Here is a 60,948-nt window from a genome sequence, read left to right as displayed (position 1 = left end):
ATATTTTGACCCCATTTTGAGAAAAATAGTTTTGTTATACATATGGAGTTTCATTAAAAATTGTTAAAGAATGTTGCATACATGTGGTTATTGAAAGTTACATATGAAGAAACTCGAAAAACTGTGTTTCTCAACATCTACTAATTGAATTAACATACAAAAGGTCCTCCTGCCGGATTCGAGCTGCCGGATTCGAGCTATGTCATTTGAAAATCGAAGTAATCTATCAGATTTTGATTTTGTCCCAAACCATTATACTCATAGGCAAACGGTGTTTTCTAGGTCAAAACATCATTTTCGCGTTCGTATTTTTAAATTTCAGGTTAAAAACAGATAAAAAGTCACGCTATGGTCTCTTCAGGGTTATAATCTCAGCAGGTAAATAATGAACTGTATATATATATATAAGTTATCTAACATACTCTATATTTGTTATCTTTTGCTAGGGACATCTTATTTAATTGTTGTACTTGAAGTAAATACCGAAGGACGCACAATTATATAAAACAATTTTACCAAGGGACAATTTCAAAACGTTTAAATAGTGAAAGACACGATCTACAAACACTAGGTAGAATACATGATAAAAATATAGCTACATATATAAAAACATAGCTACATATACAAAAACATAACTAAATATATAAAAAAAAAACATATGATAACAAAAAACCTCAAGTTCTTGCAATATGAACTCCCACATAAAACCGAGATTGACATCAGGTACTCCGGAAGGGTAAGCATGTGCTGCTTTGATAGCTGCACTAAGTGTCAAATTCGGTGGTTTGTCAATCCGGTAAGACGTGAAATGTAACGGAAGATATATTGTCTCATTTGTGAGGTAGAAACTTTATATCGGTCAATCGAATGGCGATGACTTTTGTAGTGATGCGATCAGAGTGTACTCCTGCCTTAGAGGCTTATTTGACATTATCTTCGCTCTACAAAGAGAGTTCTTCGGCTAATAACCAGCACGACAGAAACGGATCAACAGTGAAATCTACTACATAGATTGGAGGAGATTTGGGTACAATTGTAGAGTGCCAATAAGAAAAGGGGTATTTTACAATTGAAAATTCAAACACGTTTTTCATTAAGTTTCGATTTAAAACATCCTATAAAGTCATGTGAAGTTAATATTTGCAAGTGCATGAGTTTTTTCTTACCATCTGTGTTATTATGTATGTAGTTATGTTTTATCACAGCTGCTTTGTTGTGTAGTTACATCGATCCCATTCCAACTTTATACTCGATACCAACACTTCATTAAAAGCCGTTCAAATCACGTTTGTTTCATCCTAAAGCAAGTGTTCTACTTCTGATATTTCTAAATTATCTACCTTTACTTTTACTACTAGTAAAAATTAATTATTAATTATTGATTAATGGTGTTAACTATTTTTGGAGTATCAAGTTTCGTTTGAGGTATTAGACCATATTCACTTTCTTACAGTATTTACATATACATGTACATTTCACAACTGGTGCGTTTTGCTTGAATTTGTAATAAAATATCAGATTTTTAATGTGCGCAACATATTCCTCTCAGAAAAGCTCTTTCATCAAGGGTGCCGACTTCACAAGCTTCTAAAAATATTCTCAAGTATTTTTTACCGTTACAAAAGTTTGATACATAAATATGATAGCACGTGCAGGTTCTTCGGTTAAAAATGGAGTTGCTCACCTTGATTTATTTTTACAGAAATATATTCTATGAAGCACATTCCTTTAAAAAAATCCGATGGATTTATTATCTGCCCTTAATAGATTTATTCGTAAAGTATACGATTTTCTAATCATTGTCTATTTTATGGACCTTGTTTTCACAAATACACGATATTCAACCCCTAATTGCAACCCTACGTAAAATCTTTGTCATTTTTTAGTATTTTAGTCTTACCTATTTAGTACATGTACTTGACGTTACTACTATAAATCCAGTCCATTGGAATAGTAGTGATCGATAATTTCTCTTGCTGGTAATTTTGATGGAATTATCATTCTTTAATATGTTCTGTACTAGCTTCTGGTAATTGTGAGCATTCTTTAATTGGATATCTCATTTTTTTTCAATATGTTGTATATTGAGAGATTCCTTTAAGGAGATCTAGTATTGGATATATTACTGGGTGAATTTTACGTTGTGTGTATCTGTTGTTGCAGATTATTTTTATCTTACCTTAAAGGGGGGAGGGGTGATTAAGGCCTTATAAAACTAGTTTAAACCCACCGCTGACATGCGTCTGTCCTAAGTCATGAGATCGTGGTCATTGAATATGTGTTATCGTGTTGTTTTGCCTTTTAGTTTATTTGGAAAAAGTGTCGTCGTTATGTTACCATGGATTTATTACTTTTGTTGTCACCGCATTTCACAACTTACGTAAAGGTGTGTTTACACTTATTTAAGACTTTTTGGTTTGTTTGTTGGGGTTTAACGTCCGAGCAGCAATATTTCAGCTATATTCAGACGATGAACATGAAATTTGTGATAAAATGAACATGAAATGATGATGAAATGAAAAAGGGATGGGACACCAGGACAATGGGGTCGACAAATTTTGATTGCCACTGGAAATAGGGAGAGGTGGGTAGGGTCGGGCAATTTAGCCTCCTGTAGCGGAGCCCTATGGTTCCTACTCCGGGAGAATACCACAGTAGGGTTCTTTAACGTGCGAGGAAGGTGGCATCTTTCCCAACACGGTGCACCACTATGGTTTGCGATCAGGTTTTCCGTATTATAGCCTGACAACCCCAGCATGTAACACGCCAGGGGTACCCCATTCCACCACCTGGGGCACACATCCCAGTTGCTCTGTGGGCAGAGCGCCCTGGCCCCTGGCTAGGGTTCTGAGCACTATCTAGTCACCTTTTACGACAAGCTTAGCGCTGCTGCAGGCCTACTCTTTTAACACCCGGACCTGCACGGGGCAAGACTTTTTGGAAATCTCTGTAAATATTTACTATTTTCATAAAGGTTATACGATGGTGCATTTGTTGCGTTTTACCATATCTGTTCCCTTTTCTATTGCATGAGTTAAGATAAAGGAATGGAGTAGAAGAAGGTGTATATGTTCTCTCAGTAACTTCATTTACATGGTTCAAGTGTATGTTATTCTAGAAATAAGGGTTATTAAGATATTCAAGTCCCTGGACGTGACTTTCTATGAGCAACTCGGCGGATGTCTCTAGAAAAGCAGAGGACGCTTACCCTACCGGTACACCTGATTCATGTTCACTCACGCACTTAATATTCTGCCGCGTAATCTGATATGGGCCGCCTTCAAACGAATTATATCCAGATAATATACTCATATTCTTTAGATGTTCATGTTAAAAAGACGGTAAGGTCAATGTCATATTTGTCCACTTATTGATTTAAAAGCCTCGCGCACTCCTTTAGGGATAAAGATCGCTCGTGATGTCATGTGATGAATAAATGTTCCGGTTACTGCAATCTTTCCGTTTTTATACCGTGCTATTGCAGTTGGTTATATGGAATTCCCCTCTTTTGACTATTTCCTGGAGTTTGCCTATCAGTTCGTTCGGTAATCACCTTCTATTTACATGCATATCCTATTTAGTCCCGACACATCGACACTTTATTGTCGATATTGGGTATTTGTTGCCGCCTTATCCTGCTATGGCGATCTCGGGATAGGACGTATTATGTGTATGTATCTGTATAGAAATGTGTTTGTTAAGTTAAGAATTATCAGTCCCATATACTTACGGGATAATAAGTGCATATATTTTTTTTGTTCTTATCATATCGCCTTGGAACGATCCACAGGTAGGTTACATAGTCGATCGACGGAGCCAATTGAGTAACGTTGTACACGCACCTGCTCTTTCTGGTAATGTAAAATTTATGTCTTACACTAAATGAAGTAATTGGATTATGTCTAGATAAAAGGAAAATAAAGTGTAAAATAAAACAGGGGTATATTGCAGTTCAATCTGATATGTCTTAAAGTATACATTGAATTAAAAAATCATGTAATTACAAAATGCTATCTGACAGTTACGTACCTATACAGGTTATCACGAGAACTGATGTTTTCATATTTCACTAATTAGCTGCAATTGCAATTGCAAACAGTTTGAAAGCAAATATTCTAAAACGAAGATTTTTCAACAAAACCTTATGTTTTAATTTGATTGCAATATATGCCCTTTTGTTCTGCTGATTAAACTTTCACTCCTTCTACTTGTCGAAGGTTTGCAATTTGAAAAATCTCTTGTTTGGGAACTTCAGTCACTGTTTTTATTATCGTTTCTTTCGATTTCATTTCCAATAATTTGCACACTTTTGTTTGATTCAGACAAAAATGCTTTTAAATTTTGCCAACATCTTTTAAGAGAATACATGTCTTCAATAGAACTCTAGATCTATTTGATTTTTTTTTTAAATAATGATTTATTCTCTACAAAACGCAAAACGAAACATTCCCTTTCAGCGTCTTTTATCTTTCTTAGATTATTGAAAGATTGGCTTTGAACGTTTGCTCATGATGAAGGCTTGTACTTTAGTGAAACAAAAACAATATAAGGAGAACAGGAAAAGAAATGAACATTTAAAAGAAGTATATGTGATAACATAAACAAGTTGTTCTAGCTTATGTTGCTAATTATATTTATGTTAAGTCCATCAATAAGGTGATAGTTTAATTTGTAAGTTCAGGAAAAAGTAAACAGAAGCAATGTGATACGGTGGGACGAAGATAAACGTTCAAATCAATTAATTAAATATAGAGAGTCTGTTCAGCTGCTCTTATTAAGGTTATGATTAGATATAATCACTTTTCTGTACCGCAACGACTAATTTTAGAGATAGAGAATAAGTGTTGAAATATTGTTGACAAATTCCAAGAGGAAATGACAGTTGCTGGACTCCTACTGAATGAGAAATGATCCTCATTATTGTATATGTACACAGATCTAGGTTATCTGTGAAGAGATAAACATACTACGGTTGTACATATTAAATGTTTTCAATCATGTAGCAGGAAATATTTGCATTTCAGGTCAGTGTTATTTTTTATTATTTGCAAATTACCCATCATTTTTATTAATGAATCTATATATATATATATCACAATACTAAATAAGTAAATGATGATACTGATTAACATACCGGTATACATTCAATAAAGATAAGTTCTCGACAAAATACAATAACAATTTGTTATGTAATTATTTTTGAAGCATTCGCTGACGTTATGGAACATTTTTATGTTTTAGGGTTTAATAGCTTCATATTAAAAAGCATCAAAGCAATATAACCGTGAACTTGTTGTTACAATCAAGATCTATTTACTTCATTGATACGGTCGCTCTACTTTGTGTTAGTCCCTTTGCCTTGGCCTGTTACATAGCTGTGTAAACTGGTTCCGATGCCTTGGCCTGTAACATGGCTGGGTAATCTGGTCTCGATGCCTTGGCCTGTAACATAGCTGGGTAATCTGGTCAGTTTAATAACTCCAAATATTAAGAAAATAGAAAGAAATAATCAATTCATTTTTATTCAAGAGAGTATTAGTATCTACACACAAGATGTTTACTTTTAAGGTAGATAGTGTGATTGAAATACATAATATTTGTATTTGATAGGCTTCTTTTAGTGTTAAAACAAAAAAATGCAGATATTACATAATAAGTATCAATTATCAACGAAATTATGCAGAGAAAACACCCCTAACAACAGAACTAAATGTAAGCGGAGACATTTATTTCTGTTCAGATATTTTACTGACCTTCGTTATCTAACTTCTATTACCAAAATGTATAAGAAGTTCATATTTTCATACTCAGTCCCATTGTTGTTTATGCTCATTTCCATTGTTGTCTATACTCAGTCCCACTGTTGTCTATACTCAGTCCCATTGTTGTTTATACTCAGTCCGATTGTTATTTATACTCAGTTCCATCGTTGTTTATACTCAGTTCCATTGTTGTCTACACTCAGTCCCACTGTTGCCTATACTCAGTCCAATTGTTGTCAATACTCAGTCTGATTGTTGTTTATACTCAGTCCGATTGTTGTTTATACTCAGTCCCATTGTTGTTTATACTCAGTTCCATTGTTGTCTATACTCAGTCCCACTGTTGTCTATACTCAGTCCGATTGTTGTTTATACTCAGTCCCATTGTTGTTTATACTCAGTCCAATTGTTGGTTATACTCAGTCCCACTATTGTCTATACTCAGTCCCATTGTTGTCTATACTCAGTCCCACTGTTGTTGATACTCAGTTCCATTGTTGTTTATTTTTAGAACTATGATCTTAACAGTATAAAGCAAAAAAACCCTCTGTGATCGAAGTATTTTTTTTCTTTCGAAGTGTGAAAATAAGAAAACAAAATAATGATACATGGACAAGTATTATTTACTTTTTAAAGAATATGTATTTGAATGACTGCTGGTAAAGTAATTGAATACATGAAGTTGTCAAAAGAGTTTGTGTCATACTATTAAAATATTTGAAAAAAATGCATAAAATATGCGTTCTATTGGCGCATTTTTACTTGCTTAAACATGTTCGATAAGTTATTATTTGAAGTGTGCCTTGAAGTTGAGTATAAATATCTTTAGACGAATTTAATCATTTTGTATTTGAATTAAGAAAACAAACATGTTTATCTGTATTTTATGTGTATACGCTTTATATATACAACAACTACCGATCTATACAAATATATTTGATGCTAACTACTTTTAAAAAGTGTCTCGAATTTAAACAAAATTTATTTGTCTTCGAAGAAAAGGCACATTATGAATTTATTTATTGAATATATCAATTAAAAAATATGCACACATTGTTGATTAAATATATCATGTCAGAGTAGACTGAATTGGACCATGTAGTGAACTTTGTTCTTGTTTATAATATCGGGTGGTTATCTGTCTTGGTTTCAGTAAATTTCTCCTTTAAAAATCAGGATCAATATATTATTCATATTTCTTTTTCCCCCATAAAAATGACGTTATATAAGAATATCAAAAATAGAATAAATATAGATTTTTTAACATTTTTATATTTTTTTTAAAATGTTTCAACAAGTAAATCATTTTTATACATCACATTATTACAATAAATAATATTTATTTCAGTTCATGACAGAATGAATTTCTGTCACACCTGCGTTATGAGTTTCAGTGTTTCACGTTGAATTAAAATTGATGTACAACTTAGAGACACCTTTGTGTGTCAGTAGAAAGATTTTGTTATGTATTTTTTTGTCGATATCATACGCATGCGTACATGAATTATATTTGTGATGCTTAAGGGTGTTTTATATAAATATATAGATAATCAAGACTTTGCTTGATGTTTTCGCAGTCTTCTTTATTTCAAGATCGATGTTAAAATGGTCAGATTTTCCTCTTATGTCTGCTATCTAAGCATACTCAGTGGTTGTTGTAAACTTATTTCCAATGTAGACGTTATTTGTACGCAATTTAACGTTTATTTCTCTACAAACATAGTTTTGGTGGTTTAATTCTCTTTTGTGGTAAATTGTATTCGATTTTCATACGCGTTATCACGTTCGGGCTTTACGTTCTTGTGATTATCGTCATGTTTCAAAACTTTTCAAGGTTTATTAGACAGAGCATCATAGGTTCAATACGTTGCTTTAAAATTAAAATATATTTCATTAATCATCTCTTAAGTCAAAGTAAGGTCGCATTCGTTGCTTCAGATTTTTCTTTTTGTATTTTGTTTTTGTTTGTTTGTTTGTTTGTTTGTTTGTTTTTTGGAAACTATGTTAAAAGTTATAATTACGATAATCCCATTTAAACGTTTCCAACTTATACATGTACCACGAAGACGTGTTTGCAAGCAAAGGTTGAGTTAATCTAAAAACCAAAAGTCTGCATCTAACATGTATAATCATATTTGCGTATGCTAATTGCGTACCAGACATTACACAGGATAAAGGAATCAGTTCTAACCGATCTCTAACTCGTGCCATACTTTAAATTTTAACACTACTTCTTACTCTGTCTATCATTAATAAATAAATCATTGCTACATATACTGGGACTAATTCTATTTCCAATTCGTCTGGTTCTCAGTCTTTTATAAAATATGAATCTCTAGTTCTTCAAGAATAACCTACATAATTGTATATAACCCCGACTAAACTATGCCAAAACAAAGAATCCAGTAAAATATGGTACTCGAAATGTTATATATTACTCGTGTGTGATATGTGTTCAAACATGCCTAACACCTTGCTGACCTAGTTATATTTAAAACATTTCTGAATAGACTAAAATTAGGGCGGTATTTTTCACCATGTTTCGTTTTCAGATAACATTATCTAATATCAAGAGATAGTATAGTACACAATAATAAGACTTGTGACATTCAAGGAAGTTTTTATTGTTTTATTTATAAATGACATAACGACAACTTCGGATAAAAATTGCTTGAACATCATGAAAAAGACATCAAGCGAAGAACATAGAAAAGAACGAATCCACTTTTAAAAGTCTTTGATAACTCAAGTGTTCCGGGAGGGTGAGCAGAGCAGAGCAGATGGAAAACCTATCATGCTCATCGTTGGAGGTCCTATCCAGTTAAATGGTAAAAAAGTAATGACAGATGTAGGTCATTTGCCAAATTACATTTTTATCGGCAGCCCAGGTCATGATGACCATTGAATGTTTTGAGCTTTTAAGTTATGGTTATATTACAATGTCCAAGTAGCCGTATTTGAGCCGCTGAGACCTGTCTCTCAGTTTTTTAAAATTTTTATTGGGAACGATTGGGAAAAAGACCGCTTCGTTGATTGAAAGGTGATATAACCTGGCAAATTGTGTTTTTCTCTCCTAACCCACTTCTTCCATACGTCGGTCCCATAATATCGAGAAAAAATCCACAGGTAGAGTAGTTTCAATCACACTTCTAAATAGATAGTTTGTTTAGATTATATTGGTTTGCAACATTCTGGAACTTCTGTACATGTATACATATAACGATGCAATATTTAATACTGTTGAACTTATATAATAATCAGACTGCCTTACCTTCCTGACTAACATTAAATACCTAATCAAATCAATCACCCACAATGAGTAATCAGTTAAAAGCAATTAAATATGAAATTTAATCATTAAAATCCAGAAGCCGAGAAGGAAGCAAGTATAAGATATAGGAACATCCAGTGCGTCAGCTATCAAAGTTTCCTACCCTCATGTTTTTCGTAGACGACAAGACATGACACGAATTAATAAATTGTTAGAAAACATCAACGCTTACCCTGCAATTGTGGATTCTACTCGAAGGTTTTTGTTGTTTTAATGTCACCTATATGCTTTACGTGTGTGTGTTTTAATCTTTACTTTATTATGTTTCCATTTTCTATTTTAATCATAAATGAATTCAAATATATAAGATTTTGTTCAAACCCATAAGAAAAAGATAAAAAAGAATACGAAAACTTCCAGTTTCTCTCGTTTGATATATCTTAAGTGGAGAATCTACAAAGGATTTTAGTGAGATATGTACTTTTTTAAACATTTGTTGAAGTGATTTTACTGCAAAAGAAGTTATTGTTTATGAGCTTTTGTTGTCAAATTGTGAGTTCAAACTTCCAATGACATGAACATTTGTAATTGTTATAGACACAGATGAGCATACATAATGAACGAAATTAAACTTAATTAAACCAAATTATATAACCACCAACTAAATTTATATCTTTATCTAGCAACTACAAAAATTGCTGCCAAGCAAGTAATGCAATAATTATTGATTGTTTGCTCCTCGCTTGGTGCTGACCTTATTTTTGCTTCTAATACATAAATACCTATGACATCTATTGCTATGTAAATTTATTTAATTTGTTTAGACTTACTTTGTTCTGAAATCCATGTAAGTAAAAAAGTAATTTAAGTTAATTTAACAGAAAAGGGTTTAACTTCTTTCAGGAAATATTATTTACTTTGAATTCGGTTGTCGACCTGAAAAATCTCCGTTACATGAAATTTCAATTCGCGATGACAATTCGGTATTACTAAGTCTTTCCCATCAGTATTGCTTACGTCAACAAACAATTCAATCATTCGGATTTGACTACACAACGAACTTCAACTTGTATCTTGTTACAAAAAATGTATTCTGGTATTTTCGCCAGGTCTTACAATGTGAAAACCATATATCACAAGTATTTTTAATGTGAATTTTGTACAACCTAACAGTCTCTCTGAAATAAAAATATATATATTGTCCTAAACTGCAATAACCTTAAAACGAGAAAATAGACACTTCATGCAGAGAACCTGAGCCTCTAGCCGCCTAGCTGGTCGAGTGGTCTAGGGCGCTGGACTTGGTGCAGGCGGTGTTGCCATAGATGTCACAGCGGTACGAGTTCGAGTCCCGCGGAGGGAACGACCAAAAATTTGCATCGCAAATTTGACAGTTCTAACATCGTCGGGAATTTTTCAGACCCTTCTATAAGTTTACGTTATCTTCCTTGTATCAATTTGATCCGATGGAGCAGTGTAGCGAATAGAGTCGTCACATTCTGAGACGTTTATATATATATATATATAAAAGAATTCCCTACGATGTTAGAAATTTTTTGGCCATTCCCTCCGCGGGACTCGAACTCGTACCACTGTGACATCTATGGCAACACCGCCTGCACAAAGTCCAGCGCCCTAGACCCCTTGGCCAGCTAGGCTATATAAAAATATAGCTATCGCTGGCCAGATCAAGAAGTTTCTATTTTTAGAAATCTGAATAATTGGCTAAACTGAAACATATCTGGTATTTAAGAGTAATCAAGGGAACCAAGGTTATAGCCGTAATCAAAAGGATGCAGTTCAGGGACAAAGACCAGACATGGAAAACAGACATACACAACAAAGAACATAAAGTAACTAAAATCATACATACAAAGTAACAAAAGCAAATGAGCAACTCAGACTCCACTAAAAACTGAGAGCATGGACCAGGTGTACCGGTAGGGTAAGGGAAAGGAAAACCAAGACCCGTTGAATAAATCAGTTTTCATGGTGCAGATGGATACAACATAACGATCCACGATTTCATGATGACGACCATAAAACTTCTGTAGTGATGACTTCAATATTGTGGCAACATAACCCTGTTCCAGAAGCCTATTTGTTAGAGTTCTAGCGCGATACAAAAAGTCTGCGTAGTTTCGGCAAGATCTGGCATAACGTATGAGTTGTAATATGCAGGTGCTGAAGGGATATTGCCACAGATGAAAGGAAAGTTGACAATTTTGAATAAAATATCATCATAAGGGTCATATTTTACAGAATATTCAAATAAACAACTGAATATCAAGTCAAAAACACTTAAAGGGATTAATATTAACGAGTTAAGATGATTTGTTTATTCTATTGATGTTGCAGAAGAGTAACTTGGCTTTTATTTTACCCAAATAACAAAAAACGGTGGCAATTGTCAGCTATTTGCCCATACGAAAACTTCTACTTTGCAAAAACCTTTAATTCAATTTTCGTACAAAAATGATATCATATGGACCATTCATGTCGAAAACCAGAAACACAATTTTAGAAAAATTCACCGTGTAGTTTTTTAATGTTCAAATTATCTTGAGGTACAGCATTGGAAAATTTCTTATCAGTGAAACTAATGACTAAACTCATGTAAGTATTCAATATAATGGTTACCACATACATGTATCAAATTATGATGTCTTATAATAAATAAAAAGCCTTGCTGAGAGCAGAGAATATTGTCACACAAATACATTTTCTGCCTCATGGGACAAGTTTATATTTTGGACAGTTATATGCTGGATAAAGTCATATGCTGACGCAGCTGCAAAATGAAAGCCTCATAAGAAATTATTGAATTGTAATTTTTTACTCTTAAAAGTTAACGAGTTATAAAAATGGCTCGGTTATTGGTTAACCATACTGTCCCATTCATGATAGCTAGTTTATATTTCATATTTCAATTTGAAAATTGCATCTAAAGGAATCTTTGTATGCAATAGATGGCGTTATTTCAAACATTTTCCCACCTTATGAAAGATATGCTTCTGAATGTATGCATTTGAAACATTTAATCAATACTTCAATTTCCTAGTTTACAAATTGAAAAGTTACTGGAGGCTGACATCTTTGTTCTAGATGTTGAACCCCCTACTTGGAGTAATATTAATTTCCCTTTCACACCAGTATCACTTTGAAGCTTGACTATCAGGAGTCATTCAAATGTTCTAGTGACTGAAGACCTATCCATTTGGATTACCTCGCTGACTATGTTTTGGGTTTTAAACAAAAGATAGGTATAAAAAATATCTTCAATTGTTGTTTTCAACCTCAAGAACTATTAAAACGAACTGCCTTATCTATTTGATCTAATGCAATCGATTGTAGGCTTTGACTTCAGTAGTATTTCTCTACATTAAGACTTTAGAAAATTATCATAATATATTTTGAGAAGGTATAGAAATCTAATATTGTAAAGGCAAAAACTCCTTTTAGTAGTCCTATAAAAAGCCGACATACAAATCCGACCGATTTTAGTATTTTCGAGCTTTTTCCAACGGATATGACACGTCAATGTTTTCATAAAATCTTTTTTCTTGTTGTTATATGGGTTTTACAACTACTCTTTTGATATGATGGAAATCTTTTTTTCTGCAATTGACGTAAAAGTGTTCTTTAGGTAAAAAATGTACATCTTAACATTCTACTACCACTTGATTGCTTGCAAAAATGCATTTAAACTGAGTAATGGATTTCATTTAATTCATCTTACCTTTAAATGTATAAATTTTACAGATAACCTGATTTTTTTCATATTTATCTGTATTTTCTGGGTCCTGAAAAATGCCCAACGATGTTAGAACTGTCACATTTGCAAAGCAAATTTTTGGTCGTTCCCTGCGCGGGACACGAACTCGTATCGCTGCGACATCTATGGCAACACCGCCTACACAAAGTCCAGCGCCCTAGAGCACTCGGCCAACTAGGCTATATAAAAATATAGCTTTCGCTGGCCGGGTCATTCCTGCTCGTAGGATAAATCTAGAGCTGTAACTTAGTACACGATGTATGGTAGTACGGGCAGCTCTAGGTGTTGTTATGTAGGATAGAGGGTCAAATTAACGATATATGTCACCACAAATAAATAGTATACAAACGTCTCAGAATGTGACGACTCTATTCGCTGCACTGCTCCATCATATCAAATTCATACAGGGAAGATAACGTAAGCATATAAGGGTCTGCTGAAAAATTCCCAACAATGTTAGAACTGTCAAATTTACGAAGCAAATCTTTGGTCGTTCCCTCCGCGGTACTCGAACTCATACCGCTGTGACATCTTTGGCAACACCGCATGCACCGTTATCTTAGATAGCTTTTGGTCATGTAATATGCTTGATTAGTATGTAATCGACAAATTAGTATATTGAATACTTAAAAGTGCTAAAAATCTTGTTTCTTATCAAAAACTATTGAGAGAAAAATGCCGGCAAATGAAACACTGCCTTCATTAGTGAATTTTTGTTTTTATTTGAAGTAAAAATTTTCGCGTCTGCACAAATAAATTTAAAAACATTAGACGTTGTTAATTACGTTCTTGAAAGACGGAGAGCACATTTTGTCTTTTAAAAAAACATTTTGAAATACATGAAGACGTTTTACTAATTTACTTCCACATGCTCTGTAGATATATTTTTTTTAATCGCGTAAAAACTCCTGACAGATAAATGTTCGCTTCTTTTGATTTATCTCCCATTACTAGTGTGTGTATTTTTGTAAAGTCTGGAGAATCTTGTAAGAAATATGCAATAAGAAAAAAAACAAACTACTCATAATTCACCAACATGGCTTCAGAAAGGGAAGATCTTGTGTTACCCAGCTAATAGATGTAATAGAGAAGTGGACAACTGACCTAGACAACCAAAAATTCATTGAATGTATTGATATTGACTTCCAGAAAGCCTTTGATACAGTGCTGCACAAAAGACTAATCCACAAACTCCAAGGATACGGAATAGACGGTTGCGTACTAAATCGGATTAAAGATTTCCTCAATAATAGAAAACAAAGAGTTGTGGTAAAACTCAAACTGGTCCAGTGTCACCAGTGGAATTCCGCAAGGCAGTGTTCTTGATCCTATACTCTCATAATATATATAAGTGACCTCCCTTTCCTGATGCTATTGAAAATCTGGTCAAACTATTTGCAGATGACACAAAAGTCTATGCCACAGTAAATAGTTAAGAAGAAAATATTAGTCAACAAAGGGACTTAGACGCTCTAATGCAATGGTCAGATGATTCGTTACTAAAATTTACTAAAACCAAATGCAAACTTTTGCACATAGTTCAAGAAACAGGTGCTAAATATACCATGAATAATGAGATCATAACAGAGACAAACAAAGAAAAAGATCTCGGAATCACCATAGATAACAAACTAGATTTTCAAGAACATATACATATCCAGGTCAGAAAGGCAAATCAGAAACTAGGACTTTTAAATATTTAGACAAAGAAATGTTCCTTGTATTATACAAAAGTATAGTACGTCCACATCTGGAGTATGGTAGTTCTGTTTGGTCATTTAAAAAAAAAGGAAGCAATCCTAATCGAAAATGTGCAAAGATGGGCAACCAGACTCTTAAAAGACATCCAACACATGAGCTATGGTGAAAGGCTGAACTATCTAGGATTACCATCACTACAGTACAGAAGGGCAAGATCAGAGTCAGTTGAGACACATAAGATTATTAATGGTATCGATAGAGTTGAATGTGACAATATTTTTCCTATCAGAGAGTCGAATACGCGAGGTCATAAATATAAGATATTTAAAAAACACTTCAAAACAAAGAAAAGGAAGCTAGCTTAGTTCTACGCAAAGAGTTGTGGACATGTGGAATTAACTGCGTAAATCATGTGTGGAAGCCAGAAACATAAACATTTTTAAGAGTTCCCTAAATATTCATTGGAAAAGCAATCCAATATTTCTACCTGACATTTTTGGGCCGGAAGCAGGTATTGATACAAATATTATTAAAAAGGATCAGAGAGGCGACGCCTAAGAAGATCTAAAAGACAGGGCAGACAAAGTAAAATTTAGTAGTATGTGAGTTTTCTGACAATGAGTTTATTCAGTTAAAAAACAATGTTTAAAGAGTTTCTTATTGGTTAACTGTTGTTGAATATTGTCATTTTTATCTAATGTATTGTTTGTGCTATGTATTTAGTAGATATGGAGGAATTATTCTCCCATCATTTGTAGTATTTCTTATTTTTGAAAACACATTTTATCATGTACACACCATACTCGGAATTTCGTTACAGTTTACAGTTTTGATGAAATTTATCATTCTTTAATTGTGTTGTCTTTTATTAGTTATTGTAAAAAGCAATTGACATAACGCTACAGTTTTATTCTTATTTGTCGCTGAATAGCCTACTTACTGTTTATTTTCATTTATTTCAATATTAATTAAAGCGTACAATAAACATGAAAGGTTTTTAGTTAAGTGACCCTTGAGTGTAAGTTTTTAAGATCCAGGAAAATGGGAAAAAATCAGAAATTTACATATCAAAGCCCACTGATCTGACAATACACTTTCACTCCAAGATTATTTCTTCATTTAAAAAGACCATTATTTGACCTCTGCATCAAAAAAGTTAGAAAAATATGAGGTTTTTGACTGACTAATCTGCCCTTGAAATGTTCATTTTAGTGCATTCCATTGAAATTATAACTCAATTTACAAAAATGATATTGTGGCATTTTCCTTGATTTTTGTGGTGCAAATAGTCAAATTAATCTTTCAAAATGGATGGTTTTTTTCATACCATGTTTCACCCGCTACGTGATTCTTACATAGACACTTAATTAATTTCATGAAGTTGTAACAGACGTTTATTCCAATTTGACATACTCCTTCCACATAATTCTATAATGTTTGGTCAGCAGACCAACACAAAAAAGTAAAGCGTTAAACACTTCACCGGTTTTCAAGTACAATAATCATGGTTTGTGTGACATTTTCTTTGCACAAAATAAACTTGGGTACATAGTCTAAACTGTAAGATAAACACAAACAGTTAGTTTTCCATTATGAAAACATATAGATTGCAAACAAGGAAATGAGCGAGTGAGCCTTCCCTTTCTTCGGCTGTGTGCCCCCTTTGTCGTCATATTTACCCATGCTAACGTTTTTTTTCATTTTGGACGTAGTTTAACATTGTTTTTTTCATTTTGAAATTGAAAAAAAATATTAAAAAATAGGAGAAGGTAGAACTAGACATTCAGTTGCTTTCTACGTCAAACACCAACGATTAATATTATTTGAATCTGGCTACAAGCGCCTCCTAGAATATTTTGAAGCGGCTGTCTTGTGGTAAGAATATCATTTTTACTATGTTGTACCCCTTATTAATATACTAGTAAAACGTGTCATTACTTTTTCCATGCGGTTTATACGAATTAGGATTGACATTAACTATTTATTACAATATCAACCAATAGTATTAGTTTTTCTCGGGTACAGATGTTTTCCAAACTTTCAATAAGGATGTACATAAAATAAGATTGACAGCATTTTCATTTCTGGTAACGTGAATCACTAAAAAAAGCATCTGAAAACCAAATGTATGTACCAACAATTCGATAAGAAAAAATAGTACATCTGTGTTTAAATCGACGCCTCGTTAATGAATCTTAAAAACGCTCTATAGCAGGTTTTACTAAATTAAATTTAGATTTTAATATTGTCATTATAACAATGAATAACAATAATGGTATAGCAAGACAAATCTTGGAGCATTAAACACCTTTATTTTAATAAAATTCATTCACAAAGTGTGTTCCGTTTTTTTTAAGTAATAAATGCGTTTAGAAATCTTTGTAAACCATCTAAAACTGACTTATTCACCGCAATGTTGTCTGTTCTTAGCATTATGAAATACCCAGTATTGTAAGGGATAAAGATAAACTCGGCGGGTGTTTCTAGAAAAGCAGAGGACGCTTACCCTACCGGTGCACCTGGTCCATGCTCCCAGTTTTTAGTGGAGTCCGAGTTGCTCATTTACTTTTGTTACTTTGTATGTATGATTTTAGTTACTTTATGTTCTTTGTTGTGTGTGTCTGTTTTCCATGTCTGGTCTTTGTCCCTGGATTACATTCTTTTGATTACCGCTATAACCTTGGTTCCCTTGATTACTCTTGACAAAGTTCAAAGAACAGAATTAATGCGATACATCACACCAAAATATTCTTCTGCGACTCCTTAAAAATAATTTTAGTGCTTGTTTAAAAGTCGGTTGCTTTTAATGTACAATATGTTTTTTATTACAATGGTCATGCGTACTTAAATGAATTTATATTTTCTGTTTATTCCATAGTTTGCTTTTTGTGATATTACTAAACCTGCCATCGAAAAAAAGTTTCAAATATATCTTATTGTACAGTAATTGAATAATGCAACATGTCAAAAAGTAATAAATGGAACCAAGATTCTAGCGGAAATCAAGAGAATGTAATCCAGGGACAAAGACCAGAAAGAGAAAACAGATACACACAACAAAGAACATAAAATAACCAAAATAATACGTATAAAGAAACAAAAGTAAATGAGCACTTTGGATTCCAATAATAACTTGAAGCATGGACCAGGTGTACCCGTGGAGCAGGCGTCCTCTGCTTGCTATTCTAAAAACACCCGCCGAATGTAGAGTAACTTTTACTTGCAGTCTTTATTTACAGTTGCATTTACTACAACTTTTGTAGTATAAAAAGCAGCTAGTATAATAGTACTTCTTTAATCCTTAAGGTATTGTTACATTATTAAATAAAAGCACTTTGAGGAATAAAAACAACATTTATTTATTAGATATCGACTTTACATGCTTTGGAATTACTAAAATGTTGATAATACAATTATGTCATATTTCAAAGTGAAGTTATTTTTCAAATAATTGGTAACGTTGGGTTACAACAAATGTAGCATGTAATTTTAAAATGATTAACATATTAGTTTTATGTCCGTGTAAAATAAAAAAATCCTCATCGTTCCAATACACTTTTTATAAATGTACTGCAAAAAGCATGCTTGTTTTTATCCCAAGCATTAATACAAATGAACCATTTGAGTAAGTGCATTTAAATCTCTCAACAAAATACTTTTGTCTCACTGATATTTTAACAATTACGTTCCATATAACATTAAGTTGCTACTTAAACGATAATTATATTCTATTGAAGCCAGGACAAAATACGTCAACTAACTTGTCAATAAATGGGATAGTCATATATCGTCTTTTTAATGTTTAACATTCAATTTTCAATGTTTGTTTCATACATTGTAAAAAGGCGGCATTTGTAGTAAGATGGTAAATTGAGTTTCGTAGCCTGTTATAAGCACGTGAACAAAAAGAAACCTTGAGCAAAATTAGAAAAAAAAAGAACAAAACATAATCATAGTAATACCAATGTTTTTGCCCCGTTCCTGTATCTGTTACAGCCTTATTGTAATAAAATTCTGACCTTTTCAATTTTAAATGTGTAAATATGAATGAAAATCGAAAAATAATTATAACATCATTCAGATGTACCGATTTTATTAGAAAGCAAATGAACGATGTTTAAATTTTAGTTATACTTTTTTAAAAAAGATAAATATGGTGTTGACGTCAATTTAACACTTTATAATTACAGAAATATTGTGTAATGCAATAATGATACAAAAGAGAACAACAGGACCAATACTATAACTCTTGGTATTATAAATAACAATAAAATCATGAGGTATATTCATGGAGAGTGTACTCTTATGGGAATTGTCACGGATTAAGGAGGTGATGAGTTTGGCCCTATCCGTTCAGTTCATTTTCAAGTAACCTATGGTTTTTGATTTTTCAGTATTTTAATGTTTTATCGAAGTAATGTTTCTATGTGTATTTTTTGTCTTAAATTTACCTTTTTCGTACCTTTATATGTAAATAGCATTTTGTCTTAATTTTATTACTTTATGAAGAGACTTTGATCTTGCTTTTAATATTTTCATGTTGTTAAAATGTTCTTGCCGTGATATGGCCCTGAAAGGCATTAAAACACAACAATCAATCAATCAATCGCATTTCTAAAGAAACATATACATTTTCACCAGTTTATGCAAAGAGTGGTCATTCCAAATTTCCTGTTCTGGTTTTGCTCGGCATTTCTACTATCAGCAGATTTCTTGTGGCTTTAATTGTTTGCGCCCCGTGCAGGTCCGGGTGTTAAAAGAATAGGCCTGCAGCAGCGCTAAGCTTGTCGTAAAAGGCGACTAAATAGTGCTCAGAACTCTAGACGGGGGCTAGGGCGCTCTGCCCACAGAGCAACTGGGATGTGTGTCCCAGGTGGTGGAATGGGGTAACCCTGGCGTGTTACATGCTGGGGTTGTCAGGCTATAATACGGAAAACCTGACTGCAAACCATAGTGGTGCACCGTGTTGGGAAAGATGCCACGATCCTCGCACGTTAAAGAACCCTACTCCCGGAGTAAGAACCATAGGGCTCCGCCACAGGAGGCTAAATTGCCCGACCCTTCCCACCTCTCCCTATTTCCAGTGGCCATCAAAATTTGTCGACCCCATTGCCCTTGTGCCCCATCCCTTTTTCATTTCATCATCATTTCATGTTCGTTTTATCATCAATTTCATGTTCATCGTCTGAATATAGCTGAAATATTGCTGCTCGGACGTTAAACCCCAACAAACAAACAAACATTTAACTGTTTGCATTCATTCAATGTCCCTGAACGCCTAAATGTTATCCAGTTTACTTCACAATTAAGATTTAAAAAAGTCAAAATTAATTAAATATCTCTAGCTCATTATTGAAGGTGTTAAGCATCCTATTGATGTTACGGTTTTCGGGCTGCGCTATTAATTCTGTTATTTTGTAGTACAGCCTTGTACGAGGTATGGATGTGCGTTGTGTAATATTGAGATTAGTTCAAGATAATTGAAGTTGACGCCCATTCGACGCTAGTTTCTCTATAAATTGTGACTGCCATCGGGATCACTAGTACAATACGAGGATCTGTTGCGCAGAGATTGGAGTTGTTCATGACCTGACTGACCAATATAAAGTGCCTCTTTTGAAAACGATCGGTGACCTACAACTGTCATAGATGTCCTTCTTGTTTTTGGACTTGACCTTCAACGAGAGAAGCGCCCCGTGCAGGCCCGGGTGTCAAAAGAATAGGCCTACAGCAGCGCTAAGCTTGTCGTAAAAGGCAACTAAATAGTGCCCAGAAACCTAGCCGAGGGCTAGGCGCTCTGCCCACAGAGCAACTGGGATGTGTTCCCCAGGTGGTGGAATTGGGTACCCCAAGCGTGTTACATGCTGGGGTTGTCAGGCTATATTACGGAAAACCTGACCGCAAACCATAGTGGTGCACCGTGTTGGGAAAGATGCCACATTCCTCGCCCGTTAAAGAACCCAGCTGTGGTATTCGATAGAAGTAGGAACCTTTGCGCTCCGCCACAGGAGGCTAAATTGCCCGACCCTACCCATCCCTCTCTTTTCTCTTGTAGCAATCAAAATTTGTCGACCCTATTGTCCTTGTGTCCCATCCCTGTTTTCATTTCGTCTTCATCATCTCATGTTCATGTTGCCATCCATTTCATGTTCATCGCGTGAATATAGTGAAATATTGCTGCTCGAGCGTTAAACCCCAACAATCAATCAATCAACGAGAAGCATGAATAGTGTCGTTCAGGAAGCAGGAACTGCTAACCTTTTTGGAGCACATGCCTTCCCCGCAGATTTTAGTAGGGATTTCGCTATTCGATTTTGTGTGTGAAAGATTAGGTTCTTTTTAGTCGTACGTTTTGATCTTTGCGTATAGTAATTTTGGTGATCCCGGTTTTGTTTTGTCCAAGAATTTTCACGTTTGTATTTTCGGTGTTACTACTTCTTTTCTAACAGTTACGCTTAAGTTCGTATGGAAATCTTATATGTTCTATCTGATTTATGTATTATATTGTAATCTTGACTTCAGTCAGTAGTTAATACTGTTCAATGCGTATCATCAAAATTCCAATATACGTCCAAAACTATCCATGGTGATTAAATTAAATTCAAGGCTTTCTCGGTCAGTTCATCAAACTACAACTTGTACAACATTAGGACTTGTGCTATTTGATTCTATTTAATCATGTAGCTTACCAGTGTATTGATGTATTAATAAATGAATTGTTGTGATTGCCAACTTTCATTATTGTGGTGACATATAACAATGATCGACGATCTGGTACATATCTTATCAAAAATGTGAAACACTGGAGAAAATTGCGAAGTCAGATTTTAGAATCACAAAGTAACTAAAGTTTGCAAATCTAAGGCCGAATATTTTAATAACATTTTTTACTTATCAGTTATTTATAGATGCGGTAATAAGAATGTTAGTTTACCTGAATACAGATGATATCAACACCAACAATATCACCCCTTATCATTTAAGGTTTAGGTGTTTCCTGTTAAAACTGTAAAAGTGCACAAATAAATCTCCTGCTTCAAAGTATTATATGTCACAAAATTGTGAAATGTCTGATTTTATTACTTCTACTACAACAATTTGTGGATGTTTTTATTCATAAGTGCATGAATTTTAATAGTAAACAATTAAATATGTAAGGTTAGGTTTATAATGCAAGTGTTTTACTGCCATACGTTTTACTTTCCGCCTATGACATTGAAATGGTACTTACATTACCTATATGTAGAGTACACAAACACCAACATTACAACATCATAACTTCACGCGCACACGCTGACACAGACAACAACAAATTAAAAATAAAAAAACGTTTTAAATAACGCCCACACCAACACCCTTACTATCTATCAACTCCCTAGTCGTATCATGCTTTTTAACGTTACTGTGTATATACAGCCTATATATGTACTTATTTTGCATACAATATACCTGTCAAATATCCCTTTCATTTAATGTCTTCGAACATTTTGAAGAAACCTGATACTATTATGGTGGCCTATCGTGACATCGTCACGGTCTTTATTTAATATAAAATTATATAAGTCTGACGTAGAATGCATTTCATTTGATGAAATCAATTGTAATTATAATTTTATGTAATATTTATATCAATTTTTCCTCAATAAAACGTTTTTGTATCGCGGATAATGTTAAGTGGATTTACTTTTTTTTATTTTGAAGGCTAAAACAAAGCTTTTAAGATTGAGGAAATTTCGATATCGACCATTTAACCTTACACCTCCATCTCGGTAAGGTTTGTTTAAATGGAAAAGCTTTACTAGCATTGTTCTTTGATCAATCGTCAACTCACAGGAACCGTTCCTTTCTATGTAACTTGTAAATATAAACTTAGTAAATATTATTTGATTAATACAGAGACAAAATTGTGAAATGGATTTATTTTATTTTCAGGTTTTCACACAAAGTGGCTGTATATACTTGTTCTAAGTATAGAGTATTACTACTCTAACAATAATATGGTTTAATATATCAACTTTAGAGTGGAAAAAAATGAAGAGTCTTAATTCATGTTTTGGAATAATTGTCTTTATTGTATCTGTGCTATACGTATCAGAATCGAGGCATGAAAATAGGGAAAAAATGACAGAATTAAAGATTTCGTTTTTAGCTTCAGTTTCAATTGGACAAGGAATGGGAAAGTTTTATGGCGGAGCTTATTATCGGGCTATAGATGACATTAAGAAGAATTTAAACATATTACCAAATTTTACGATTAACACAATGTTCCATGATACTGCTAATGACTATTTGAAAGCTTTACACGGGATGACGGACTTATATGTGAATGATACTATTGGTTTTATAGGACCAGAAGGGACGTGTTCCCATGCTGCTATCACCGCCGCTTCCTGGAATCTCCCAATGATTGCTTATGTAAGTTTGTATCTTTTCGTTTAATTATTTAGTTTTGTTGGTCTAATTATATATGCTGCTAAGAGGATAGCATCTGATGCTGATGTCTCAGATACGTGCATAGCTATTAATATAGAATATAAAACTGACCTTTCAATTCATAGTAGACATTTTCATGATTTTATCTGTATTTAATTGTGGTCCCTTTACGATCAGATTAGAGTGAAATTACATGTACCGCTAATGATATCTTTGTTTTGACCCATTCTGGTTTTCCAGCGTTTGAAGAGTTTAATTGTTCATTAACACTATATGTGCAGGTCAATAAAGCAGCTAACTGTATGTGTTTAAACCCTATCCGAATAAATCTTAATTAATCTCAAATTCGCTTTCTGTGATACTCTTATATTCGAAAAGTATTAATCAACCATCAAAAACTTTATTTCAAATTTTTTTGTTTCTCCAAAATAACTTAAATATTCAAGACGTATCTTTTGAATTGTAACAAATGTTAACTCATTTCGACATAAAATATACACAGCTTTAATGATTTTTAACCGAAAAACTAAAAAAAAATACATGAACCCATTATATATTAAAGCTCTAAAAATTAAAACTGTAACGCCAACTAAACGAAAAGAATAAAAATTCTCTAGGTCAGGTTTTTTAAAAATCTATTTGGAGCTTTGTCAGTTACATGTATCTAATATTTCCGGTTTAAAGTGTTACAGGTGTGATAGCTGCCATATTTGTGAATCCAAAATTAATGTTTCATTTTGTTTCCTTCCTGTTGTAATGTTACATAGATCACTGATATACTTGACCGATAATCTTTAACATTGAATGAAAATACTTGGATAAAACTGCATGAATAATAAATATACCAACCACACGTGTTTCCTTGTCAATAATAGTGTAAACCACTACGGTTGGCGTAAATAGTTTTTGGTTCATGCATTATCAAATATATGAGAAGCAGGAGTGTTATCCAAAAATCTTCAAAAACAACGCTTTATGAATTGGATTCACAAAGGTAATGTGAACCCTAAAAGACAATTTCTTCATTACAATGATTTATGTATTTTAATTTTCGTATAGAACCAATCACTTGTTTACGCTAATACAATATGGTATTGATTTGTACCTTTTGGAAGATATAACAACAAATTTTGAACATAGCCACAAGCCATAAGCGACATTCTCAACCGAAATAAAACCAAGATTTTTGGTACTTACCTTTACATTTAATAAGCCTTCCAAGTACAAAGAGCAAAAATAGATATTGTCGCTCCTTTGACACTAAAAGTGCATATCTAGATTGTGGAAGGACACACATTTTTATTCAAACTGAGAGCAAGAATTGCAAAAAACGTGTCTCACACATAAGTGAGATAAAGTAATTGTCATCGATTCGTTTGAAGCTACCTACTAGAGTCAGAAATCAACAATTTAAGTAGATTTGGTTTTAAAATCAGTTTCGTTCAGATTTATAGGGTTAAATGTGAAAAAAAAATGTTACATATAACAATATATATCTGCGAGCAATCTTCTTACCATTTAAGTAAGTTTAGTCGTCATAATCAGACAACTGTGTGAAATCAATTAATTGCTTTCAGGAGATAAAAAAGACAATACAAGATGTCAGTTGCTTGGCATTGAATTGAATATTTTTTCTCTATTTCTAACTAAGAATAGAAATTGACTGAGTTTGATGAATTGATGCCAGTGATAGAATGGGCACTTACATAAAGTTACACATAACATGCATAGAACTTAATCGTATCAATTAAAACAAATAGTTCTGAAATCTTTCTATTATCGAACATCATCATATATCTTTTCCAAATTGATAGAAGAACGATAGAATTTCTTTTTTAAGGAAACCAAGCGATAAAAATATCTTTTGTTTAAGTTAACATGACAACCGGGCATGAAATACTCCTTAAGCTCATAATACTTTTCTAGAGAATGTTCTAGTTGAATAGAATAGAAACAACGAAAATAAATGATTTCCCCTCATTTCTTTTATAATTTTTTTACTTATTTTTATATAATACAATACAATGCTTTATTGGCATTAACTCATTAACAATAAATGACGTTATATACAATATAACATGAATAATGATAGCCTAATCTCATAGAGTGAGTATATATAATTATACTTCACAAAAAAGAGAAAGGAGCACTTTAAAAAAAAATGAATACAATGGAGATTTATTGAAAGTCTTAGCTGATATTGTCAAATTTGAGTTCTGTTCTGTTGATGTATCTAAAATCTGCTACTTTCTGTTATTAATTCAAACACATCTGGATTTTTTTCCCATTTCGAAAAAAAAAGAAATTTTTGTGGAGCATATTTAGTAATGAATGGTAAATGCACATGTTTAGTTATAACAGGTTGTTCACAATTCTCACACTGTTTAATAAAGAACTTCATTTCATAAGATTTTGTTATATCATGCACAGACTGTCTTATACTGGTCTCTTAATGATAATGTTTCAAGTGTCATCACATTACATGTACACTAATTACAATTCATTTATAATATAATTTCTTAGATTCAATCCATTTTAGAAACTTGTAAACTTGTTTTTATAAAGAAATTAAAAAAAAAGGTTTTTACTTTAAACTTCCTTGTTTTTTTTTCCAAGGATAAGTCTTCACCCTGGCAAATTACATGAAATGTATATTCTCGGAAGCTGCTGTACTTAATGGAACTACCGGGATACCACTCTGCTGTTGTATTTCACATACTAGTAATATTGATTTAAATACAAATGAATTCGTTATATGTAATTGCTAAGGTACAATACTGCTCAGTCTTATGTGCCTTTAATCTAAGTATCTCGTTACCATATCACTGTATGTTTAATCAAATTTTAATTCTTTTTATTTAATGTTCTCTCAACTTTTCACAATTAGACTCATGATGCAATGAATAATTATTTTAAGTCCTAAAGCACGGTGGTGCTTATATCTTTGAAAATGGTCCTTCCTAAATATGACAATGTATCTCTACAGTGAAAACTTTCTGTTACATTGTAAAAAAAACCCTTATTTATCCCTAGCCCAATAACGCTCCCCGTAGTACTATGACCATGGTTGACCGTCTAAAGCCCAATGTCAAAGATCTTAACTATCAACATCGTTTATCCTGTGACAAAGATAATATATCCCTGGTCCTATGACACAGGCTGATCCTCTCAAGTCGTATGACTACGATTTGTCAGTGGCGAACGTTTCTCGAAGTCCTATGACGTAGATTATTTCTCCATAATCCAATGATAGTTTATCTCTCCTAGTCCTAATGACAAAAAGTGGCCTCGCCCAAGTCAGATGACAAGAAGTTGTCTATCCACAGTTCAATGATAGTTTATCTCTCCTATTCCTAATGACAAAAAGTTGCCTCGCCCAAGTCAAATGACAAGAAGTTGTCTATCCACAGTTCAATGATAGTTTATCTCTCCTAGTCCTAATGACAAAAAGTGGCCCCGCCCAAGTCAAATGACAAGAAGTTGTCTATCCACAGTTCAATGACAAATTGTAATCTCTCTATAGTACAATGACAATGGGAAATAGAGGGAACCAGCATAATCCAGAAATAACAACTAGACAAGGGGAAATAGAGGAGACCAGTACATGTATAATCCAGAAATAACGACTAGTCAAAGACAATATACACGACAAAATAACCAAAATATCACGTACTTTGAAACGAAAGAAAATCAGCAATCCGGACTTCACTTAAAACTGGGAGCATGGACTAGGTGCACCGACAGGATAAGGGGGGCTCTGTTTTTCAGGCAACACCTGCTGAGCTGCTCATGTCCAATTCAAAAGTGTCTCATCCTAATATAAGGACAAATTTAGTTTAATTTTCTGATTGATCAAATTATAAAAGAATGTTGTTTTTTCCAACTATAACTACAGAGTTTATTCTCCCTAGGATATGGATTATTTTGGGACGCAATTAATTTAATTTACCATAAAAAAGGTCAGTGAATTGTTCTATGTATTGTAGGATATGTTTGATTCACATCAGATAGAGTACTATAATGTATGCATTGTAAACAAAAAGTTCATTCAGTGTCTCTTGAAAAATGTAAAGCCGGTGTTTTTCACAAAATAACATATCATCGCTTTTTGCAATCTTTATCACCATAATACCTGTAACTTGAAAAAAGATGTAGCAGGCAATAAATAAAGGCCAACAGAACTATTATTGCTTTTCATAGAAATGTTAAGAACATAAATGTCGGAAAAATACCCTCAAATAAGAACTTTATCTTTTGACAATTACTTAACAACCACTTTCATGTCGTATCTATTCTTGTTTGATTTTTTTTCCTTCGTCTGTCGTGACATTTTGATAACAGATATGATCTAAATGGAACTGACATCATAATTTCTGGGAAAATACGAAATGGACAGAAAACAAATATAAACCATCAGATGATAACAAAGAAATAAGTTTGTAATGAACAGAGGGACGTAAACTTCCGTTAAGAATGGCAATTATTCCAAATGATTGAGACAATATTGTCTAAATTGTATGTCTACACTACAGTGGGAGGTTAAGATTAGTCTACCGTGGGTAAACTTTATAGTACAAAGCAGGGAGATGTATATGGTGAAAATGGTTGCTTCCATTTAGTGCTTAATTTGTGAAGTGCAAGTATCAGTTTAGTTTGATTTATTTTAGCAACATTTTATTTAAGTTTCCCGATCTAGAGCGTTTAGGTTTCCTGACCTAGCCATGTTCGATTTCCAGACCTAGAGCCTTTAGGTGTCCTTACCTACAGTTTTTAAGTTTCCCCATCTAGACCTTTATATGGTTCCTGACCTATAACTTATAAATTTCCCTTTCAAGACCTTTAGGTTTCCCGATCAAAACATTTTATATCTCCTGACCAAGAGCTTTTAAGTTTCCCGACGTAGAGATTTTAGGCTTCCAAAACATTTTATGTCTCCCTACCTAGAGCTTTTAGGCCTCCCGATCTAGGCCATATTGTCGTTCTTTTATATTTCATTTTATATCATCATTGTTGGTGTACGTTGTATACAGGTACTCTGTTATAATTGAAACATACGAAAAAACAAGTAGAGAAATAATACAGTTAAACATACCAGCATTCAGTTGGTTTCTAATTAGCCATTTGACTGGGCTTATTTATCTCATATTAGCCTAAATATCAACAGTTTAGTATAACTTTACCAACTATACACTGGTAATGATGCCTTTCATTATAAACTCGGTGAGATCTTAGTAAATTATGACAATGTAAGGATTTGTAATTTGAGTTCAAGGATATTTAGCATGTTTAAAGTATGGTATAACTACGTTATAGATAAATACAATTCAAATTTGTCAATCAATCTAAGTGCTACATTAACAAGTACTGAGGCCGTATCCTGGGGTCGTATATTCAGTTGAAACCAACCCGAAATACAATCCTCCGATATTGACCTTTTGTCAAATTATTATACATATAGCTACAAGTACATGTACATGTACTGTGCTTTTAAAATCTTTGAAAAATGTTATCGTCGATTTGCTCTTCATTATATACTTCTTATAATACAACATGTGAAAATCAATAAAGCTGACAAGTGCTCTTTTTATATCCTAAGTATCTATAATTACTTGTACATTATTTGTTTGACTTTTAGTTTGAAATTGTAAATATATTACATGTATTTCAATCATTGACCATACTGTTGTTTATTTACCATGTTCCGGGAGAACTCGGTCACTACCAAAATATTTACACAAATATCAAACAATAAGAAAAGCGTCGTACTTTTACATAAATTCGAGCACTGACTCTGTTTTAATCAATCATATATTACATAGAATTCAAACGATAGCTCCTATTGTTGGGTATTGACTTTGTTGGCTGGAATTTGAATGTGGTTTGTTCAGATAATACATAAAAGTGACGCATAGCTTTATTGGTAGAAATGGATGTCAAAAATTAAAGTGGACTTGCGAAGTCTTTAAAACACCCCAAAGCCCTGTTTTATCTGTTAAGGAATGCAAAAATGATTAAGGTGGATAACTGTAGATCATGGTCCTAAAACGGATAAACGTACATGAAAACACAAAATTGTAAAATTATTCAATTTTATGGCAATGATTGGTAAAGTAAATAAAGAATTTTAGCAGATTTGATGAAGGAAAATATTGATGAAGAAATGAATGTCCTACCTTTGTCAAGGGACAAATAAAAAGCCTGAGATAAAGAAAAACAAAAGCCGTATGCAATTGGGAAAATACGATATGGGCTTACTAAAAACTAGATATTGCAATCCAGACTTGCTTTGGCTTTCGTGTTAGAAATATCATATTTAAAAAACAAAAACATTCGGACTTGTTTTGAATTAGAAATAGCAAACCGGGCTTGCTTTGAATTAGAAAAAGCCACCTGAGCATGCTTAAATAATTAGAAGTAGCAATTCGGGCTTGCTTAAAATACGTAATAGTAATATGAATTTGTTTAAAGACAGAAAAAGTAGCAATCCAGGCTTGTTTGAATATAGAAATAGTAATGTGAGTTGCTTTAAAATGGATGGATACACTGAGAAAACTGTTAGAATTAAGAGCAAACATGGATTATTGGCATTATTTTTTAAATATTCGGACAACAATATGGTACTTTCCCTTTGTTCCAGGTCTTCTACTTTTTTATTTATAAAGTGAATGGTTCAGACCAGAAGATATAAGATGATAAAATATACACAATCGATGTGAATTTAAAGTGCATGAATCTCTGGAACAGTATATATGCGTCACGGGTATCATTACAAACTTCTAAATCTATACCATAAATCATCGAATAAGCCAGATGTTGTATTTCTATTTGCATATCAGATTATAATAGACCTTACACTTGGGGGAGTGGATACACTGAATGTCAATACCACACACGGAATGTTCACTTGATTCCGTTTAAATCTTAAGAAATGTATTTCCTTGATTTTTTTTCAAATATTAGTTCACCATTGAAATTGTATTTTGTTTCCTGCGGACAAACATGATATTTATCTAACATAAAGACGAATTTCTCTGTATATTGTTGAATATGTCGTCTTAATCCTGAACATATTTGCATGTACTTTGGTGGAAATAATTCCTTGTGCCAATTAAAAATGTACTGTTTATTTTAAAATAATTCTCTGGTTTGACTTCAACGGGTAACAAAACAGCGCCATTATAATTTCTAGAATTATACTGGAGTAATGTTTTATACCAATACTTAGTAGTGTGATCAACAAATGATCAATCAGATAATATTTTCACGAATGATTACTATTTTATTCAACCGTGTAGGTGAAGTGTAAACACAAAGCCAAAGACATGCACAAAAACACGAAAGGCATAAACGCATACTAAATTGAAACAAAATCTTGTCATGTTAAAATCAGGAACATTGATCTTTCATTCTTTCTCTACTTACATAGACATGTACCATTTTTTCTAATGTACCAGTAGAATCTGACGACATTTAATTTATTCATTGTTATTACAATATAATAGTTTAAATACAATCATGTTGTCCTTGTAAAGTGCAGCGATTTAAATTGATTCGGAAGTCTTTCTTTGTGATTGTCTGTTGTTTTACGTCATGTTTCCATTATAGTATCACATTTTCGACTCCATTTTATGGCTTGAATGCTATCTATAATATTTCTTCTTTGGCATATTCAATTAACAATATTTACTTTTTAAGTCGCTAATATTGTTATAATAAGTGTATAATCCTAACAGAATTGGTTGCGTACGATCAAAAAAGTGACTGTTCTTCCAAAACTTCTCATTTATTTGATTTTTGCGTTATCAACAGATCGTCTTTCTATTTATTTGCGGGTGCACTGAGATATTATAGAAGTTCTTTCAAAGTTTTTTTCTGGATATTTATTTTTACTCTAAAAAGTTATCTTAAAATTGTTGGCCTGGCTTTTAGTAGAAATACGAAGGGAATGAGATGGTCAGTTACAATGTAATAACATTGTATTATTCTCACAGTTTGTTTGACATATTCGTAGTAGTTAAAACCCTCAAAAAACGAATTTTGAACATTGATGGCGATTATGAAGAATTTACGATTTGGAAAGTCAATACTGAAATTAGTTTTGTTTGTTTTAAACCATAATTTGTTTCGCCCTGGTCTTTCCGTGATATCTGACTTAGCCACTGATATAACAGTGAGATAATGTCTGTTCACAACATTCTATGTCAGTTTATAAATAAATTAATCAGTAATAAACAAAACATTTCTTTAACCAAAGAACAAAAATAGAACATCATGAATATCATTTTGATATTCTTTATAACAGTTGTTGTTTTCTTTACTAGAGGATGTTAATATTTACACAAACTTACAACATTCGGAAAACCAGATGAACATTATCATACAGAATGGGAGCAAATTGGTACTAATCTAGGGACCAGTTTAGTACAAACTTTTGTTTTGATAACCTTGTACATGTATTTACATATAAGGGTCTAGATAATTGTTCTATAAGATAAAATTTTAATTTGAATTACAATTGATACCCCGATACCAAAACGGTGAGTTCGTTCAAATGTTTAATCAAAGTACAAATAAATTCAAGTGTTTAAATTCACCAAACATTTCCTATACAATCAAATTTATTTTCTATTTAGTACTAATTACATTCTAGTTTTATATTTCACATGGCGATTATAATTTTTGTTGTAGTAGTAAAATCTCCTAAACTGTTGTAGACAACATCATTATTACTTTTCCTCCTTTACGACAACGATAAGGTGAATTGCCCCTTTTGAAATTGTCTAACTTTATTTTGTTTTGTGGCAACTGCCAGTTTGTTCAGTCTCATCGATGCGAACACAAAGTAAACTAGCTATATAGAACTTAAGTTTTGTATTGTCGGTCACAGAAACAATACTCTTCCTTTTGTCCAATTTGGGTATTTTTTTTGTAATTTTGTACTTACGTAATCTATTTCAATGCTCTCTCTCTCTCTCTCTCTCTCTCTCTCTCTCTCTCTCTCTCTCTCTCTCTGGCTTAAAGTTGGAAACTGTTTATAACTTATCGCATGCTTGTTTATTCAGCATTTGTCGTATTACTGAATATTATATTTGTTGTTATTGAAAAGAATGACATACTTCTTGAAAAATGTTGTTCTAGAATAAATTCAGATTATTCGACAATGATAACAAACAGGAAATGCTATTCCGGAATGTTCGTGCATTTTTCTGTTCTTAGTCGGTTACACAGCTGGGATGCAACTCATTATCTCTCAAGACTGTCATTAGGAAGTCAAGAATCAGCTCTTAACATTACTTTCCTGTGATGGTATCATAAAGTACATATAGACCAATAACCGAAAGCATCCGCCGAAACTCCACACTTCTGTAATAGCAAATAAAATCAATTTAATTTTACGAAATAAAATTGCCGACTATAAACCAGTTTTTTGGTCAAATTTTGATACAACGAGTATGCAGAAATGCTTTATTATTATAACAGTTGTATGTATTGTTTCAACAGATAATCTGAAATTAAAATGCAAAATCTACACACTATCAAAAATAATCCATTGACTTATTATTTTCCTAGAATCGTTTGCCCGAAAGTTGAAAACTTCTTAATTTTTTTTTCATGTTATTTAAAGTGGATAATTACGTTTGTAAAGAAACCCACTTGTTTATATAACCACATGTATCTGGAGGATAATTACATTTAAATAGTTTTTTTTTTTCTAAAGTCTAATTTTAAGAAGATTTGCCTATCAATAACTGTGGTGTTTGGATGGTAAGTTCTTTGTTTGCATCACTGTTTCTAATTTCTCAAGTTTGAATATATGTGCAATTAATAAATGATTTAATCAAAATTTATGGAGTGTTGTTTTACATGTATCTCCCCATTTCTGTCATTGTTTAAGAAATGACTGTTTTAATTTTTAGGTCTATGAGGAAATAACCTCAATCACGTGGCACTCACTAAATAAACTTTGTAGCTGTTTTAATCTTAGTATCAAAATCTAACGAATAATTCAGCAAAAAAGTTGATGACTTCACTGTCACATTACAAAATTTGGTCAGTGAGGTGATTTTTAACCAACCAGAATTCTAAATCGTGTTACATCTGAAATTAAATTATTGTTACAAGTAGTTGTACAAGATAGCAAAAATTCAGAGTTTAATTGATTACGAACATGATGCAAAGAAAAAACAAAAATAAATTAGTTTCGTTTAAAAAAGATGTAGCTTGTCTGGAAACTGATTATTATAAGGACGTGGGTTTTATCATGTCTGTGAGTATAGACACTTCAGCTGTTTTGGTTGAAGCTTTTTATTACCATCTCAACTTCCTTGTAAAGAACAACCACCGCTATCAAAATACTTAATACCGGTACACCCCGGAAGTAGTTTTGGACAATAACGGCTTCAAGTGGACAGGTTAATTTTGGTTTGTAGAAACATTTTGAAACTTTTCCATATCTTGAGTATATAATATTTGTTTTGTTTTCTATTCACCATATAAAAAAAGAAAATTGATGTAAATTGCTTCTCCGGAGGATGGGTGATAATTACAATATTTCCCTTATTAGATCCATGTTTTCCGTTCCGCGAATAGTGCAGAAAGGTTACTTTACAGCTGCACTCAAAATATAATTTTTATCTATTGTAATTGGTACATTATTTATTAAAAGATTATTTCTTTCAGCGTTGTCACGATTCGTCGTCTTGTGAACCAGATATTTATAGCGACAAAGAGAGACGAACGTTTATCCGCATCCAACCGTCTACCTCAAAGGTCTCCAAGTCTATTATATCATTGATACAGCACTATCAATGGAAAATACTCACGTTAATCGTCGGTTCCTCGCCAGTCTGGAATAAAACAGCTGATAGTTTGTCAACATTAGCGCGGGAAAATGGAATATCAATTACACAGATTGAGACGTTTGATGAACCATATAAATACATTATACAACAGCCCTCTTCAGATGTGAAGAACTCTGAAATGAAGAGATTATTAGACAAAACATTCAAACACACCAGAAGTAAGTGGTTAATAGATGATAGCAAGTCAGTCTATTATACAATTAAGTTCACATTATAGAATGCGGAGAAGGTTCCAATGTCGTACTAAATGGATAAAAGCAGAACTTTTAGTAATCGGAGAGCTTTGTTTTTATTTTAATGATCGTTAATGGGTTTCTCAATAAAAGGAAGGCTGCTAAAGTTTACTACTGTAAAACAATAGAACAATACAGAAATGGAATTTCGACAGGAAGCTATAAACGACATTGAAATAATTACATCCAAGGGAAATGTTGTGTTTTAAGTAAATATGACAGATTGTACTAAAAGCATGCTTCCAGGACATTACTCCCCATCATAATATCACAATTTACAGAGGGTCTTATGTAAATTCCTTTACTGTAATTTGTATTATAGCTTTCAACAGTTCATTTTTATTTATAGATACCTACAATCACTTTAGTTAATGGTATCATCATTTGTGGCAACTTATGACCACAACGATTTTATTCCCGTATCTATTTTTTTTGTTCTCACAGTTTACGTTTTCCTCGGAGATTACCATGCATTGATTGACTTTGTTCGGAGTATGCACGACAAACCAGAGACCAATACAGGGGAATATGTTGTTATTGCTGTAGATCAAAGGCCTTATTTCACCAATGACGATAACAAATACTTCCTAAAACGTAGGTGATATCAATCATTGCAAGTATGAAGAATGGAAGACAAAAATATTTATGTAGGTTATAACACTGGCAACATTAATATTACCCGGAATTGCTAACATGGAAAAAAACATTATTATCAACAATTACTAAGAAGTATTAGTTAATGTTATAAACAACAAGACATAGCGATTCTGTACTTGTCATGATATTTTTTCGACAACCAAAAATCTATTTCCACGTCATTTGGTCTCTGTACAAGACATTATTCGTGAGTGATCTTAAATATTTTTACTGTATACGAAAAGTCAACAAATATCTATAGTAAACAATCACCAAACCTTTCTTTATTCTACAAATGTAGCATTCAACTTCGTCCAAACTTCTAAAACTCCAAAGTAACGGCTGATTAAAATGAGCAAGAAAAGAATGGTAATTAAGCTATGTTTCATAAACAAATCACCACCATTCAACGATAAGGTCATACATAAATTTCTTTCATATTTTTCTTTGACGTGTATGTTACGAGAATCTGCGCGACACGGGACACATACCCAATTTGTGTTCATGGTCCTTGTTGCTAAAGAAGTTGCTGATAGTCTCTTTGAGTGAGGTTTTTGTTAGTTGGCAAAACTGATTGGTTTTTTCGTCCTGATTTTGTCTTCTTTTAGTTTTTGTTGTCCTTGATTTTAGTTTAAGTTGATCGTGTACTTTATGGTAGATATCATGACAACAGTTGATGATGATAGTCAAATTGTCAACAATTTCGTCATCTAAAAATTCCATTCAGAAACCCTAGTTTTTCATTGATGTTGATAAACACTTCCGTAACCGTAGGAGTTACATAACGGTTGTTAGATTAGAACCATCGTTGTGGTCACGACATCATATTAATTTATCATACAGGACTAGTAGTTTTCAATGGGTTCTTTAAGATTAATTACCACTGAATGTGTTGTTAGAATGGATTCCCTCAAGACTTTCATGACGAGGCTTGAAATAAGAATCCTTCTTCATAGTGTAAAACATCATCCATTTGCCAAAGAAGCCATGCAATAGATATTTTCATACTTAAATCTAAATGAAGCCTTCAAGACGATTTGCATGTGCCCGTAGTTTTCTGCACTCAATTTAGAAAAACAATACATTTTTTTTCAATCAGATCCATACGAGAGAGAATTGAAAGAGCGACATATAAAAGCATTCCACCCAGTTCTATTACTGGCGCCACGTGCAGCATCTAATCCGGATTGGGAAAGTTTTATTGATGACGTCAGAAAGAGAAATACAGAAAACCCCATTAACTCTCCTACCCTTCCTAGTTATATAAATGTAACCGAAAAGGTAGATATTAATATTTTATAGTATTTGAATAACTGTTGAATAAAATATATTGAAACAAAAAAGTGACAAGAATTCTATTGGATTACAAAACTTAATGTACATTTCCTAACAATATCATGTGAATTCATCTCATTAAGATAAAAAAACTATCCTATTTAACATTGGATAATGATTTCCTTGTTTGGCAGCAACAAGTACCTATATATGCAGCTTACCTGTACGATGCTGTACAGATATACATCCGGGCATTAGCAGACACTATGAAGTCAAATGAGTCCGTAGCTGATGGAAGAGCTATTGTTCAGAAGATACGAAAGAAGACATACAAAAGTAAGACTGATATAAACTAATTCACAAGGATAAAAGGGTAGTCGAATGGCATTGCAAAAAAAGAAGTCGCTAATGAAGGTACAAACAAAGGCAAAATCCGGTAATGACAGAAACACCAAAAGCACAATAGCGTAGAACAAATCGTACGACAAAGAAAAACTAATATTACACACAAATAAAAAAACGTAAACACCACTGAAACAAATGCTTGTAAGATACCCACGGCGGTTCCTCCCTGTTGGAAGACAAAGCCTCTTTCACAGAGAAAATATGTCTATAACAGACGTAGGTCGTTGTCATGCTGGAAATTGACACTCCATATTACTTAATCATTTCATACATGTAAGACCGTAGAACTTTTTGTATTACGACCTTAATCTGTTTGCACAATAGTCTTGTCCTTGTAGTTTTTGGTAAACTACTGAGCCCTGTCAAGAAATGGTGATAATTTCTAGAAACCGTTGGATATTGGTTAAGAGACAAATACTCCACACTCTAGAATAACGTGAATGAGTCTACATAGGAAACAGAATCAAAGTTTCGCATTTTATGGAGCTAGTTAGAAGATTCTCTCTTTGAAAACTTCCGTGTCTATAATTCACATAATACCATGCTTTTTTTAGATGAAGATGGAATTATTGAGTGAAAGAACATCATCTACTTTTGGGAAGCTTTATTTGAAGATCTTGGGTATACCATTTATTTCAGTAAATTGTGTAAAAGAACATTGTTGTAGTAGGTTAAGTTTAAACTTCATTCGGAGTACGAAAAATACGCTGCTGGAACGTGTTTCACGCAATATATTGTTTTTAAGTGAGAAATTGTCTGAAACTATTGTTTGATGTTTATTTCAGGTATACAAGGTTACGACTTTTACATTGATTCTTATGGAGATTCCGAGGGCAACTATTCATTATTAAGTCTAATGGAGACAGACAATATATTGTCGCTGAAACCTGTTGGAGTGTACCAGATGAACGCTTCTGGCTATGGTATTCCTGTAAGTATACAAATAAATAATCATTTTTAATAATTTAAAGTGTCTCCTGTTGTGTAGAATGAGAAAACGCAATGACATCTACGTCTGAGAAAAGTATGATTTTATGTAAGGTGTAGATGACAATATATTGTAGCAGTGATTTGTTTTATTCTCAATATTATATTTCCATTTCTTTTTAAGAGAATAACTGTGCATGTAATTCATCTGTGATTACAAGGAATTAGACATTTCTAATAAGGTCTAAGCAATAAAAAGGATCAGATGACACGGATTGAGATAACTACCTTAAAGTATCTACGAAACATAATAAAAATAATATTACATGTTAATAAAAAGAATACTGAATACTAGTCTTTTACGTGATTTTATTTTAATATGCAATTGTCTTTAAAGACTTACATTGAAGAAGCTAAAGTAAGTTGGTTACTGGGACGTATACCTCAGGATGAACCTGATTGTGGATTTGAGGGAGAGAGATGTCTTACTCACACTGGTAATTTTTTTTAAACAAATATAATATGTCTATAATGTCATAGTAATTGTCTCGTTCAAATTATTCCATCTCCGCAAAACTTCACATTTCGCATCTTTAAATTAACGATGTAAATTTGTATCCGTACTGAAGTAATTTATTTTCTTCCATTTGCTCAGTAAAATATCATCTTAATATTTTCAGATTGGAGAATAGCTATAGTCTGTAGTGTAGTAGCCGCTGCCGTAGTCGTTGTGGGAAGTTTTGCATTACGGTATGTTTTTTTTAAGAAATCTTCGAAAAAAGTCTGGTGTTCTACACTTTAACCAGCGCTCCTAAGAATGTTTTAAATATTTCTAGCATCTAGGAATGGCCTAGCTTTGAATCGATATATTTGCTTACATTTGTCCAAGTTCCAAGTTTTTCTTGATTTAGCATATATTGAAAAGTATATTTTACGGTGCATGGTGCCGATGTTATTTTATGCAGCTTTATGTCTGAATTTTAAAGGCAAATATATATTAAAAAGAGTAATCAAGGGATCCAAGGTAACCCATACTCAGACTTGAATTAGAATTTATCAGTTTTTTACCAACATTTCCAATAGTATCACAAAATTAAAACCACTAAAACACCGAGGGGGTCGTTCTTTTACGTTAATTTAATGCTAATGCCGGCTGTTGATTACTCCTGGACACAGATGTACAATATACCGAAATTAACAATATTTATGTTAAATTGGTATTTTCGTATTTTGAACATTCATCGAGGCCCTTTTCAATTTAGGTTAATGAAAAACTAGATTCTTAAAAAAATCTATAAAAAGGATACTTCTCAAGCCTAAAGAGTTTGAGCAGATAGCTGGGATTCATAATCGTCCATAATGTGTTTTATGTGTGTGTGAATTTTTTATGTTTTTTTTTTTTTTTTTTTTTTTTTTTTTTTGTTGTTGTTGTTGTTGTTTTGTTTGACTCACATGGACATGTTTGCAGTCGATAATTTACTGAGTACATTATTTCAATGTCATTTCAGGCATTATCTGTATGAACAGAAACTAGCCAAGCTGTTGTGGAAAATTGATTACAAAGATTTGATGTTGGTCGAGTCAGTAGAAGAGGTTGTTTCCCATACTAGACCTATAAAGGTATGGAAAGATAACAGGTTGTTACTATAGATCTATATCGATTACATGTCTTGAGCACCTGTGATAATGTGCATATTTTTTCTCTATTTTGTCACTCATTTTAACATGATAATATTAATCATTTTTGTATTGAAGTTTTCATGAACTGTTTTAGTGATTGTGTTGTTTATATAACATTTTACAAGTGAACAGCTTCAGAACAAAACAATTGATTTCTTTTAGTTATTTCTGGCTTTTTGTGTTGAATCGCACTCTTTCACACGCTTTTTCTAATCAACAATTTCTTTTTTAATCATCTTGTAGGAGAATAATAGACGACTTATTCCGGCATTCCATCCTAAACATTACGAGTATTTTACTGGTTTACCTAAATCCAGATTTTCTAAGGTGACCTTTCACTGCATGATTCACTGTTAGAAGCCAGTCTCATTTAATTCTAGTAACCAAGTGCATGCAGCCTACTCCTCTAATAGAAATCTTGCCTACAGCAGCTACATTGTGTTGCTTTTAAGAAAATCAGCACCTTAAATAGCAGACAGTCTTTATAAAAATTAAGACTGAAGGTGATTCATGCATGTCAAAAACCCACCGAATTCAGTTTTGTTTCTTGTTCAGTTACTGTTCACATAACCAGACTTAGTTTATCATTTGGTTGTTGCGCTTTGAAGATAAATATTATATAGATCGTATATGGAATTTGCACTTTGCAAGAGTTATTGAAAAGTGCAGATCTGAATACAGAAAAGATTGTTGCTATGTGAAAGTAAAGCGTATATAGACTGAAAAAACATCGTTTGTTTGATAGGTTTTCTTCACCATGAATCACTTTACCATTGGCAGTGTCTGAATTTTATTTGGACTGGTACTTTAAGTCTTGAAAAAAGAAGATTTTCTTTGTTATGAATTGCATGCCTACAAGTTCTAAATGATATGGTTAAATGGTTTTCTACATAAAACGACATGGAGATACAACTAATTATTAGCTAATCTACGAAATGATAGAGCTATTGTTGCCATATCCAGTAGTTTTTGTTTTTGTTTGTTTGTTTGTTTTTTTATCGTTATGAACATATCTATGTTATCTACATAATGATGTTATTCTATTGATCAGTAAGTAATCAGGTGTAGATCAATTTAAAGTTCCATAGTATTCTCATAACTAACAAAAATGTCAAAATATACATATATACCATACATAATTTCAATCTATATATATATATATATTTTTTGTATAAAAAGTACAAGTTAAACTTATAGTCTCAAGAATTTTATCATTTCGAAACTATATTTCTAAAAGAAAACTTAAATTAATAGTAATTTCGTTCCGAAAAAAAAATTCATTTCTATAAAAAAATGAAATGAAATAAAAAAAAAAGTCCAATTCAAATAATTCATGATGCATGTCTGGTAAAATTGTATTTAGTAGAAAATTAAAAATCTCATATTAAAAAGAAAAAAAACATTAAAGTACTGTACAAGATTCCATACTTTAAACAGGATACTTCTAATCAATATTTTAATATTTCTTGTACAAACTTATTTATATTCTAGATGTGAACATGGAAGCAGTTACTTATTAATATATGACATTCTACAGTTCAGTTATAGACATGCATATAAAAAAACCTTTATATCCGTTTTACAGATTTTTGAACCATTATGAAAAAGCTTATTTTAAATAACTGCGCGACAGTTGCGGTGGATTCGTTCTATCATTTGTTTTCTTTTGTTTTCAATAGATTTTGTTTTATATCAAGACACCATCAGATTTAAACAATATGACATATCTTTGTACAATTTCCTATTGATGTTCCTTAAAGTTGTTTTGTTTCCTATCACATCAATCTTAACTGTCTAACTGACATGCATTTGATACAATAACTATAATCAAATAGATTGTTGTAATACTCAATATGGCGGAACTATCATAAATAGAGAGTGTTGAATAACATAACTAATAATAATAACCGAATTATGATGGCCTAGTTTTCCTTCTGTCACGTAGAATGTTCAATGCTTCCCTTACCGGATATAAATGATCAACAAACTAAACATGAACTACAAAGTTGTGCTAAAGAAAAAAACCATAAAAAAGGAGATTAGCTCCATGAAATAAAACAAGATCATGTTACAAATTGATATAACCATGACTTCTGTGATTAATTTAAGAATTTAGGCAATATTTCATACAGATAGTGTATGTTTTACTAAGATAAGGTTTTAAATTCACCTTATGTGGAATTGGGAGAAATAAAAATTATAAAGCAATTTTTTATACGACACTTCATACCAAAGTATTGGACAACAAGAATGGATTTTTAAATATTTTCTCGAAATATAAGCATATTTTCATTTTTTGTTCATTTGTAGCGACGATCGATGTCATCGTTAAAGTTCCTTATAGGAGGAGAAGAACCAGAAAGAACCACATTACTGGGTCAGACCAAACCAAACAAGAAAAATAGTGTGTCTTACGAGAAAAAAGTCTTAATTGGATCTTTTAAAGGAACGGTTGTGTCCATAAAACAAATTTTCAAAAAAAATGTCGACATCAACCGTACTCTAAAGAAACAGCTACAAGTTAGGAAAGAACTCAATCACGACAACGTTAATCGATTTATAGGAGCCTGTGTGGAAACCCCTCATCTATTTATTGTTACACAGTACTGTGCTAGAGGCAGCCTTTATGTGAGTTATTGTATCATAGTCTGCCTTGGGGTCCCACAACTGCTTTAAACAAATACTTGTAACAACAAATTATTATGTCCAATGAAACATTTATCCAAATTTATATATATATATTGATTTAATTATAAACACTTTGATACTTAAAACAGTTTTTGCATGTTAAAACTCATACATTATCCCAGAGCTTGCGCAAAATTACACGGACTTTCAGTACCGTGCTGAACTTCGTATTGTTATGCTTCTGGAACAGATTTATATTGCTCCACGATTAAAGTCGTCTCTTCAAATGTTTATGGTCGTCATCTTGAGCTCCGGTATCCATCTGCACCATGAGAATCGATTTGTTCACCTTGCCGTAGTTCGTCTACACCAGACACAGGCATTTAATGACTAGTTTGATTGATGTATCTAGAAAAGTAGAGGGCGCTTACCCTACCAGTGACCCTGGTCCACGCTTCCAGTTTCCAGGGGTCCGGATTGCTTATTTACTTTTGTTTTAGTCCATGAGGTGGTGGGTCCACCATGCACCCCCCTCCCCACTCATCAACTTAATGGTGATTTTTAGGTATCTTTATACATCTCATTACCGAATCATTTTGTCGTCAAAGAATATTCTCGGACTCTTTTTCAGTGTAAGTGTATATTTGTACCCCACTGGTTCTAAAAGCCAATATTTTTGTTGCGCAATTGTTTCAGCGTCTAAGCTTTCCTAGGACAGCATGTGTGAACAAACTATAAAAATTGAGATTTGTAGCCCAATGTCTCAGCTTTACAATGTTACCAAGAAAATTGCGGTAAAACTTTTTTTTTTTGTTTTTGGGTAAAATGAGAAAAAAAACATCGGACCCCTACCCACCAAAAAATTGCTTAAATTGACATGTTTTTCCATAGAAAACCCCTAGAGTATTAATGCTTCAGTCAAAATGGCTTTTTGGTATTTTCGGTTTAGTATTATCACAATTTATACTTCTTGGGTCAGAATATATAGAAAAAATGGAGTTTTCGATTTTTCCGTTTTTCAAGAAAGAATTTTCAAAACTGTTATAAATGGTATACTATAGACATTGTGGGTACTTTTGTTTTATATATTGATGTGTCCAACATATATTCTCATTTCATTTCATTGAAACTAAAAAATACGTGCCGTGCCTGAAACGAGAAGATATATTGAATACATCAATATCATCGACATAAAAATTGCCAATTACAGGTGAAATGGAAGAAAATATGAAATTCCGAAAATGCCCCTTTTTATGAAAAACTCATTATCTTCACATTGAAACTGAAAAATACGCGCCTGAAATAAAAAAAAAAGATCTGTTGGATACACCAATATATAAAACAATAGTACCCAACATGTCTATCGTACACTATTTATATGCCAGACATTTACATTCATATTGAGATATTTTTTTCAAGGGTTGGGGTGGCATTTTTCCACCTTACTTGACTTGGAAAAGTTCAAATATTTATCACTTTGGCCTATCCGGAAGCGTAGACACTATTTTAGTTAAGCGTATTACACAAAGAGTAATCAAGGGAACCAAGGTTATAGCGGTAATCAAAAGAATGTAATCCAGGGACAAAGACCAGACATGGAAAACAGACATACAGTAACTAAAATCATACATACAAAGTAACAAAAGCAAATGAGCAACTCGGACTCCACTAAAAACTGGGAGCATGGACCAGGTGCACCGGTAGGGTAAGCGTCCTCTGCTTTTCTAGAAACACCCGCCGAGTTGCTCATAAAAAGCCAAATCCGGGGTAGACAAACGAGGAAAAGAAAACTATGACCCGTTGAATAAATCAGTTTTCATGGTGCAGATGGATACACCATAACGATCCACGAGTTCATGATGACGACCAGACAACTTCTGTAGTGATGACTTCAATCTTGTAGCAACCCTGTTCCAGAAGCCTTTTTGTTAGAGTTCTAGTGCGATACAAAAAAATAACGTATGAGTTGTGATATGAACACTCCATACGCAGGTGCTGAAGGGATGTTGCCACAGATGAAAGTAGAGTTGACAATTCTGAATGAAAAGTCATCACGTTTGTCGTTAAGTTCGGTCAATAGTTTTCCTTTACCATCGATTTAAACAAAAGCTTGTTTTCTAAAGAAAAAAAGAATGAAACATCGAGTGATATAGAAGAAATTCAGAAGTTGTGAATTTTTTTTCAATTTTACAGTAATTGTACCCCCCAAAAATCATCTAAGCGCCAGAATTGATCAGATATGTTGGGTACATAACTATCTTAAGTATGAATGCCTTAAATTTGAGCTTTACAGTATCAGTATTCTGTGAATGATAATTCTGTTTGATACTGAGACCAGTTTTCTGGGGATAGGGGTAATATTTTTATTTTTTTTTAAATTAGCTTTTCGTTGTTTATTTATGTAGACAATTAAATTATCTATCGAATGAAACCAAATTTGAGACATTTTAGTAAAGCAATAACTTGTAGAGTCGAATTTATGTGAATTTTACGGAAAAACCGAAAATCCCATTTTTGGCCCTTTTTTGGGGGGATAAATTCTTGCTACGAAAATTGCCAAAATTCATCAAAAGAACACAAAAAGTATAGATTGTGATAATACTAAACCGAAAATACCAAGTAAGCCATTTTCTACTGAAGCATAAATACTCTAGGGGTTTCTTGGTACCATTGTAAAGCTGAGACATTGCGCTACATGATGATATACATATATGTCAGTTTACTTCGTTTTATAGAAAGAAGTTCGAAGAATAAAAAAAAACGTTAAAAAAATGGATTTTTGTCTCAACGAGGTATAGAAAGTAGCGAAAAAAAGTTTATTTTTTGACGACAAAAAGATTCGTAAATGGGAGGTATAAGGGTACCTGAAAATCATATTTTGGTGGATGAGGTGGGGGTACACGGGGGTTATTTCACCCCACGTGATATGTCTTTGTACGTGTTGTTTTGGTTAACGTTCTAATTATTGTTTCCTTTATTTTTCTTGCAAATGATTTCCATCTCAAAAGATAGAAACTTCAGTTTAATGATATATTTTGCAGAGAGCGAAATACGTTCATAAGATGTTGTGTTCAGTTAATGGTGTGTTAAGTTAATTCTTTCCTTATCGCTTCAGATTGTGTCACTATTCATTTCCTCACTGTTTTTGACTTTAGCATTACACGGAAATCTCACACTCAAACCAAACGACGTAGATACGGAAGTCATTACATTTTCGTGTTACTCTCAAAGCATATTCGGTAGTCTATTGTACAAGAATTTGAAATCATTTTAGAAATTTATCATTTTCGAGATGTTATAACTAGAGTGCAGCTTCAGTCTACAATTTATTTCTAATGGCCCTCATTATATGTTCCAGGACATACTTCAAAACTGCGACCTAAATCTGGATGACATGTTTATAGCGTCTCTGGTTGCAGACCTAATTAAGGTATTTTCAATAATTATGAAGCGTGTATGTGTTTTATTTGTCATTAGAATCATTTCTTAGACGTATCCGGTAGATGTGCGTCTCCTTTATCACATTAATGGTCTATTATGAAAACGAATTGGCATTACTAACTACTTCCTATCTACCTTAAATATCAATGTTTATTGGATTTGTTAAAAAAATGATCCATGCAATGTTTTTTTTTTCTTTTTAGAAAAGCAATTTCAACTTAGAAATCATTTTCTACTTTACAGAATTTCTAGTATAAATGTAGTTATTAGTTCAAAGCTTCAATTTCTATAGATAACTAATTAATAACTCTCTTTATCTAAAAATCTACTCAGATGAATATTGCGCTCTTCAAATACTTAAAATTTAAATGCGAAATGTCAATAACCCGTTAGATATTGCTAAAGTTTTTTTGTTTTTTTTTCAAATACATCTTAGTAGTGTAATGCAGCTTAACATCATTGAAAAAAAAACATCTGTTGTCTCTCTTCTTTTTTATTGAGGTTTTGCAGAAATCCAGTGTTAAATAATTCCGTTTCGTCATTTTTATCAATGTTCACTAAGCGCTATCTGCTTCCAATAACTGCGATAATCATTCTTGCAATTAAAGGATCTGTTCTTTCTTTCCTAGGGAATGATTTTCATTCATGAGTCTGAAATACAGTATCATGGTAATCTAAAGTCGACCAACTGTCTGGTAGACAGCAGATGGGTTCTACAAGTTTCTGACTTCGGTATTCAACAGCTGATTGGGAGTGGACAACATAAATCAGATACTACTAGTAACAGTGAAGGTACTAACATTGATCTTTCGTAAGACCACTTGTAGGTTAAAATGCAACCACAACGCTTTTCAAATACATTTTGATCGTAACGCTTTACTCAATGGAATATTTATTCTAGATATTGTCTTTCTGTAGGATAACGAAACTGTTTGATCTACTGTGGCAATTTGACCATTCTAATATCAGTTCTTATTTGTTTCTCGAGAGATTCCCTTTATTTTTTTAGGCAAATAATTAAACTATCAACCTTTTAAAACATTTTTAAGTGTTCAATAATCGTGAGTATATATATATATATATTGACGTATTGTTGCATTACCTTAAAAATCCCGGTTCTAATGGTATAATTGACTGATTGGAAGTCGCAATTTTCATTTAATAAGTCAATAATTATAAAGGTTTCTTGATACATTTAAGGACTATTATGGACTGCACCTGAACTATTGCGGAATAAATGCTCCTACGGCGAAGGTTCACTGAAAGGAGATGTTTACTCCTTCGCCATTATAATGTATGAAATACATGGAAGACAGGGCCCTTGGGGTAGATCAGATATGACACCAAAAGGTAACTATTTACTATGTTATATATAATACACATCGGACTGACAAAAAAGGTGAAATGCATTTTATAATAAATTTTTTTACGTCAGCTTAACTCCCTTGACAGTTTTATGTCTTATCTCATTCTTATCGATAGAGGTGAAATACTAAATAAATGTAAGTTTTAAGAAATCCAATCAATGTAGGACTTATCCTGGTGCTCTTGAGAATTGTTGATAAATCGAAATGAATCTGTATTAATAATAAACTAATAGACAATAATACTTGGTGCTCTAATTGGTGCAGATATTGTGAGTCGTGTAAAGCACGAAGAGGATCCATCATTTAGACCAAAACTGAATCTTCTAATGTGCGAAAGTTACATATCAGACTGTATAAGAGATTGTTGGAATGAAGATCCAGATCAGCGGCCAGACTTTAAATTCATAAAATACAGACTTAAACCAATGCAACAAGGCTTGTATGTTGTTGTTATGTATATATCCTATATATGAATTAAATCAACGATAACCAAGTAAGGTTCTGGTAGTTTCCAGATGGTACAGAAAATGTCTTACATTTTGAAATATCAGCGTAGAATTTAATAAGTCATCTATAAATATTCATCTCTCAGAAGTAAAAAGGTAAAAATAGAAATAAAGACCAATATAGATAAATGCTTACACAAGGAAAAATACTTTTCTGTGTAATAACTTCTTACTTACAAAATATATATTCTTAATTACATTTACTGTTTTCTTTCAGGAAAGCAAACATTTTTGACAATATGCTTGCAATAATGGAAAAATACGCGAACAATTTGGAAGCACTTGTTGCTGACAGAACGCAACAATTATCAGAAGAAAAGAAAATGACGGAAAATCTACTTTTCCGTATGTTACCAAGGTAGCGAATAATGACAAGACATTTTGATATCAACATGAAGAAAATAAAATAATGATTTAATCTGATCCTTGTCTGACATTATTGTTTTTTTTATTAAGACACCCCTTACTAATATAACTGTATTGATGCTGTCTTTTATCGGGATGTAATTTACACCAATGGTTTACTAATCTAAGACGTATGCATTTACAAAGAAAATATAAAGTTATTTTACATTATACAATTCAGCTGATGTTATTACTGATACAAGAAAAGAACAAATAAGGTGAAATGTCACGGAGACATGTTATTATTACTGTGAACCAAAGCCAAAGCAATGACTTCAATTTATTTAAGCGTATTGTATTACTTGGTTTGATGTATAACCATAGGCCAGGAACCTAACATGAAAGATTGTAATTTCCTTTCTAAAGGTCATCCGTTATTAACGATATTATTAGTAATGGCGCAATCTTTATCATTACATACGTCGTGTCGAGAGACTATAACCTAAAAATTAAATAAACAACATCAAAAGTCTTCTTTTTACTTAAGTAGCAGTATTTGTACGAATCATGCAAATTCTGTAATATGTGATACACCTGCTACATATTTTTGATTTATAGGTCTATATGATGAAATGTACAAATATTCATTCCAATCTGTCTGCTTTTAGAAGAAAATCCACATTGAAAATCCAACAGTTTCTATTGTATTTTAGTGTCATTTACAGAGTTATCTACCATAATTTTGAATTCTACAGTGCATTCTATACAATTTTTTATCTCCTAAGAGCACGAGTTATATGTAAAACACGTCAAAAATAAAAATATGTAGGCTTTTTACACATGAATCACATGTTGCATGGTATGATTCTTAGCTGGAGCACTACTTAATATACCAACCAATCAAACATTCTCCATACCCAACATTAAATAATAGAATCATTTGCTCAAATTACCCACTTTAATTTCTTTAAATGAATAAAGCAGCATAAGCAGTATTTCCAGTTATTAAATTTCAAGTTGAAACCTCGTTTTATGGAGAACAGAAACATGTATTATATACATCTGCATGTTTTCACACCTGTATGTTTTCAGATCAGTTGCTAACCAGTTGCGTAACGGTGAAATGGTAGAACCAGAGCACTACGATTGTGTATCAGTTTATTTCAGTGATATTGTAGGATTTACCTCCCTATCTGCTGAAAGCACACCTATGCAGGTATTTTGTGTGTACACTTTTACACTCAATCTTTTGTGTCATATAAATTCAAGGAAAACATCTAAGATTCCTTTAAGATAACCATTGAAGTACATTTTTGTTTGTTTGTATTTCATGTGTTTTTAATCAATATTAAGCCGACATTTCTTGAAGTCTTAGTAGAAGATTATGCAAATCGGTATTTTCAATTTACTTTCTATCACTGCAAAAGCAAAATGAAACCTTAAAATTTCATTAACATGCAATTCAATAAAACTGAGTCGTAAACAAATTAATTTGAAAATAGAAAAGTAAAGCTTCTGGATTCTGTAATGAATTAACAATTTTGCACTTAATGACGTTTAAACAATATGCACGACCATCCCTGAAATTTCTACTTTTTACTCAGTGTTCATAACGGACATTAACTATACTAAATAGGTATTTTTTCACATATCATATTTGTTTTAGGTAATTGACATGCTGAACGATCTGTACACTTGTTTTGATTCGATCATTGGTCATTATGACGTATACAAAGTTGAGACTATTGGAGATGCATACATGGTGGTCAGTGGTCTACCAATAAGGAATGGCAACAACCATGCTGGCGAGATCGCTTCTATGTCTTTACATCTACTATCAGCCATCAAATCATTCAGGATCAAACACAGACCAAATGATACACTTAAACTTCGTATTGGAATTCATTCTGGTAATTGTTGAAGTTGGATTCCCAAAGTCCTTAAATATGAAAATTTGTGTACTAGAATTTACCACAGGTATTGTATTGTGAGCTAAGGAAAAGGATATCCGATACCTTTTGCAAGTTATATATTTCATGACATTTCTTGATACTTTTAAGTCAATAAATGAGATTAAAATAATGCTTGAAAATAAATGTGAGTACTAATCTCGAACTTTCTATCATTTTGAAAACTGATTTCTGTTTGAAGGACCTTGTGTTGCCGGTGTTGTAGGACTGAAAATGCCTAGATATACATTATTTGGTGATACTATTAATACAGCTTCTCGGATGGAAACCACAGGACTACGTAAGTGACCAAGATAATTACCGGCCTTTGTGAACAAAGTGTATGGAATAAGAAAAGAGTTTGCACCATTTATGCAGGGCTAAACGTATGAGAGAAACAAAACACATTTGGATCACTGTAGTTCTATTTAGGTTACTTTGTACTTCAAAAGCTTAAGTAACGCAGTTATGAATTTATCAGTCAATGTGATGCCCATCCACCAATGCTTTAGTTTATCTTGCAAAGACGCTTGCTGACTATTGAACCTGTTGTTTGCTTCTATTTTGTGCTTGATTCTTAGTATTGATCATCAGTGCGCTTGTTTTTTTATCTAGGTAAAATTAACATAGGCACTGAAGGTACATTTTTCAGCGTAAGACATTTTTGTTGATGTGGCTGTCGGGTCTCGTGGAGTTAATGTAAACTGGTTGTCAACCGTAGCAAAGATTTATCAGTATAGACTTAAGCATATGTTATCCTAGCTATTTGTAGTGTGGTTTATAAATTTGTAAAATGTGTTGACTTTGGGCCTTTTTGTGTGGTTGATTTTATCCACGGTTTTGTCAGCTTCTTTGCTTCGTCAGCCCTTTGAGCATACTCTGAGCATGGTTTGGAGCTCACATTTTTCATCCCAAGATGGGGTTGTTTTCTTTTTGACATACTCACCATATCAATTCGCGTTATATGTTTCGCTAAACATTGTTAAATAGTCTATCTCATTACATAAAAATCTACAGTATTCTTGTGTTACAAAAGTATTGCATATCACTTTAACAATCAGAATGAAATTAACTTAAATGAACTAACTATATAGTAGAACTAATGAATGCATGAATATGCGACAAATTATTAAACGTGATTTATTCATAACTCTTAATCAATAGATAATACATGGTATTATTAAAAGGTAGGTACAGTTCAGACCAAATTTATTAATTGAATTCTATATGTATATTTTTTTTATTTATAACCACAATAGCATTTATTCAGCATTTAAGTTCTTTTACGTTTCAAATGCAAAATAAATAGGAGCAAAACTACTGGTCTCGACCTGTTGTAACTCCTATAAATTTGGGTTTAATTTTAGGATTATAAAAATCGTTCATCACTTAGCTCATAGATCAAAAACGTGTTTGCAAATAAGGACTAAATATTTAGATATATGATATACTTCATTCAGATTTATAAATTATTAAGGGATCGAATCCGTTAATGATTAGGCGTGGATAAAGAAAGTTTTCTAATGTCGCTTGATATAGCTGCTCTTGATTACAATTGTACCAATACTTGTAAATATAATATATAACTAAAAGTATTCATAATCCCTTTCCTTGAAGCATGGTATTAGTTCAACGATTGGTACCATCAATGTTTACAAATATGTAAATTTTAAATGGTCATCATTAAGCAGAAATTTTTGACTGCTTCAGTGTAGTTAAATGTTTTAAGATTTTAATAGCTAGTTACTCAATTTGCCGACGTTACACTCCTCAATATCCCCATACGTAATACATTTTTAGCTCATCTGACCGAAAGGCGATGTGAGCTATTGCCATTACTATGTGTCCGTCGTCCGTCGTCGTCGTCCGTAAACTTTTTTCAAATATCTTCTCCTCTGAAACTACTTAATAGAATGTAACCAAAATTGGCTTTGCAAGAATGATCCTTAGGGTATTTTTAACAATCCTTGTGTGGGGATTTTTTGATCTGGCAAAAAAACGTTGCCGCCGTTAATAAAAATAGACCATAAAGGTCAAATTGTAGAATTATGCCAATAACTCAAAAACAGTTGGGTTTAGCAAAAATTTGTTTTCAGATAAAATTGTTCAGCATGGTAGGATGGACCTATGCCGAAATTTTCAGAAAGATCCGTTGACGAATGAATGAGTTGTGGGTCCTGAAATGATTTTTTTCCCGAATTTCTTATTTCCAATTTTAAAATCTTCTCCTCTAAAACTACTGGATGGATTGAAACCAAACTTTGCATAAATTTTAGGTAGAACATGTTTAACAATCAAGTGTGAGGATTTCAGATCTTGCAAAAAATGTGGCCACCGTTATTAAAAATAAACCATACGGCTCAAAATGAAGAATTATCAAAATAACTCGAAAACAGTTGGGTTTAGCTATAATCTGGCAGGGATTAAAATTGTTAAGTATGATCCGATTACCTACATGTACATGTACGTGAATGACGAAATTTTTAGAAACATCCGTTGACAAATGAATGAGAATTACATGTATAGGCCCTGAAATGGATTTTTTTTTTAAAGTCTCCTCTTAGCTTGCAGGATGGATTGTAACTAGACATTGCATGCATGTTTGTTAGGATATTCTTAACAATTCTTTTTATCTGTCGAAAGCATGGCCACCACTAATAAAAATTGACGACTTGTTGAAATAACTGGAAAACATAAGGGTTTAGCCTAATTGTCTAGGGGGAATTGATCAGCATGGTGAGACCGATATATGCTGAATTTTTTATAAAGGTCTGTTACACAATGTTGGAGTTATTGCCCTTGAAGAGAAAAAATAACAATTAGAGATTTATTTTATAATATGAAAACTGAGTGGATAACTAAGATGTCCTGTATTAATTAAACGATCCTCGTTACAATAGTACGGTAAGGTCAAGAGTCCAGCTTTAGAAAGCTATAAAGACTATTTTTTACCAGGTGAGCGATTCAGGCTCTCTATAGCCTCTAGTTTTCATAATTATAAACAAAAGAACGAACAAAGAATTTGTTTCTTGTTTTTATATCAATTGATTTCTTGTTGTTTTTTAGCTTTGAGAATACACTGTAGTAAAGAGTGCAAAGGAATTCTGGAAATTTTAGGTGGATACAATTTATCGGAAAGAGGATTCGTCAATATGAAGGTAAAATTACAAGTCCTTTAGCATTTTGCTCTGGTACTAGGAATTTACTAATGGGATAATTAATTGGGAAGAGTGAATAACCAAAATATGATCACGAGTGCCGAAGAACGCCTAAATATAACGAGTGTGCGAAACTTGTTCCGCGCACAAGTTAAATCTTAATGCGTTCTTGACACGAGTGATCATATTTTGGTTATTCACGATAACCAATTGATTATCCTATTTATTACATAGATTTCCTCCATTATTCATTGTTATTTTCAACATTAATTTAAAGTTTTGTGACGTTTTGGCGGGAGAAAGCTCGAGTGTGAAATTACCGAATTTATTTCACAGTGTGAATTATCGAAAACAAAATTACACTGGGAACATTCGATAGATCATTGCTATTTATATAATAAATAATAATATTTACTAGTCTGCAAAGTATGAGAACAAAAATTAACTTGAATAAAGTGATGAATTGCTGTTCAGTTACAACTTTTGATAAAGAAACTTCAGTGGTATCTTTCTACTCTGAAGTATTTTTTTTATCATTTTATGCCACTTAAACTGATAACCTTAGCATCTGATATTTGCTTTTATATGACCATACACATTCACCCCGTGCTGTATATCTGTTCAAATATCCCAGCTCAAGCGACATGCAAGATTCTGCGAGGCTATACAGTTTTGTTTTTTGTATTCTTTTTTTTTTTCGTGCAAAAAAAACTATTGCAACAAGGTCATATTGCAACTAGAGAAGTCTCAAGAAGCCCTTATTTAAACGTTTTACAGTCGACATGTCTACCATATAAACAGATTTTTCACAATTTCTTTGTTTACTATCTTTCGTTTTTACCCAGAATGAATAACTGGGTGTTTCCAGAAAAGCATAGGACGAGTACACTACTGGTGCACCTCGTCCACAATACAAGTCTGTTTAATTCTGTTTTCTGTTAGTGTTCTTTTTTTTAATCAATTACACTGTAGTTAAGTTGTGACATGCATTTTTTTTTGTCTGTTTTCTTGTGTGTTTTCTTGTCTTTATTGTCGAATTACAAATATCTCTTCGAGCGCGCTATTACTTTAACTTCCATTGACAATGCAATGGTTTTACTTTCTAATATTTTCTTTATTATGCCTCACACAGAAAGATATTCTTTATAATATTTAAAGAATCATTTTATAACCATTCCAGGGAAAGGGTGAAAAGTTTACATATTTTCTTGAACACGAGGACACTAGTGTTAGACAACAAAGGATATCGATGTTGTCAGTGTATTCGAACTACGACAAAAGATCAAATCTAGAAATAGACCATACCACGTACCCGACGTGTTACCATGACAACTACCTAATGTACAACAATAGTAATAAACACTGCAACGGTTTTGTAAAACAAATAGACCCGTCTCAGGTTAAAGATCTAAAGAAAGTGATGGACTCACGAGAACATAACGGCAATATTGTCAACGCTTTACCATGTACACAATGTAATGTTTCTAATAACTCATCAAGCACAATCCGTCCACAGATCTCTGTTGATTCAATTGAGGATAAGTTACCGTTAATAAATGTGACTTGGCCCGTAAATAATGCTGGCTTTGTTGGCCATGATGCAGAAGAGATTGTATAGTGTTTACTGAATCATTCAAAAGAAACAACACTAACTAATGTGGTAGTGGACATCAGCGCATCGGTAGTCAGTGGAAGTACTGTTAAATAAACGGTGAATGGAGAGAAAATAATCTCTATCAGATGCCACAATAAATACCTGTTATTGTTATGTGGAGCTGAAACAATTTAACAATCATGTTTCAGTTGCCATCTTGTCTAATACTGACGAAATGTGCATAACCTAGATTACATTGTATAAATGGCTGGAATTTGACGTTGATATGCTATTGTATGTGAGATACGGTTGTGATTATTTGTATAAATGGCTAGAATTTGACGTTGATATGCTATTGTATGTGAGCTACGGTTGTGATTATTTGTATAAATGGCTAGAATTTGACGTTGATATGCTGTTGTATGTGAGCTGCGATAGTGATTATTTTGATAAACAGTATGTCTGTATCTTCTTTATGTGGTTCTTGTAAGTAGGTAGTGAATGAGGTGTATTTGGATTATCTGCTATTGGAACGAGTTATTACATGTACATATCTAACGTCGAGTGTGCAAGGATGTAGTTATATACCCATTGATTATTAAGTAAGTTGCAAGAAAGTCCCGGTCACATGTGTGTCTTTCTATGGATTTCTGTGATATTGTAATTTATTGTATAGAGTTGTCTTTAATATTTATCTTTAATAAATTGACAACAATCAAATTAATATTTCTTGTTAGTATGGGCATTCAAAGAATACACGATAAATAACTTTCGATCACTGAAAGAATTTACAATATACAAGAGGATTTAAAGCCAAATATACACAAGATTCGCTGCATTGCGTAGTAGATACAAGTAGCAATGAAATTAAATTGTGGTCATGGATAATCTACAATAGAATCAGTTCACTTGTTTTCAAATAACCAATCTTTTCAATAATTATTGTTTACTTCTTCAATTTTACATAGAGTGTAAACTTATGGTTTATTCCTGCTTTTTCCACTCTTGAAATTTTTCATTGTACTGTTTGTCTCGCACAAAAAGTTCTGATTCAAATATGACGTGCTTTAAAGCTCAATCATGGTAAAAATAAGTGATAAACACGTGACCAACATTTCGTGCTACACATAGATCGTGTCCATTAAAAAATACGAAAAAAACTGGTCATATTAGAATCGAAATAAATTCCATTTTATCATTTTATCACCGTTTTACGACGGGCTGACTATTTATGTCGTAACTTCGATATCGAGGGGTTATAAACAATGTGACAAATGGCCAGGCCGTGGTAAAAAAAATGGAGTTTCCGTGATTTATTTCTTAATTGTCCCACATGTAAGAGCGTATTCAACGGAACCAAGATTCTAGCGGAAATCAAAAGAATGTAATCCAGGGACAAAGATCAGACATGGGAAATAGACACACACAACAAAAAACATAAAATAAGCAAAATAATACATACAAAGTAAATGAGCAAGTCAGTATCCACTAAAAACTGGGAGCATGGACCAGGTGCACCGGTAGGGGTAACATCCTCTGCTTTTCTAGAAACACCCGCCGAGTTGCTCATAAAAAGTCAAGTCTAGGGTAGAAGAAAGGGGAAAGGAAAACTAAGACACGTTGAAAAAATCAGTTTTCATGATGCAGATGGATATACCGTAACGAACCACAAGTTCATGATGACGACCATAAAACTTCTGTAGTGATGAATTGTAGCAAAATAATCCTGCTCCAGAAGCCTATTTGTGAGAATTCTTGCGCGATATAAAGGTTGTGCAGCTACGGCAAGCTCTGGCATAACGCATGAGTTTTGATATGAAAACTCCATACGCAAGTGCTGAAGGGCTGTTGCAACACATGAAAGGAAAGTTGACAATACAGAATGAAAAGTCGTCACGTTTGTCGTATAGTTTGGTCAATATATTTCCTTTACCATCGACCTCTAAGTGTAGGTCAAGATATGAGGCTGACTTCACAGAGTCAGTAGTGGTAGAAAAGTGCTTAACAAACAAATGAATTATTGCTTATTTTAACAAGTGTGGATAAGTGTCAAGTCTGTTTTTTACTTGAGCTACATGTATATAGTTCAATTCTATGAAATGCTTGCTTTTGGCCCTCAATTCCCTAATGGTTAAGGCCACATCTCCAAAAATCAATACGTACCTTCCTTTTGGATTTGAAAACTTCAGAAACTAACTAATATTTATATTACATTTAATTATAACATGAAATTCAGTGTCTGTGGACATGCATTGACAAAAGGGACGACAGTGTAAAATCATTATGTGACAACAAACTTTTCTAAGTCAAATAAAAAACGACAATTAATCAAATTTTATAAAAATTGAAGGAAGAGTTTTCAAGTAATTGTGTGTAGTGTGAACATAGACTTTCATCTTGAAAACCATACATAACACTTTGTAGTACATGCTGTAGCTATAGAAAACCCTCTCAGATTATACTATGAGTACTATGATAAGGCAATATAGATATCGATATTACAAAAATGTCCAATGTATTAGAGTAGGCCTCTGTAAATTAAAAAAAAAGTTATACTGGAACAAATAAAAAAGTATATTTTTAACATTACCAGTTGCACACTTAAGACAGTTCAGAGCTCCTTTTTGTAGATACATAAAGGGAAATAATGCATGTACTCTTCAGATGCAGGTAATCTTGGTCACTCAATTGCTTCTAATAAATTGTAGTTGTAATTACATATGCATGTAGCCCCAATACGTGGAGAATTTTTGGCATTTTATGAATGCCTGTTTATAAAGATGTCTGCTTGATATTGCATTATTATGCTAGATATAATTAAATCATTGTAATAACTAAACTTACAACTCTTGCCTTGTGGAACCATGTAAGACCTAAACATTTTATTGCTAGTAAAATAAGACACAAGACTCTATTTGGTTCTTATTAAAGAATGAACTTCTTCAAACAAATATGTAACATCATAACAATCAATATCCTGCAACAATGATTCATACATATACTCACAGTGAAATACGAACTTGTACTGGGTCCGCGTGTACAGCATGTATACATGTAAATGGAAGTACTCGTACTACACGTACATGTACATGTCGAATACTAGTATGTAAACTCAGTTCTGAGATAATTTAAAATGTACTCAAACTATTTTCTGGTCATCTTTTATTTCAAGTCCATATCAGCCTTCCTTTTGTGGTTTAATAACACTTATGGTACAAATTGACAGCTTTGCGCTATTCACTTATACTAGAGTATTGTCTTGTTATTAAAGTTAAATACATCATAGAACCTGATATTGTTATTTCTAGTATAAGAACTAATTTTAAAGAATTTCTTCAAACAGGAAACACACTGACAATCAATTTCCTGCAAAAAAATCATATACATTGAATCTTCAAAGAACACAGTGTATATATTACATGGTGCAGATGGAGAAAGAAGTCGTGCCCTTAAACTCGGACAAAAAATTAGCGTGCATAATGTCTTGATAACTCACATATACCATCCCCTATTTTCTTTCGCTTTTGGGGGATGATGAATCATATGTCTAATGACTACACCCGTAAAAACAAATATAATATGACATAATTGACATCACAGTTGAATATCCTCGAGTTACCTGTAATTGTGCCTCTCTAAGGAAACCAAGTAGTATTGAGTAGCTATAAACTGGTAATCAGTAAACTTTACGTTACATCAAAAAATTAAAATAGGGAAGTTACATCTTCCAGCTTCGGAATATTCCTCAATATTTACAGCTCTTCCTACGGACATTATATACTTAAAATGTTGATGCTGATAAGATAAGAAAGTCTCGCTTACGAAAGTACAATCATGATTTATGTTAAATTAATAAAACAATTTTGACTAAGCTATTGAAGCACAAATAAAGAATCAATATGGAAGATATATTCACCACCTTCTTACTCGCTTTGTGTGCCCTATGAAGTACGAACTGCGTAAACATGCCAATGGGTTTTAGAAATGCTTAAGATTTGCGCATGGGCAGGTCCGTCAGATCAAACTGTACTGTCAAGCTTTTACTTGATTGGTTGTTGTGCGAACTGCGTAAATATATCAGTGGTTTAATTAAAAATTAGTGAAGTGATTTAAGTCATTCAACACAACATTTTTTTTAAGTTTTCATTGAAACAGTCAAAACGGATATACAGAAACTTATTTATTGACAGTTGGCCACGGGTAAAAAATTTAAAAGTCTTTCAAGTTTTCCGGTTATATTTTAGTTCCAATCTCAATTTATTTTAAAAATATATTTGGTTTATAAAATATTTTATTACTCCAATGTTCAGATTAAAAAAAAAAAACAATATAAATTTGATCTAACTTTGTAGATTTTACATTGAAGGAATAACTGTTTAATAAACAATTTCTGTGGTGGTACACACTTTAGAGAGCTTGTTTTTAACTTAATAATGTACTGGCGATCAATCAGTTCACAGAAATTTTACTCTTTAATAGTCTACGTCAAAATGAAGCATATTGTGAAATTTTTAACGGGGAGATCAATTGAAAATAAACTTCAAAGTTCTATTCAAAAACATGGAAACAACTTATAAAAAATATGTAATAATGTATCATTATCCTTGATTATACCCTATCCACAGTGTTCGATGTCTTTTGCGTTCAGTTCACGTTAAGTTATGGGCAATAAAACTTCACAAGACTGAACGCAATAAGATATCGACAACTTGGTTGTATCAAAATGTGACGAAGAAGAAATAAATAATAAAACAACAGCAAATTCATTTTTAAATAAATTGCTTCTACTTCATTTTAAATCCTATATATATAACCTATAAAACACCATTAACCACATTTATTTGTTAAAACAATATAATGATCACATTTTGGTACAAATTATTACACAAACCATGGGAGGGTACCATTAGGATTGGGGATGCAAAATCACATGAAATATGTCTACGTTGTACACTCACATGAAACTCCATTGTATGTGTGGAGAGAATGGGAATAGGTCACATGTACTTCCGCCAAAGCTATTATCCAATGAGGATCATACCTTATCCACAGTGTTCAATATCTTTTGCATTCAGTTCATTTTAAGTTATGGGCAATAAAACTTCACATGATCTCCCTACTGCTTAAAAAAATCGTCTAAAATTAATGAAAATAGAAACCTTCTTCCCAAAACTCAAAAAGAAAGAAAAAAATACCGAAAACACGGACCGTATATATTGTCCCTGCCTAAAACAAAATTAATTCTATCTCAATTTAATCAACATTTTACACAAAAATATTCCGAATTATTCCCCTTTGTCCAAATTTAAAACAAATTCTTCAGTGCGGAATAATTTGCTTTATCCCTGTATTTCATTTCATAATTCTCAGCATGCCCTGTCGATTTCGCGAGATTCATTCGATGCCACTACCCCAGCATCAACAAGAGTATTCACACGACTATAATACTCTGCACTGGCTTTCCCAAACCAACCTATATGATTCATAGCTTGATCAACACTACCAGCAGAGTCTGACAAGGCCATTTTTACTGCACACGTAGAACGGAAACTATGTGGGGTTTCACCCTCATAAATGCCCTGAGTTGATAAGTAATACAGCAGCCTCTCATACATTACTGAGTAACTAACAGCCTGGTCAAGAACTTTACCCCCTTTCGTTCTTATTCTGAACAGGTATCCAGTGGACAGATCAACTCCATATGATTTTCAAAACTGTACATAGTAAATCAATCCCATTTACTGGACAGATTTCAAGACCATCACATTTCTTTATCACAAATGTATTGTTTTTCCCCTTTTCACCTCTTAGAGTCTTCCCAAACGTATGTCGGAAAACAATGCCAGACTCATCATTCAAAAGTTCAACTTCTTGTGCAACAACAATCGAAAGATCGCTAGCACGATCCCCTGCAAAAAAAACTGCAATTTAAACCATGCTTGATCTCTATAGAGAATAAATTTCTCTTTGGCTGATAAATTACTCAAAGATTCCCTATGAATAAAGGAAACCATAGCCTTAAATTTTGTTAAAAATATTGGCTTAGCTTGTTTTGGTAATATGTGTGCCTTTGTCTGTTCTTCTTGTATAAGTTTTAAATCATCCTTTATTAATGGAGCCGATGTCGGATTTCCAGACTGAGATAATATATCCCAGGTTCTACTTAAACCTGCCTCCTAAAATATTGCTTTAAGCTGCACAATAATATTTTCAACAGTTCCAGATGACAATCGTCTTGGACAGATACAGTCAAATTTACCTTCCTGTCCTAGATATTTACGCTGTACATTGTGAACAATTGTCTTCCCAAATTTATCTTTCCAGATCAAAACATTTCTGACATCAATTGGAGTACAAGACAGCAAAATTTTATCAGATTGCCTAAGAAATTGTTCAAACACATCATGAAGGCTATTTTTCCTTTTCGACGACTTAGAGTACACTGTTCTCTCACCCAACTCTCTAACTCGTCCTTGTATTGCCTGCCAATCTATGTCTTGAATGGACGTTCGACAGCCTACAAATTAGAACACATCTCGATTTTACAATTATTTACTATCATTTATAAAATTTACATAAAAGAAATCCTAAATGCGCGCAACGGTCATTTCAAACTCATTATCAGACACAAAACCTTTCTTACTGGGAACTTTGATAACTCTTTTTGACCTTTACACCCAATGTAAACCGAGTCTACAGAACAACGTTCCAACTTCGGCCACCAAATTGGCAGTGGAATTACTTCTGGAACAACAAACGTTCAAGAAACACGTTGCTCCTGTAGAAAGCACAGCACGGGAAATATCAGTACAAAAGAAGGGTATACATAATTGTTCAACTCGCTTCTCAAGTCTTGGGCAAATATATTCACACCAGAAGAATCCGGAGTCAATAACCGCCATGTTATCGGTCCTAACGTCAATCAAAGAATCCTTCATAGACAATATGGCCTTTAGAATGGCATTGGCTTCTTTAACATGAATTGGCCTTGAATCTCCGC

At 32.8% G+C, this 60,948-nt stretch overlaps 1 protein-coding gene and 1 pseudogene across 4 annotated transcripts in view; one reads left to right on the top strand and one right to left on the bottom strand.

Annotated features, from left to right (window-relative positions):
* Window positions 1–3,839: 3,839 nt before the first annotated feature.
* On the top strand, window positions 3,840–54,668 carry LOC148619277 (guanylate cyclase 32E-like). 3 transcript variants are annotated; one of them, XM_088578983.1, is made up of 22 exons: window positions 3,840–3,854; window positions 22,442–22,924; window positions 33,623–33,962; window positions 34,482–34,631; window positions 35,773–35,954; window positions 36,143–36,284; window positions 37,139–37,284; window positions 37,678–37,777; window positions 37,961–38,030; window positions 38,789–38,900; window positions 39,204–39,287; window positions 41,271–41,588; window positions 44,947–45,018; window positions 45,659–45,821; window positions 46,230–46,379; window positions 46,661–46,835; window positions 47,120–47,260; window positions 48,340–48,463; window positions 48,914–49,157; window positions 49,399–49,497; window positions 52,263–52,354; window positions 53,535–54,125. In XM_088578983.1, the coding sequence occupies exons 2-22, from the start codon at window positions 22,541–22,543 to the stop codon at window positions 53,970–53,972; spliced, it is 3,726 nt and encodes a 1,241-aa protein (XP_088435109.1). In that variant the 5' UTR covers window positions 3,840–3,854; window positions 22,442–22,540; the 3' UTR covers window positions 53,973–54,125. The 3 variants fall into 3 exon arrangements, with proteins under 3 accessions (XP_088435109.1, XP_088435112.1, XP_088435111.1); XM_088578986.1 differs by lacking the exon at window positions 3,840–3,854 and adding an exon at window positions 4,884–5,024 and having other exon boundaries at window positions 53,535–54,668; XM_088578985.1 differs by lacking the exons at window positions 3,840–3,854; window positions 39,204–39,287 and adding an exon at window positions 4,884–5,024.
* Window positions 54,669–59,253: 4,585 nt separating this feature from the next.
* The window catches only part of LOC148619276 (uncharacterized), a 4,546-nt pseudogene continuing 2,851 nt past the window's right edge, over window positions 59,254–60,948 (bottom strand). The window contains exons 2-3 of the transcript XR_015921346.1: window positions 60,691–60,948; window positions 59,254–60,465 (exon numbers count right to left, since the gene is read on the bottom strand). The exon at window positions 60,691–60,948 is cut by the window's right edge and continues 2,072 nt beyond it. The product of XR_015921346.1 is annotated as an uncharacterized LOC148619276 (transcript). The remainder of the gene's footprint in view (window positions 60,466–60,690) is intronic.

Source organism: Perna viridis, chromosome 4 (assembly GCF_037379345.1).
Source record: "Perna viridis isolate PV_CMFRI_1.1 ecotype Kerala chromosome 4, ASM3737934v1, whole genome shotgun sequence".
Lineage (NCBI taxonomy): Eukaryota > Metazoa > Mollusca > Bivalvia > Mytilida > Mytilidae > Perna > Perna viridis.
Note: the sequence above shows the minus strand (reverse complement) of the source record. Positions and strands in the feature narration are given on the sequence as shown.

Excerpts from the sequence above, each read along its gene's own strand:
- LOC148619277 (XM_088578986.1), top strand. The coding sequence starts at position 22,541 with ATGAAGAGTCTTAATTCATGTTTTGGAATAATTGTCTTTATTGTATCT. Across the intron at positions 22,925-33,622 it reads ATCTCCCAATGATTGCTTAT|CGTTGTCACGATTCGTCGTC; the intron begins GTAAGTTTGTAT and ends TATTTCTTTCAG. Across the intron at positions 35,955-36,142 it reads ATATAAATGTAACCGAAAAG|CAACAAGTACCTATATATGC; the intron begins GTAGATATTAAT and ends CTTGTTTGGCAG.